This window comes from Triturus cristatus, chromosome 10 (genome assembly GCF_964204655.1).
Source record: "Triturus cristatus chromosome 10, aTriCri1.1, whole genome shotgun sequence".
NCBI classification, from domain to species: domain Eukaryota; kingdom Metazoa; phylum Chordata; class Amphibia; order Caudata; family Salamandridae; genus Triturus; species Triturus cristatus.
Window position 1 is genome coordinate 626293970 of NC_140593.1, and position 72089 is coordinate 626366058.

At 49.8% G+C, this 72089-nt stretch overlaps 1 protein-coding gene across 1 annotated transcript; it reads left to right on the top strand.

Annotated features, from left to right (window-relative positions):
- Positions 1-25254: 25254 nt before the first annotated feature.
- On the top strand, positions 25255-29680 carry LOC146789810 (noggin-2-like). Its single transcript, XM_085632166.1, has one exon. It carries the CDS (start codon positions 27727-27729, stop codon positions 28372-28374), a length of 648 nt encoding a protein of 215 aa, XP_085488292.1. The 5' UTR covers positions 25255-27726; the 3' UTR covers positions 28375-29680.
- Positions 29681-72089: the final 42409 nt, after the last annotated feature.

Here is a 72089-nt window from a genome sequence, read left to right on the forward strand (position 1 = left end):
AATATTTTGCTCTTTTAGCCACGTCTCTGACCCTGCCCCCACAATTGCTGGCCACACCCCTATGTACTGAAGATCTGTTTCCATATTATTCTTTGTGCATTTTAACCGCGGATATATGCATTGTATGTATTTTCAGTGATTTGTCATTCAGCTGTGGTTTCTCCATGACGGCGAAGGTGCCTCACCCCCTGCCCGCTGCGGCGCTAAATGTGAAAAATAAAACAGCAACAAAATTATTTAATTGCCATTTTATTTTCCACGTTTAGCAGCGCAGCAGCCTGCAGCTGGGATTAGTGGGGGCATGTACTCCTCTGCTGCCGATTAGCAGCAGAGGAGGACTGGAGGAGCAAGATGGACCCTCCAAAGCGTGCATGTCACTTTGGCCGGCTTTCTTGAGCCAGCCAAAGTGACATGCGCACTTTGCAGCTCTCCGCTCAGCTGTCTTAGCCAGCTGGGTGGAAACCAAGCACAGGCCTAAAGGGCCTGAAGGAGCATCCAGCCAGGACGCTCCATTAAATCCTGGCGATGTTCTCATGCTGGTGAGAGTAGCACCAGGATTTGTTAGTGGAACTTACTGGAGTCTGGTGCTCACGGAGCAGATGGAGGACGGACAGTTGAGGATGTTGGACATGCAAAAGGCAAGGTAATTGACTTTATTTTTTATTTTCCTATTATTAGCCACTCGCCTTGCCTGCATGCATGAATCCACCCACCACTTAGTTCCCTACCCATCTACCCCAACTGTGCACATACGTGCCTGCCGCCCCTGTTTTTATGACAAGTTCCTCCGGCAAATCCTGACAGTTTTGCCAAAATGATTTTTATCAAGAATTATTGCAGCGCAGATCTTCTACTCTAGGGCACATTTCAAAGGGTGTAATCAACACCAACATCCTTGCCTACAAAGACAACATGTGAGATTACACAGAACAATAAATATGCCTTCATGCTTTAACAGAATTAAATTATATTTCACATTTTAATGCCTACTGACCTTAACGTATATGTTTCAGGCCTACTGCCTTTGTAATAACTTTTAATATTAAACAGATGAGACGTATGGCATCTGAAATAATCTTTCCAAATGATCCAATTAGGCATACACCCTTGATGATTGGTTAGGCACCATAACCAGCTCAGACCTGCAGTATTCAGGTTTAACTTTCCCACAAGGCAACTATCAGATATACTCGGGGGCGTTGCTTGGTCAGTCAGATTGTGAGGGCGGGGGTATAAGCTTCAAATTTCCCAACAATCATGCTAGCATTTCTTGTTACAATACATTATGAGAAGCAGGAAACGGGGGGGGGGGGGGGGGGGGGGGGTTACGTGTCAGTGGAAAAAGAGAGGAGCGTAGATTGTTTGGCGTACTTAAACACATTAGTTTTCAAACTAACTAAGTTTTAGGGGAGAGACAAGAGAGTTTATGTGTGGGTGCATGTGTTTTTGTCAGTGTGGGATTGTGAAAATCCAGGGGTAAATCCGACAGATACTTAACCTTACCCGACTGAAAGCACTTATACCCAACTACATACTACAGAATACATTTAACATACAAATGCACTTTTTCAGTGAAAGCACACAATTTGTGCCCAATAAAATGATGTACTCGAGAAAAATGACAAGTGGGTGAAGCACTAGCCCCTCTCTCATTAGTCCTTTTGGAAGCTCTTTTTCTGTTTATCGATAAGGTCTGCTGACAGCTGCGCGGTCAAGCTATTCTTAACAATGGAGCCCTAGTGAAATGGTGCGAGGTTTCAAGCCTGCATATTGTCTGTTCTTCTTGGAAATATTTTATCCTCAGTGAAGTGCATAGGGCAAACTAGCGCAGGACAGTTTTTTTCCTGACACCTAAATAGCTCAGGTTACCTGTTTCTGAATATCTTTGCCCTCATGTTTTCAGTTTCCATAGATGCAGTGCTTAAAAACTGGCCCTCTTTTTAGCACCTTGATGCATTCTAGAAGTTGTAGTCATTATCCCCACCAATGAAACCAATTATACTTAAAAGGTATTATGTTTAGAGGGATAACTGTGCCCTCCAGTTTCCCAGGTTTGTGCCAAGGTAACTCATCCAGCTGATTTCATTTTTACATGGGGGTCCTTGAATCAATATATTTTTTGGGTGAAGAGAATTTTGTCATTGAGGGTATTTAATAGGGTACTAAACTAAATCCTTTTGTTATAGATAAGATGGGAGCGCAACATGCCATCTAGTGGTACAAAATTGTATCTATGCGGGATTTATGAGATGACAACAGTAGCCAACACTGCGTGGATGACAACGTTGGGATATTGATCAAGTGAGTGATACATTTTTAGGGGCGGGGAATTTTACCCGGGAAAAAGGAGGACAATATAGATTATGATTATCGTTAAAAAATGATTTTTTTAATGGTGTGTTCTGAAATTGGGAGAGAGGGTTTTGCAAGGATATCATGACATTACCCGATCTCCACATACAGGCCAAATGTCTCCTAAAAATGAGAACTTTACGGGATGTAAGGTCACTGTCACCTGATCTCCTTACACAGGCCAATTGTCTCCTAATGATGGGAACTTTGTGGCATATAAGGTCACTGATGGAAATACCTAATGAATTTGTGAATTTAAATATTTCAAGATTGTTACCTGATCTTTATACAGAGGGCACATTTCTGTGAATAATGTATCACGGGGAGTTGGTAGGACATCAGTACAACGTTGGTGACAAATTCAAGAATTTAATGGTTCTAAGAATGTATTAATTATGATTGTTATGGACTATGACTTACTCTAGGATGGTGGAAACACCCAGTGAATAGATTATATTAGTATGTGTATAGGAAGGCAGTCTTGTTGGGGTGTGCTTTAATGTTTTTTGTGGGAAAATGGTTAACAGGTGAATGGGTAGTGTAGTACAATCTGTATGTATATAACATCATTGGTGATATGTATGTTTTAAATGATAGGCCCTGATGAAGTCCCACTGGGTCAAAACGCGTTGGCTGGGCCGAATGGATTGTTTCTGTCAAATTATCATTTTTTAATACAATTGGATTCAAAGCAACTCGCAAGACTCCTGAATAACTTTTATTCATCAAACCATGACTACTTGATCTATTGCTGGAGAACAGTTTAACCATCTGTTGATTTTGGAACAGATAATCCTGTATATAATTGAATGCTCCTTTTCCTTTGTTATTTCCTGCACTTGTGTTGGGGTGGCATCTTGGCAATGGGGTCACAAAAGTAGAGCATTGGATGAAACAGAATTTGCATTAAAACATACCAGTGCACCGTTTGGAGCCCACATTGCCAGAGTGCTGTTTACTAGCACCTAAAGAACTGCATACGGGGCATGTCATATTCCTCCTGCAGGTCCTGAAAGGACTTGGTCGTCCCCCAATGTTGAAATGCTGATAACGTCCCAAGCCACAAATCCCGCCGAAGTTGAACAATGGTCAAGGCTCACGTAGCACACACCATTAAAATCCCCTCCAATTAACCACGGGGCATCCGGCAACTCTCACATAAGGTCCCCCAGTCTAGTCAAGAAGTCTGAAGAGAGGGGTGGTGGGGCATAGCCACTGATCAGGGAGACTGGGCAGCCATGGAGAACGCCCGTCACAGCAACATATTAACCCAAACTGTCATGCCATAGCCTCGACACTGCCAAAGGGGTACACCGCATAATAAGTATGGTTGTGTCCAGAGAGCCCCGGTGAAATCCAGAGTGATACACCTGAGTGTAGCCCTTGCGGGCCATAAAAGGACACTGAGTGCCCATGAGGGGAGTCTCCTGTAGCATCACAATATCTGTGTTGGACCTCAGCACCGCCTGGAGCATCGCTCCCCATTTAATCTTATCCAACTTCCCATTAACGTTCCACAACAGGATGGACAATGTACCCTGCTTCCCCCTCCCCCCATCTCCAGGCGTGGTCCCTCTGAGAGTTAGAATCAGCCATAACCCCTGCGTGTAATCGTATTGTGTCTATGAATTGCTTGTTTCCTGCCTACACCCGCACCCACCCTCTGCACCTGAAAGGGAAATACAACACCCCAACACCCTCCCCCAACCGCAGCACCCCTGTACTTCGGAAACTAGAAGTACCTGTCATGGTGGAACGTTAATGGGAAGTTGGATAAGATTAAATGGGGAGCGATGCTCCGTGCGGTGCTGAGGTCCAACACAGATATTGTGATGCTATAGGAGACTCCCCTCATGGGCACTAAGTGTCCTTTTATGGCCCGCAAGGGCTACACTCAGGTGTATCACTCTGGATTTCCCCCTGGGCTCTCTGGGCACAACCATACTTTTTATGCGGTGTACCCCTTTGGCAGTGTCGAGGCTATGGCATGACAGTTTGGGTTAATATGTTGCTGTGATGGGCGTTCTCCATGGCTGCCCAGTCGCCCTGATCAGTGGCTATGCCCCACCACCCCTCTCCGTGGTCCTCCCCCGCCACAGTTGAGCTCTCCATAGCGACTCTGTACTCAGGACCCAACGACTGGGCCCTACTACACTTCTTCTTTGAACGTTTCTGCAAGACTGTACGCCGTTCTCGTGCTTGGCCCCCACCATCTCTCCGGGCCTCGCGCCCCCTCTCGTGGGAGGAATCAATACTGAGAGTCATGGTCGTCTCTCTTCTACCCACTCCCATACCGCCTCAGGAGAGTCAAAGAAAAAGCTCTTCTCTTTATGCAGAAACTTCAGGCGGGCTGGGAACAAGAGCATATATTTGAGTCCCATAGCTTTCAATTTCTGCTTAGCTTTCTGAAAGGACTGACATTGCTGTTGTACCTTCAGGGTGTAGTCAAGGAAGATCATCGCTGCAGAGGACTGAAAAGTCAAGTGGTTCTGCCCTGTGTGCAGCCCTAAGGTCTGTGTGCCTGTCACCGTAGTTGAGTATGCGCACAATAAATTTTCTGGGATGTGCACCGACCGGTGGTTTGGCGATCAGTGCTCTATAAGCCCTTTCTACAATAAAGCAGCCCAAGAACTCGTCCTTGGGAACCCAGATGGTCTACCAGTCTCACATGAATTTTGTTGGGGAGGAGCCCTCTGCCCCCTCCGGTATGCCCACCATGTGGTGATTGTTCCTGTAGGATCTCCCCTCCGCATCCTCAGCTCTTGCCTCCAGCTGACTCTCCAGGCGTTGCAAGATTGCCAAATGGTCTCCCTGTGATTTGAGGGTGTCCACCTTCTACCTCGGTCACCCTATGCATGGTATTGCATACGTCTTGTCGAATCAATATTCGGGTATACCCTTAGTTATCCCAGCCTGCCCTCCATAGAGGGCTTGAGGTCCTGAATGCCGCTGAGGATCCGTGTGGTCTGGTGGTCCCCCCTCCTCCTCCACTCCTGTCCTCCTGCAGGGTTCTGCTGTTTGGTGTACTTGTCTATCTTCTGTTGGGAGGCAACAGGGGTTGACTTGCCTTTCGCCATATGTGCTGGGTCAAAAGGAGGTGTCTCCGGTGTCCCAAAGCTGTGAGGGCAGAACCACTTACCCAAGGTTGAATAGCACATCGACCCCCCCCCCCAATAGCAGTCAGGGTCGTGCCTCAAAGACAGGCTACCAGAGCCCCTATCAACGTCCTCGGGAACTTGCGCAACCAGCTATCCTCCGAAGAATTAGTAACTGTACGGAGGGACCAAGCCGTTAGCCTGCCCCCCTCATGTTGCAGGCTCTGAGTTGATCTGGATGAAGCCCCCTCCTGTATCCCCTCCGGTGGCCCTCAGAAGCCACTACCACGCAATGTCCAGGGAGGGGGGCACCAAAGGGACAACCCCAGCACCAGCCAAGACCAATCATGCGCCTTCAGGAAGGCTCTGTGCCCATATAACGTGTTGCAGGGGCAGACAGGGCAGACCCTGTACCCCTAAGTCTTATGTTGCCGTACCAAGCTCAAATGTTTGAGGCCTGTCTAACCTGCGCACAATTAGTCTCCTGTGGGGCCTGTCCCGACTCCTTCCTGCCCATGGGGTAGGACGAGTGTCGGGCAGCAGATCACATTCTGGATGGATATGGCCCAGAGCGTGGACTCCAGGTCATCTGGGGGGGGTCAGCCTCAACGCCCACTCTCATTGCCATGCAGCCGTAGGGTGCCCTCCCAACTGACTCCACTCCACCTCCATGCCAGGGGGCCCCCCCAATGCTCACCAGCAGGGCACCAGGAGGGATCCTCCGACTCCTGCCTCTCAAAGGGCCGAGCAGCCAATGATCCCTCTGCCCCATGTCATTGCTTCAGCACTGCCAGGCCCAGTCGAACACTGGCATCCTCAGTAGCGCCCCATGGCCGGCCTCCATTGTAACTCGTGGGCCTCACCACATCTCGTCAGTGGCCTCTCGGGCACCACCCACAGTTCAGAGACCCCACAGAATTGGGCGGCAAGCCCTAAGCACTGCACAGCCAGAGGTGTCTCCATGCCGCCTCCGGATGATTCCTGGCATGCCCCACGCTCCTTCCTTACCGCGCTGAGGCCGCCACTGGTCTCCGCTTCCTCTGCTGTAATGTTGACCATGGACCAGACCTCTGGCTGGCACTCCCGGGGGTACAAGTGTGCCAGACCAGCATGCCCGTGATGGTACAACGGATCTGCACCACCTCACAACTCGACCCAGGTCAGATGGCCCCGGGGGGAAGCGTCGGTGAACGCCAGATTAGCTGCTCTTTCAGCTAAGCTCTTCACGGAGCAACTGCCATGTTTGCTAGCTAAGCCACGCCCCCCGAATAATGTGATTGTGGTGGTATGATGAAATCATCTGAGAACCTTACTCTTTAAGGAGAGAGACAGGCTCGCTGCAGAGTAGTAAGTAATTTGTAAAATAATAATTTCCAAGCCCAAAGTCTTGGTGAGGAGCCCGCTAGCAGTGCTATCCAAGATAGAATGACAAATATCAAGGCTGTGTCATCCTCATTTCACCTCATGCCTCTTTCATCGACCAACAGAAACTCCCTGTCTCTAAATCTCACTCTTGCAGGTTCTTTTTCATCACTGCCTTTTCCTTTTGTAACTGTTTTCCCTTCTTTATCTTCCTCGCTCTTTTCCTCTTTTGTGTTTTTTCTCTCTCTTGCTCTAGGTCAAAGTCTATTGATGAAAAATAAGTGCTGTTCCTCAAACTTGAATGGCAGTAATCCCCACCTGCAACCACCAGCTCAAAATAAGTACTGCTACAGACAAGGCCAGACTGGGAACCAAAACCAGCCCTGGCAAAGTGCTCGGCTGCCCCCCCCCCCCACCGGGGGGTTGGGGGTGCCGCCGAGCTCTTTGCCAGGGCCGGTTTTCAGCCGATTTAGTTACAGGGCCGATTTTGCAGCTATGCTGCAAAAACGGCCCTGTAACAAAAATGGCCCCCAGGGGCCCAAAACTGTCCCCCACCTGTGCGGCCCACCGGGGGATTACCCGGTGCCTGCTACGGCCAGCCCGGCCCTGGCTACAGAGCAGTCTGTTTCCGCTGTGCGCAGTAGTTTTCTGCGACTGGCAATGTGGTATAAATGCTTACTAAAACCACCTCCTTTAGGAATGAAACTGCAAACATTCAGTTAATATGTGGGTTAGTAGATTGCAGAAATAGATGGGAATGTGGGAGGATGTGGGATGGTCTGTTTTCATAGTATCTTGGCAGTGAAAGAAATCATACCCCACATGTGCCTGCCGCACTCAAGAGATACCTCCTCGCCTCACCTTCCCCACTGAGGGGAGATTGTTTTTTTGTTAGTTCTACAACTGACAACTACGTTGGCTGCATTTTTCTTCCTTTAAAAATAAAAATGGAGGTGTTTATTAAATGCGCCTTTCCACACTAATATACTGGTGCGAATCTAAGGCTGCAACAAACTGATTTGAACAATAAAAAAATCTGGTGTGGAAAAGGTTTTAGATTTTTAAAAATCCCGTTCTGCATTATAACTTTCAATAATAAATAAAAATATTGACCATTTCTATAGCCACGCCAGAAATATAACTTTCTGTTAGAGCAGCACATTCACAAGGATCTATCGCCGAGTTAACGGCACTTTATCGCAGCCAAAGTTGCGATAAACTTATCGCCCCAATCACAAGCTGGTATTAACAGCCCACAGCACCAGTTTACCCACGATAGCAGCCGCAAAAAACATCGGCACAGATGATCCCCGCAACTATCGCTAATGTAATGCAGAGTAGGCGTTCCCATGCCAAAAGCCGCGACAACACCACTCCACAACATTCACAACGACCAGCCAGAACTGCGATAAGAACACAAAACAGGTGATAAGGCACGTTAGCAGCAGGAATATAACACCTTCTCTGACCTGGTGCAAAGTCGGACCACAGCCTGCACCACAAAATGGAGCCCAGCCCAGACCCACACCTGAAGAACAATACATGCACCCGAGCCACTGAACATGCAGCCCAGAGGGCCGAAAGGCCAACAACACCCGCCACCACCACCAGGAACCCCCCTCCCCAGCACCATCCCCGACCAAACACATGCCACATCAGCTACACCTAAACATGAACAAAATAATCCGCTTGATGTCGCACAATCACAACTGGTGACATGCATGTGTCGTCACAAAAATGAGCATCATACATTCACTTTCGAAGCAACAAATGAAACAATATTAAAATGAACACTGAAATGAAAACACATGGCGGCTCCCCTTGGGACAATCCGTAGGTCACAGCCTGCAAGACAAAAATCATGATGAGAAGGTGTGTCCTGCGCACACCAAAGGACAGAGAGAGAGCGAAGGAGAGAAAGAGGAATAGAGGGAGAGAGAGAGATAAGAAGAGAGGGGTAGAGAGAGAGAGAGAAGAAGAGAGGGGGAGAGAGAGAAGAAGAGAAGAAGAGAGTGGGAGAGAGAGAGAGAGAGAGAGAAGAGAGGGGGAGAGAGAAAAAGAGAGGGGGAGTGAGAGAGAAGAAGAGAGAGGGAGAGAGAGAAGAAGAGAGGGGGAGAGAGAGAGAAGACAAGGGGGGAGAGAGAGAGAAGAAGAGAGGGGGAGAGAGAGAGAGAGAAGAAGAGAGGGGGAGAGAGCGAGAGTGCCACCCCAGCGCACCCTGGCCACACTGCTCACCTGATGCCACCGGTGTGTCTCCAACCACTTGCCGGTATGTATAGCAGTACACCAGGTCACACATCTGAAATGGAGTCCAGATACATGATTGGCACAGAACACACACTTACAAAAGACAACATTGTCTGCCCGCCCATGCACACCCAGACAGAGGCACCCTAGTCCCTCCCGCCGCCCATCGGAGCATGCCCGCCCATGCATACCCAGGCCTCACTGCTCACCTTCCGCCACTGGCGTGTAGACAGAAGGTCCCACCACGTGGCGCTGCAAGCCACAAGCCCGGGGCCCGTGGACATGGCACCCTACACACCATTCAGCCCCGCTCCGCAGGCCACCAGGTCTCACGTTTGGTGCTGGGTCTTGATTACTCTATGGCATAGGACATACCAGTGCACCCGGCATCATCGCAGGCTGCACACCCGCTCAGCTCAATGGGTGACACTTTCTGGGATCCCGGAAGCGATGCCACGTGGTGGTAGGCCCGTGCTGCCCGCTGGCTCTGGCCTACACTGTGGCCCAGCAGGGCACACAAAACCTGAGCTGTCCGGACCGCCGGGACAGGGCATCATCGCAGGCTGCACACCCGCTCAGCAGCTTAAGGCGCCATTAACTCAGTGCACCCAAAGTCACCGTCCCGTGGTGGGATGCCTGTGCCGGTCGCAATGCTCCGGGTGCCACTAACCCTGTGCAACCCCAGTCAGTGCCACGTGGTGGTAGGCCCATGACGGCTGCAAGGCCTCGGGTGCCACTAACCCTGTGCACAACAACTCATGGGTCCTTTATTATTGAGAATCGTGGAGCCTATGACGCCTGTGCCGGATGGGTGTGGTGTGCGTGCAAACTTGCCCTCAGGGAGTGGCTGAGACATGCTGACAATTATACCAGTGACCTGCACACCTCCAGCGAGTACAACTGCGATGGGTAGCAACGAATGCCCCCCTCGGAGCGTAAGCAGAGTGGTCTGGCCTGCCGTACGCCGAACCAGCGCAGGGCTTGCAACAATGACTCGTATGCTCTGGGCGTGGTTCAGTCCATGTCCGCACATGGAAGTGACTGATGCGTGTGTCCCTGTTGTAGTGTTCACGGGACCCTGTACACAATATGCAATGTAGCACCCTCTGACTGCATCCCACAGGATGAGCATCATTGACGCAAGGGAAATCACTGTCCCTACATTCATCCACACATTCATACATGAATGATGAAAGACATGACACAGCAGTGCATCACTGTATGTTTATTGCACATCCAGTGCAGTTCTGCAGCTGGAGCGGTACAGAGCAATGGCGAGCACACTACACAATATGGGCCTATGGATGGCCAGCCAGAGTCCATCCGGGGATGACAAGTACTGCGGAAGTGGGAGGGTACAGTCCGCAGTCTGGTCGCCGTGTCATTGGTCATTAAACAGGAAATGGCAGTCCATGTCGCTGTCCAAGGTGAGTGCATCGGAGTGTATCGGGGGTCAGTGGAAGGTCATGAGGTCATGTGCGGCACCAAGCAGAAACAGGCCAGGTGGCAGATATTAATGCTAGTGCCTCCTGATCACAAACCCATCCACGTCCTTGTCTCTGTATGTGTGCTCTGCCCCACCAGTGGGTGTTGCAGTACCGGCTGAGGCACTGTGTGCCACTGACACATCAGATGCCGGAGTGGATGCGTCTGCCGCACAGTGAGGCAAAGGCACCCAGGGGGCGGAGATGTGGATGGTGTGGGGGCAGCAGCATTCATCTGCGCCACGCCTTGTGGCAGCAATGCCATGATGATGATCTGCAGGGCATGGTAGATCCCAGCTACATTTCGCTGATGTGCAGCGGTAGCTGCCATCCTTTCCGTCTCCATCCACACCAAGTCCTCCATGAGCCTTCGCATGTGTGCCAGCTCACGGCTGGTATCGCTGGTGCCCCTCTGAGCAGACAGGTGTTCTTCTCTCTGCGTCAGGACTCCAGCAATGTCAGTCAGTGCTCGTTGGAGACCATGGAGCGGTCCTAGACACTCATGGATGGTGTCCAGTTTGGTGGCCATGAAGTCGAACCCCACCCGCACCTGCTCAGACGTCTCCCTCTGGGCCTCCAGCACACAGCATTGGAAGGCCATGTGTTATTCCTGGGGGTCTTGGGAGACTGCTGGGGCCGTGGGAGCCTCCTGCTGGGTGGTTTGTGTGGTGGGTGGGGTCTCCTCGATGCAGCTGGTCAGCCCTGATCCTGGAAGTGAGTCACGGATGATGTCAATGATGTCTAGGAGGGCTTGTGTGTCGATGCTGGGGTTGTCCTCCTCATCATCAGTGAAGAGTGGCTGGGACTGCTCTGCAGGGGGTGTTGACGGTGGCCCTGCAATGTGAAGGGGAGATGGTGTATTGCAATATGTCCACATGTATGTAGCCGCATGGTACATGTTGACATTCAGACACCATGGCATTGTACATTGTGACAGTCTATAGATCTGGGCGATGACCCAGAGTCATTGAGAGTGTACACTGTGCTCTGCTTGATTGTGCATGTGTGCCATTGAGGCCATCTCCACCCGTCCCCCCAGTACCTGGTGGTCACTCACCCTGTTGCGGTTGTGTTGTGTCCTGTCGAGCAGTGTCCGGTCCCTCGACTCCGGCCACACTATCCACACTGATGACTTTCGACACCAGCTCCTCCATGTCATCCAGCAAGAGCTGGGCCCCCACCTCCAGTCTGCATTGCTGCCTTCTGGTTGGCTGCGAGTTTCTCCTTGGTCTTCCGCTTGATGTCATTCCATCGCCTCTTGACCTCGTCCATTGTCCTCTTGTGCTCTCCGACGGCATTCACCTTGTCCACGATGTCCTGCCATATTCCAGTTTTGGTGCCCAATGACACGTTGGAGGTGACGAACAGTTGTTGATGGTGTTCCATCACCTCCGTGACTATGATCCTGTTCGCCTGCGGACTGAACTTCGTCTTCCTCTTCTTATTGTCCTTGCCCTTCCTTGCCCCCGAGGTCCCTGGCTGGTCGTCCGGGGTGCTTATGGGGTTGCGCTCGTCCTCTGCGCCTGCTCCGGCTTTCTCCATGGTCCTTGGGTGGTAGTCAGTTTGTGTTTGGGTGTTTTTTCTACTTTTAGGATGATTTTTCCCGCCTGCCAGGTGTGTGTTGCAGGCCTGGCGCTGCTTATCGCTGATTTCCTCATTGTGCTTTGGCCCATCGCAGGTTTTTTTGTGTTGTGGTTTGTGTTTTTATCTCCATCGAGGTGGTTGTATCATGGACATTGTCCACGGTTTAGGCAGACTATTGCATGGTACCACCTTGTTGTGAATTCCACGTTGACACAAAGTTATTTTCCCGCAATGGGCTGTGATGTTGAGAGCTGCGTTAAGCTACTCTTGTGGTAGTTATCGCACGTTCTTGTGAATATACCCCTAAATGTTATTGTTCAACGGTTCAGTTGCCCATACTTTATCGATCTCTAATGGATAAAGGCAGACTTCACTCTGCTGTGCATGAATATCTGTGACTTGGAAGTCACAGGATTCTGCAGTAGGTGCTTGACTCCCTGAGCCGTGACACCTGCTTTTTCAGGGTTATTTGGTGCATTTGCATCCAGAAAGTTTCTTTAGAGCTCCAGGATGCGACAGACCTACTGCCACAGCTGGCTTAGGTTAAATTTGGGGCCTGAAGGCTCAGGCCCCATCCACCCTTCATGAACATTTCACGTAGAAAACCCTTCACATTATTCCCATTCACACAGGTTAAGTGAAGGGTTTAAACATTCTCTCCTGGTAAACTGAAAACAATCACCCTTCAAGCCCCATCTCCTGCTGTTAGTCGTTCCAGGGGAACATCAAATGAGATACTTCCCTTTCTCCTTTAACCCACAGAGACCCTCTTTTGGGAAAACCCGCAAACTCAAATTGCGCCTGATCTATGAACTTAAAGAACAAAGGGTAAGGAATTGGCGAGCGCTGCTGTATAAAAGTGTGACATTTGGGAAAAAGGGGGTGGTGATGGACAGAGTTTCTGAATGATGCAGAATACTCTTACCAAGTCAAGAGATCATGGTTTTAATCCATCACCGTTTTTTAGCTCACTGCACCATCCCAGCTCAGAACCTGGCTACATGCAAATTAGTCTGTACCTGTCCCAGTGCATGATGGGAACAGGGCAAACCAAACTACCAAGCCAATTCTTATACTGGGAAGGAAACAAGCTTCCGGGGACCCGTTTCTGGCATCACAGCCTTCGTCGGCCCGGCTTGCCTGAATCCTGATGGTGCAATGAGCAAGGGACTCACGTCTGAGCATACCCTCCCACACTGAGTGTGGATAAAATCGATTTGGGAAAAAGGGGGTGGTGATGGACAGAGTTTCTGAATGATGCAGAATACTCTTACCAAGTCAAGAGATCATGGTTTTAATCCATCACCGTTTTTTAGCTCACTGCACCATCCCAGCTCAGAACCTGGCTACATGCAAATTAGTCTGTACCTGTCCCAGTGCATGATGGAAACAGGGCAAACCAAACTACCAAGCCAATTCTTATACTGGGAAGGAAACAAGCTTCCGGGGACCGGTTTCTGGCATCACAGCCTTCGTCGGCCCGGCTTGCCTGAATCCGGATGGTGCAATGAGCAAGGGACTCACGTCTGAGCATACCCTCCCACACTGAGTGTGGATAAAATCGATTTGGGAAAAAGGGGGTGGTGATGGACAGAGTTTCTGAATGATGCAGAATACTCTTACCAAGTCAAGAGATCATGGTTTTAATCCATCACCGTTTTTTAGCTCACTGCACCATCCCAGCTCAGAACCTGGCTACATGCAAATTAGTCTGTACCTGTCCCAGTGCATGATGGGAACAGGGCAAACCAAACTACCAAGCCAATTCTTATACTGGGAAGGAAACAAGCTTCCGGGGACCGGTTTCTGGCATCACAGCCTTCGTCGGCCCGGCTTGCCTGAATCCTGATGGTGCAATGAGCAAGGGACTCACGTCTGAGCATACCCTCCCACACTGAGTGAGGATAAAATCGATTTGGGAAAAAGGGGGTGGTGATGGACAGAGTTTCTGAATGATGCAGAATACTCTTACCAAGTCAAGATATCATGGTTTTAATCCATCACCGTTTTTTAGCTCACTGCACCATCCCAGCTCAGAACCTGGCTACATGCAAATTAGTCTGTACCTGTCCCAGTGCATGATGGGAACAGGGCAAACCAAACTACCAAGCCAATTCTTATACTGGGAAGGAAACAAGCTTCCGGGGACCGGTTTCTGGCATCACAGCCTTCATCAGCCCGGCTTGCCTGAATCCTGATGGTGCAATGAGCAAGGGACTCACGTCTGAGCATACCCTCCCACACTGAGTGTGGATAAAATCGATTTGGGAAAAAGGGGGTGGTGGTGATGGACAGAGTTTCTGAATGATGCAGGATACTCTTACCAAGTCAAGAGATCATGGTTTTAATCCATCACCGTTTTTTAGCTCACTGCACCATCCCAGCTCAGAACCTGGCTACATGCAAATTAGTCTGTACCTGTCCCAGTGCATGATGGGAACAGGGCAAACCAAACTACCAAGCCAATTCTTATACTGGGAAGGAAACAAGCTTCCGGGGACGGGTTTCTGGCATCACAGCCTTCGTCGGCCCGGCTTGCCTGAATCCTGATGGTGCAATGAGCAAGGGACTCACGTCTGAGCATACCCTCCCACACTGAGTGTGGATAAAATCGATTTGGGAAAAAGGGGGTGGTGATGGACAGAGTTTCTGAATGATGCAGAATACTCTTACCAAGTCAAGAGATCATGGTTTTAATCCATCACCGTTTTTTAGCTCACTGCACCATCCTAGCTCAGAACCTGGCTACATGCAAATTAGTCTGTACCTGTCCCAGTGCATGATGGGAACAGAGCAAACCAAACTACCAAGCCAATTCTTATACTGGGAAGGAAACAAGCTTCCGGGGACCGGTTTCTGGCATCACAGCCTTCGTCGGCCCGGCTTGCCTGAATCCTGATGGTGCAATGAGCAAGGGACTCACGTCTGAGCATACCCTCCCACACTGAGTGTGGATAAAATCGATTTGGGAAAAAGGGGGTGGTGATGGACAGAGTTTCTGAATGATGCAGAATACTCTTACCAAGTCAAGAGATCATGGTTTTAATCCATCACCGTTTTTTAGCTCACTGCACCATCCCAGCTCAGAACCTGGCTACATGCAAATTAGTCTGTACCTGTCCCAGTGCATGATGGGAACAGGGCAAACCAAACTACCAAGCCAATTCTTATACTGGGAAGGAAACAAGCTTCCGGGGACCGGTTTCTGGCATCACAGCCTTCGTCGGCCCGGCTTGCCTGAATCCTGATGGTGCAATGAGCAAGAGACTCACGTCTGAGCATACCCTCCCACACTGAGTGTGGATAAAATCGATTTGGGAAAAAGGGGGTGGTGATGGACAGAGTTTCTGAATGATGCAGAATACTCTTACCAAGTCAAGAGATCATGGTTTTAATCCATCACCGGTCCTAGGATGCTTGATTCCGGTCCAGGGAAGACATGGCTTGGCAGTTCGGGCTGGACTGTTCCCATGAGACACAGGGTCAAGACTGATTTGCATATGGCCATGTCTAAACTGGGGTGGCGTAGTGGGCAAAAGAACGATGGATTTAACCCAGATCTCTTGACTGGGGGAGAATGTCTGCATTGTCAGCATTCCGTCCATCATTTGTTTGTTGTAAAAGTGTGACATAACATAGCACTTGTAACACGTGTTCCTATTTTAGTCTCTCAGATTTTGGGGCAGATGGTCAGAAGTGTGATCCTGAAGCTGTCAGTGTTGTACCTTCTCACACTGTTTGTGTAGAGCGTGAGAACTTGCTCGTTATGTGATTTCTCCACTTACCTTGGGATTTGTCTGTATGTCTTCCTCTATGTTTATACGTCACTGATGCACTCAATCTATCCATTTCCCATGCGTATTTCTGACCACCTCCCCATTGTTACATCTCTGCACCTAGCCATGTTTCCATATGCGCAACTGTACTTACAAATGAACACATTTACCCAACTTACATTGTTTGGGTACATCCACCACCTTTATGTCAATCTGTCAAACTATTGGCAGCAACACCTTCCAGAGAGTTTACCTATGATACTCCAGAGCACCTCCCAATGTGTCCATCTATCGACCTTTACATCAACATATCTACCCATCCACTCACTTCCTTCTCTATTAGTCTGTCACCTTCCCTTTAACACATCGATATTTTTGGCCACACATCACTGTGTCCATCTATCCACCACCTGTTTACCCATCTAGTAACATTTCGGCTAATACATTTTTCCATCCTCCTTTCAAATAGTCCACCTCGCTTAATACATTTTTTTCAATCCCTAGCAATGTTTTTATTTGTCTCTAGTCATCAGTTTATTTCCTCGTGTGTTAATCTTAATTCCTTCTCTTTAATATATGGGTCCATTTGGCCAACTCTCACAGTGTCGATATACCCACCACCTGTGTGTCAATCTGTCCATGTCTCTGTTATACATCTATCATCTCTCCATCCACAGTCCCATGTGGTTACCTATCCATTTATCAATGATAATTCGTTCTGTCTGTCTCTCAATGTAACCAAATGTCCCATTATTCATTTTCCTTAATGCATCTATCCATTCACTTTTCCATGTGCCAATCTATCTGCACTTGTGTACCTTTCAGTAGATGTCAGTTAATTTGGCTATCGATGCAGAAGGCAAATAATGGTCTTGTTGGTGAGTGATCCACCAAATTGATCTCTAACAGGTAAGTTGTTCTATTGCCATCTGAAAGCCTCACAGTTTCAGGTTTCAGCTAGTTAGTTTCATGTTTCATATTTCATCGACCAACTGCATTCTCTGGGAGATCATCTTTGTTTGTCCCTTCAGTATTATTAATTTCATCTTTAGAGAAAGAAAACCTAAAATATCAAGCACAACAATAACCAAATAATGTCAGAAAGCATAAATGTTATATTTTTAGGACGATTGCATAGCATATTATCAAACTGAATCAACCATAGGCACCTCTGGGCCTCTGAAAGGGGTTTCATTTACTAGAATGGGTGATCTAAGTGCCCCCATCCGAGTAGAAATCCACAATGCTCAGTGCATATTTGAGTTTCCCGACTGTTTGCTGGAGAACTGCATTTTCTGAGTCCATTTGCCTCAACCGAAGCACTTTGCTGGGTGCCCATTAGGTATAGCAAGCATTCGAGCTGGTAGGGTTCAGTTTCTAATCCAGAATTGTTTCTGCATCCTCAACTGCGGGTGCAGTAGTTTGTCATCATGACTGGGTGTTGTTGTGGGATGTAGGATTGATGAGAGAGGTAAGAGGTCTATGGAGGTAAGTGCTTTAGGAATGCATTTGTTGTGAACACTATGCAGAAGGCCATTGTTCATAGATTCACTGTGAATTTTATAGTTTACTTCTGTGCTATAGTCAAGAAAGAGAGCAGGGATATGAACGGGCCGTTCACACAGTAAAACAACATATCTACAACCAGCCATTTTTGTCATTTGGCCTATGTGATATGCACTGTCAAAGGGGAATAAATTGATTTATGTGCACCTTTGGTGCAGACAATACTTTGACGCTACTTGTCCATCCACAGGTGTACATGATCAAGCTTCTGGAATTACTACCCACATTGCTAAGAGATTGGGTATGTCTCAGCTGCCCAGGCGGTCAAAGTCCAGATCACGTTTAAGGTTGTATCCCTGAAATAGCATGAACCCATGGACAATCTCTGGATGACTTGAAGCAATGTAATAACCTACAAGTCTGGTAAAAGATTAAGGTTATCATGGAAGCCTATTCTGCCACTTGCTAAGTTCTACAAGGCTAGCACAGATTCTATAGCCATGCTGCTAGAGGATTGAAGGGATTTTCCTAAGGCTGTAAGGAGAGTCGGTGTCTACATGAAGTTTCACAGACACATCCAGAACTTTCTATTTTAAGTTGCACCCTTCTTAATCTTCTCATTCTGCCCAGTTCTTGGATGTCGAGTCCTGGGTCTCAAGTGCTTCATAATCGTTGTGATGGTAGCGGCTCGTGAGTGGACTTCAGCACTATCACAAATGTTGACGGTGTGGGTTGATGTTGCTCCTAAAGCTCATGAAACTGGTTGTTGATTTAGTGTGCAGTGTTGTTCAGATTGTGAGGCGTAGGGTCATCGAGATAGCTCGCTTCTAGATATAACTAAATCAAACATAGCCCTTCCAGCCTATCAGAGACACTAGCTTCTTGGGTAAAACATCCAAGTACCCTGCCCTTGTCAGGAAAAAAAGAGAGCAATAGAAGAGACATTGATTATAATGAAAAAATACTGTGCATGGTTTCAGAAGGGGGCTGCCATTTCAGTGTGATCTGTCTGCCCCTGCAGAGAAGAAGCACTGCCTCATGCTATGAATAGTAATACTAGGACTTAGGGATTCAGAAAATACCCTGCATAATTAGTGACACCTCTTTTACTAGTGTTGCGGTAAAAAAGCATCTGCACTTAGACTGGTCCTTACTTTGGGTCCTTAATTTGAGCCAGTGGTTTCCGTTGCTCGGCACCGGCAATTAATTATCAACACCAGTGCTTGTAACAGCCAGCCACATGGTGGCGCTGTCTGTCTACTTTAAAGATGAGCACAACAAACAGTTGTTTATTAATCCAACATACTTTAAAAATGACTATTGACTGCTGTCCAAGACATTCTTGTAGCTTTAGGGGCCTGGAATAAGTTGAAATTCACACTTGTAGGAGTGTGATGATTAGTTATTGTGTTGATACTACCATTGGCAGTGCTGGAATGAGCAATGTGTAATGCAAGCTGCATTGGCTTCTCGACGAGGGCCCTGACATTTTTTTTTTACATACTAAGCACTGATCCTAGACACCACCTTAATGGCACAGTGCACTGTAGAGGTTCACCCAACTCACTCTCTTATGGAATCACTTGCCCACTCATCCACTGAGGGTTCTAAAGAGAAAGCACATATGAATTATTTTATGTGTAACTGGTACTCAGTTCTGTTTGCTGAAAGCTAAAAGTAATGAAAATTGCTCAGGGCAGGAAGTGATCGAATGTGCTCAGACAAGAAGCGATCCAACATGATCATGACAGGAAGAAAAACAAGAAATAGTGTTCTGACTTTTAAGGATGAGAAATAACGTCACTGGACCTACCAGAAAAGGAGTTTAATTGCAAATTGGGATGGCTAAATTAATCTAGCTAGATAATGCCCCCGACATTACTTGAATGGGGATGGACAAATATTTTCGACAATATGGGTGGCTTCATCTTTTTCTATATTTGTAGTGGTGGGTCGGTAATCACGTGGTTCCAAACTTTGGGGCATATTTACGAGCCCTGTTGCGTCACTCTTGCACCACGCATGCAACTAAAAAATTAGACTTATGAAGCCACACAAGGACACCTTGTATGGGCCTGAGGGGCTTCATAAATCTGGAGTAAAGCAGCGCATCGCAAATCGCTACATTGCCTTACTCTGCTCCAAGGAGTCATTCCATGGGTTTGCATGGGTGTTCCCAACCAACATTCCTGGAATTTGACGCATGCCCAGATTTACCAGAAGTGGTAGCTCTGGGAATGCATCAAAAACCTATGCCTCTCCAGGTGAGGTGCAACAAGGAGAAATATGAATATTTCTCCTCATTCTTTTCCTCTATGTGTGCTGCATTGTGCCGCACACATGGACATAGAAAAAGGAAAACACTGCACCTTCCTGCACAAACACATTCCACCTTACAATGCAGGCACCCTTGTACCATGGTGCAAAAGTACCTGTGTTGGTGCTAGGCAGCCAAAATGGCGCCAGCGCAGGAGAAAAGGCAAGTATGCACTGAATTATTTTAAATGTGGTGCATTCCTGCCTTTTCCCTGTCACGCAGTGCAGTGCAGCATGTTGACTTGCTGTGCTACATTGCACTCATAAACATGCCCTTTGGTTTCCAGTCTGCTGGAAATCACTGCTACACCACTTGCCTGGTTGACCTTGTGGCCTTCCTGAACAACAAAGCCAGTGAAGTATGGCAGGTTGGCTTCAAAATAAACCGTCACAGTGTCCTACAGGGAGTGATTTAAGTGTGTAGGTACTGTGCAGTGTGGAGTACCTGCACTTCTTTCATTTGAAAGAGAGAGCGCCAGCACTTCTCAGCACTGCTGCCATATATTTAATGAGAGAGGAATGGCACTTCTTCGGAGAAAACATGTACTTTAAATAGGGAGTAAATGTACCTCAATATTTTCAATTAAAGCACTGCCTACAGGTAATCAGAATAGCCAGAAAACAGAAGCCAATTCTTATTGGTCGCGAGCAGCCCAATCAGTTTGCCAGAAAGTATTTTTCAGCCAATCCGATTAAGGCCAGTCAGTTTGCTCAGTTTGGCTGTACGATTGTTGGTTATATTAAAACCGCTTGTAACCTTCATGGAGTGACTCTATAAGTCCAGAACGCGCAAGTGAAGCAGTGATGCTCTGTTTGGCCCAAGCCTCCACTTGACATGCACAGACCACATATCATCTCCAGATATGAAGTTCTTATTCAATACTGTTTCTCACTTATGCCTGACCCATACCTTTAGAATCAATTTGATGATTTATCTCCAGCACTTACTGTATCATATGTATATAAATCAAAGGAGGGTTGTGACGTAGCATTATCATTTCACTTCTTCTTCAAGTAAAACATATCTTCCATTGTCACTTCTTTCTCCAGTCTCATTCATGGACTGTAGTTCTAGGAGTGTGCTCCTGAGGAAATTGTTCACTATTTGAGCACTGTTTATCCCACATAGACATGTTAACATCTAAATCATAATCCTTCCGACCCCGCCCAAACTTCTGATGTGCCATTCTACCAACATTGAGGGAGTACTGAGACTCTCCTCAAATGGCTGGCGCCATTTTGGGTTTTCATGGCTGGACTGTATTCAATCTGCCTTAATAAAGAAATTCTGGTGGTGTAGCTAACAGATCTAGGCACAGTGGTCACACTCCTTCCCATTTGACTGGCTGTACCTAATCACATCTCTCTTGCTGTCCTCAAAAACTTGTCACACTGAAAGGTCAACAGATGTGCTCCTTCACCTCCCCATTGACTTTCAAGCCCTCAGCTCCCATCTTGCACAGCTTGGCCAGATCTCGTTCTCTCAATACACAAATTTGTACCTTGTGGCTTTGATCTTAGGCCGCAACCTTACATGGGTATTGCAACCTTGTCTCCTAGCCCATGCCCACCTGTTCAACTTCCTCTCTTGAATTACTCCCGTGACAAATATGTACACCCCTGTTAAAAATAAATGCACTTCACCCATCAGCTTTTTGCAGTGGGACCTGTGAATGTAGGGGCTCCCTTGCCCTTTCTCTTCGCCGCCAAGGATTCAAACAATTCAAAGCAACCATGGCCATTTCCAAGAGCTGCCTAATTTGATTTGAAGTGTTCTGCGTAAAACAATTTCAACTGCATTTTCTGAAGTCTGAGTTAACTACATCATCATGTTGCCTTTGTCTATCTCACTGGCCACCCTATAAAACAACTCGATTAGATTCGTCTTGCATGGCTTTGCCTTTTGTGGGACCAGGCTGCTTTGGGCTCAGAAAACTCAGGGGCAGATTTACAAGCCCCTTGCGCCACTTTTGCGTCACTTTTAACATGGGAAAAGTGACGCAAAAGTGGCGCAAGGGGCTTGTAAATCTGCCCCTCAGTCTGTTCAGGACTTGGAGCTTGTCTTTCCGTTATACATGGTTAATTTCCCCACCGGTCTCTTGACTGCCCCACCCCCCCTCTTTGTTTGGAGTAATATGCCATCTCCTTGGTTCTGCCCTCTCTAGGGAGCCACTAACTATGGTCTTAAGCTGCATCCCTGAGTTCTTTTATTAAGCAAAGAGATACTGCATCAGTTCCATTTGTTTATCTATTTTCCACTTTGCCAGAGTCTTCCCTCAGTTTAGATCCCACAGGCTGAGCTCTCAAAGCAGAGAGCCCCTTCTAAAGTTATAAGATTCGCTTCTTAGATCAAGTCTACCATCTCTTTTCAGATGTTGTGCTTGTGCAGGGCCTATGTGCGTGTGTGCACGTATATGTGTACATGTGTGTGTGTGTGCGTGTAAGTGTGTGTGTGTGTGTCTATCTGTGCACGTGCGCGCAAGAGCAGGTGCCCTACTGTGGCACAGCAAAATGCCACGTTGCCGAGTACCAATCTGCCTACTTTTGATTTCCCCTCATGTCTTTTTCTTCTACCACCCCCTACTTTCTGACTCTTTATCTCACTCTTGAAGGTTCTTTTTCATCCCTGCTTTCTCCCTTTTTGACTGTTGTTCTATCTTTCTTCTACTTCTTTATCCCTATTTTTATTTGCTTTCTCTTGTTCTGGATCAATTCTTATTTGCTTTCTCTTGTTCTGGATCAAAGTCTGATGATGAAAAATATGGCCCAGTCCCCAAAAATGAGTGCCAATACCCACCATCTGCACAAATGACGTACTGTTCTCATGTCAAATGCAGAAGACCTGTCTCTTAGACAGAGTTTTATGTTTTCAAGGCTTCGACTACAGGGCTATCCCAAAGGACAGATTCCGCCTTCATGATCCCTTCATGAGCTGTCCTTCAAGCAGATCAGAATCTGCCCCTCAGTGCCCGAGACCAAAGAGTTGGTCTTGGTTCGAACATGGCGAAGGTAATCTTTTATTTGTAATTTTGACACTTGCCTTATGCCGCTTTTCAAACAGTTCAGTTTTCGTGAGGTACAGAAGAGAGAGCATGGAAAAGGACAGTCTGCGGTTTGAGAGGATAGCTGCCATGAAACCTGCGGTGTTGGATCAGAGTCTGGATCCACTGAAGGCGTTCCATTATATATTTGCCATTTTTGTTGGAATATCCTCCAATTGGAATCATCATGTACACTGATTATGACTGGTGGTAAGGCCTTGTTTGAACGACAGGTCAAGAATTTGGGAGATCGTAGCGAAAGAGGTGCCTTCAAAAGACAGGCAGGGATGCTGTCTGCCATGTGACTGACTTTGGCCTAGAAACCCTCAGGACTAGGAAAGACAATCTGTCATAAGGGGAAACCGAGCCGGATTGGGTATCCCTTTTAAAAGCTGTATGTGGCTACGTGGCACCAATCGCCCGAGAACTGGGCGGTGATCTTTCCAGAGCCACATGTCAGGTTGAGGTGAGGCTTGTTTCCCGATACTTATGGGTACCACCATTGAAGCCCCCCAAGAAACTAAGAGGGACTCAGCCTCACTGTGTAGTTTTGTATAATTATAGATTTTGTTTGTTAAACTCCTTGATCATTTTAAAAGTATAGATTTCATTGAGCAGCAGCACTAGATGGTCTCGAAGAAAGCCACAACACCTCTACTGAGGGTTTAAAAGGCTGCAACATGTTGACCACTTGTTATCACTAAACGCGTGTATATGCTTTTCCCGCCAGTGCCCTGTTTTTAATCCTGGAGTAGAGGCGTTCAAATAAAGGAAAATCACGTCTTCTAGAGCTAGTTTTAATTCACACCTTTTTTTCTTTGCGCTGCTTTCCCCCCCGACCTTGAGCTCATCGTTCTGGCATTTCGTATACCTCCCTTTCCATACACCATACAAAACATCCCTGAGCTCCTCCCTCTCAATGAGGGGTTGTAGCCGGTGCTGTGACAAGGCATCACGGCATGAGGAGACTCCCAATGATGAAGCATGCCACCTTTTGGGGGGGAGAGGGATTTAAAATGCATACCCTAAACCAGCTAGGTCACCCCTTGTGACAGTCTGTCTTTCCTAAACCCGAGGGTTTCTTGTTTGTGACAAATACCTTGGTTGGGGAGCTAACCCTCACAAGCCTCTAAACCTACTCGGACCCCATTTTACCTTCTTTTTGGAAATGATGACTTTGGCCCAGTTCTATCAGCTTTGAAAGACACCACCTTTCCGGAGATCTTTGTATACCCCTGTAGACCTGTCTGCTTCCAATGGCTGAACTGCAGAGCAGAACTCTACTGAGGCCTGGGGTTGACTAACATACCTCTGATTAGAAGCCTTTTGAGGCAGTTGAGCATGCATCAGCTCAATCCCTATGCCTGACATAGAGGAACTATCTAATATGCTATTTGTCTTAAGCAATGCAATACTTACCACAACGCGTGGATAATCTTGAATGATGCTCTACTCCACAGGAACGCCCATAGACCCAGTCCCATGACAGTATCACTAAACCCCTGGCAGACAATGCATTGAAATGACATCTTGGGCTCCAGCAACGCTTTTGGCAGAAGTCCTTAGCAGAGATTTGTATTTGAATTTATATATAATGAATTATTCAAACCGAAAAGTCTGTGCACCAGGAGTAGTCGCCTCTTCTCCACAAAAACCCTCAAATACTCAAAACATGTCTAGAGGCAGCACATTTCCCCCTCCCCTCCCAAAAGAAATCTCGTTTTGAACACAGTTTTTTTATATATACAAAATGTGCATACTCCAGTATATGAGGGTGACATAAGTTATACAGTTTTCTTCAAGTGAATGTGCAGACATTTTTGAGACAGTACATGGAATGCACTGAAAAGTTAAACAGAATTCATTTAAAAACGTACAAAAAAATCATCTGAGAGAGAATTTTAAGAGTGTGCAGAATGCTCTGGAAAGTGCACACCATCATTTGAGAACTATACAGATTTCTTTAGATAAGTGTTCAAACTCCCTTTAAAGACAACGCACACTAATTTGAAATTGTACACAGAAATCTCTGAAAAGTGCACCTAATTATTTGAGAAAGTTTGCTGGTTTCCTTGAAAAAGAAAGGCAATTGCGATTGGGTATTACATTGTGAGTCTGCCTATGGTTCTTTGTGGAAAAAGCACACAATTCTTTCCAAAGGTGCAGCACCTATTAAGTTTTCATGAAGGAGTTCACAAGTCGTATGAAATTCCCAGGAATTTTTTTCAAGCCTTCAGGATTCGTCTGAAAACTCCGGGTATATTTTTTTTAATGTGTTCATATTTAAATATACTGCGTTAGTTGATAGTTACATTGAGTGAACGTCATTCGTGGTGGGGTTGGCGCGTCCTGCGGCATTGGGCTGAAAGTCTGTGGACTTTAGGACCCCGTGGACATGTGAGCCACTGTGCACCGAGGTGGGGGAATGTGAAAGTGACAGCAGTGGGCAGTCCCCGTTGACACTTCACACCATGAGAGGGGGATATTTAACTTGGGAGTTAGAGGAGCCTCGCACACACCGTGCAGAGACGGAGAGAGAGCGCAAGCACAGGAGAGAAGCCGCCGGGAGCCGCAGAGGGGTCCGCACAGCGCCACGCACTCTGAGCACTGCTGGGCACCGGCGAGAGACATCTATCTACACGCTGCTGAGAGCACACATCCGTGCAATACTGGGCACTTGCGAGAGATATGCACGCTGCTGAGAGTTGATATCCACACACTGCTGACCAGTCATCTGTCCACTGCTCGGCACTGGCGAGAGATCTGCACTCTGCTGAGACCTGAGATCTACACATTGATGAGACTGGGCATCTGTGCACTACTGGGCACTAGCGAGAGATCTGCACGCTGTTGAGATCCGATCCAGACTGAGACCAGGCATCTGTGCACTACTGGGTACAAGCGAGAGATATGCACGCTGCTGAGACCTGATATCTACACATTGCTGAGACCAGGCATCTGTGCACTGCTGGGAGCAAGCGAAAGATCTGCAGGCTGCTGAGGCAAGGCATCTGTGCACTGCCGGGCACGAGCGAGTGATCTGCAGACTGCCTGGCATCAGATCACGGGGTAGAGTTGCGCACTTCTGGGCTCCAGAGAGATCTCGCAGTATTGGACGCGAGAGCAAGAACTGCACCCCGTTGGGCCCCAGCGAGAGAAGGAGCTGCTGGGCATAAGATTGAGCCGCACACTGCTGGGCTCCAGAGGGAGAACGACATCCACACACCTGTAGTGATAAGCGCGATCGCACATCTTGGAGCCCACGGGCAGCTCTGCTGTCTGACTGCCTACTGCCTGCCATAAAAGGGGTCTGCACAGTGCCAGGGACCTGCCTACCCGGCGTGAGAGAGGTGTGCATCCTGTCAGTACACGGGGACAGGTAGACGCACGGGGTAAGCAAGGCAGAGGAACAGCCGACAGGGCACCTAACACCCCCCACGTCCCCGCAGAGTTGCGAACTTCACGCATCGCATCCGGGGTGACAGGACCAGCACCCGCGGGTGGCACGCGCGTGACATCCGGAGAGGAGAACGGACAAAGTACCAGAGCGCAGACCTTTCCCCAGCAGCATCCGAGAGACCGCAGTGCAGCAAGTGGAGACGCCGGTCCCCAGCCTCGCCTCAGTGAGCTGCCTCCGCGGGGGCTGCCCCGGCACGAACACTTCACCGTTCCCCCCTCATCGGAGTGTTTGCGTCATCCCAGCCATCGTCTTCTCCTTTCCGACTGGATTGCTGTTTCTTCCCCCGTCTTCTACTAACAGGCTCATTTGCACCCAAAAGGCATTCCTGCTGCCACCACCCCCGGCCAGGCACAAAAGTGAGGAAAGTTCGTTTCCAGGGAACCCGTCGCTGCGCGGTTCGAGAAGGGAACCAGAAGGGCAGAACAGCCTGGCCCCGCTCTCCGCCTCAGCCTGAGAACCACACGCCGCCTGCTTGATCTGTGTTTTGGGGGTAGTTTATGAAAAAAGTTCGGCGAATTTCCAGGACGTGACATTTCGCCTCAGATTCTGGGGGCGCCCGCAGGATTAATGCAGAAAATGATCCCCTTGCGGCAACCGGCCTGGGACTGTGGGATTGTCTGAGGGGGTCTCTCTCTGTCTGCAGACCGCCAGAGTGCAGAGTGCCTGCCACATTAGCCTGCTCGGCTAATTTCTCTGCCTTCTCCGGTATCCTCCCTCATAAGCGAACAGCCTGCAGGATTTTTTTTCATCAATTATTTTTTTTTTTGGGTGATGTTGGGAATGCTGGTACAGTGAACAGTTGTATTCTCCCCTGCCTTTCGTAGTCACCTCCATAAAAGAGGTTTTTATTCGCGGGCTCCAATCTCACGCCAGACCCTGTCACACAGTCTAGACAAGTTGTCGTGGGTCTAAGTCCAGCTGTCACCATGGGGATCTGGAGCAGCCCGCTGTGAATTTTTGGGAGAGAGAGCGTGCGCGCCACAGAGGAGAACGTTGAAGAGGGGGGAGAAAGGTGGGGGACATGCCCCCCAAGTTTCTTTTTGGAAAGTTGCGGCGCTTGCAGTTAATTATGTCAAAGAACTGAACGCCTGTCTTCCGGCGAGGCCCGAAAAACGTGGTTCCGTCTGCCGCTTCCTCCATCTGGCGGGAGTTTGCGGAGCGCGCGAGTGAAGTGCCGGGAGGCTCGCGTGCGTGATAGATACTCCGCCATAGAAGTGTCCACATCAAATCGCGAACAGTTTGGCGCCGGCGCCGCCGACTCTCCTGGCCCGTCAGTATCTGGCGTAGGAAAAAGGGCGCTCAAGTATGTGTGTATGTCACACAAGCCAGCCTTCTGTGGGTTATTTAAAGTAACAGCTCTCTCCAGCCCGCCTGTCTGCCTGTTCTGAATCCCCTGGAGCCGGCAAGTGCGGGGATTCCTCCAGAGCTTGCAGGCACCTGCGGAGACGAGAAGAAAGGGCGCCTGGCCCGCAGGGACACCAGGCCACCTCTTTGGGGGCCACCATGAAGAGCGCCGTCCTGCTGCAGGCCCTGCTGCTCTGCCTAGTCTGGCTCCAGCGAGGCTCCTGTCAGCCATTCCTGCGCCTGCGGCCCTCGCCCAGCGACAACCTGCCTGTCAAGGACATCATAGAGCACCCCGACCCTGAGCACGACCCCAAGGAGCAGGACTTGGACGACAGGACTCTGCGCAAGAAGCTAGGCAGCAACTTTGACCCAAGCTTCATGGCTGTGGCGCTGCCCTCCCAGGTCAACCTGTCCATCCAAGACCCCTTGCAGAAGTTCAAGGGGCCCGGGCCACTGCCAAGTGACTTGAAGAAGCTGGACCTGGGTGAAACCCCCTATGGGGGGCGCCTCAAGATCGGGAAGAAGGCCCGGCGGAAGTTCCTGCAGTGGCTCTGGGCCTACACGTACTGCCCGGTGGTCTACACCTGGAAGGACCTAGGGCTTCGCTTCTGGCCCCGCTACATCAAGGAAGGCAACTGCCTGGCCGAGAAGTCATGCTCCTTTCCAGAGGGCATGTTCTGCAAGCCCGTCAAGTCCGTCACCAAGACTTTCCTGCGCTGGTACTGCCAGGGCTGGTCCAGGCAGAAGTACTGCACTTGGATCCCTGTGCAGTACCCCATCATCTCAGAGTGCAAGTGCGGCTGCTAGCCCAGCCGGAGGGCCGCAGTGCAGGGGCACCTGCGAGACTAGCCTGAGGGCCACCTTGTAAACGGGTCTGCTGGCCCAAACTGTGGGCCACCATGTAGGCGCCCCTGCTAGCCCAGCCTGGGGGCGAACACGTAGGCGCACCTTCAACCCCAACCAGCGGTCCACCGTGCCGGTCTCCTGCCCCAGCCAGAGGATCGTAGTGCAGGTGCATCGGCTAACACAGCCGGGTTGTCGGAGAGCAGCTGTGCCTTCTAGCTCAGCGACAGAGCCCTAGATAAGGTGTGCCAGCTAGCCGAGTTGAGGGCCACCGTGACTGTGCTGTCAGTGATCAGGCACACCCACCGAAGTCAAGACCTATTCCTTAAAGGAATGCTCCAGTGAAGTCCAATGGGTCAATATCTTTACCTGACATCGCCCCCTGCTGGAGAAGGCAACCGAACTACCCCCTGGACAGCTACTCACTGCCTCCTTTGGGGAAAAAGGACTGACACAAATAAGTGTTTTTTCCCTACCCCTTGCACTGTTGACTGCTATTATTTTATTTTTTATGTTTATTTGAAGATGGAAATTAAAAAAAGAGGAACTGCGGTGCGGTCCAGCAGCTAAGGTCCAGCGCCTAAATCAGAGGTTATATTTTTATACTATATGTATAGCTTTCTAACAAATTAGGTACACACAGGTCGTCTGCCTTGTATATATATAGATTCTAAAGAGACATTCGTAGCATTAATGATGCAGGTGTCCCGGGGTTGTTGATCTATATTTTAAGGACACAGGACCACAGTTTTAAACACACCCCAACACAGTAATGAAAAGGGTCTATTGTCAAAGCACTTCCAACCTTTTAGGGGCCTGGGGCCTGTGCACCAGGGTGTCACACCCCAAATCCCTTTCAAGGAAAAAAATACTTTTTGAGCAGAACTTTATCCCTTTAAGATGTTAATTTCTCGTGTTCATATCTGACATCTTCAGATTTCTAGAAAGGGACTTTTTCTAATAACCCCTACTAATTTACAAAGCTGTTTAGGATTTTTTTAATGTATAATTATTGTTAATTAAGGAGAGAAATGTTTTAAAGAAGAGGTTTATAAGTGAGTGAAAGTTTTTTTAAGTGCATATAGTGTTGTAGAGATGGTACAAGGATACTTTCTGTGTACAATTTATTTATTTTACGTTTGTGTATAGTTAAACAAAAAGCTAGAGATTATAACAGAAATTATTGGAAATGTTTACTTGAATATTCCTTAAGAAACATATCAGTGTAAATATAAAGAATCATTGATTAAAACAAGCATTTTTAGCAACATGTCCATCCCTGAAAGGTGTTTGGTGTTGAGATAGACTAAAAAGTGGGGTTCGAACTGCCTTCTTCCTTTGCTTCTCTTCTGTTAATTTGCTCGAAATGTCCCAACCTCCTGTCACACAGATTCTCTTTTTCATTTCACACCTTCTTTCTTTTCCTATTTCTTGTTCTTTCCACATTTCTAAAATACCTTCTCTTCCTAAACGCTCTGTCTTCCCCTTACTTCTTTATCCTTTCTTGCTATCCCTGTCTTTCTCTTCCCCCACACTTCTGCCCTCACTCTTAATGTGCACTTCTTACATCACCTCTTCTTCAATCATCTCAACCTCTCTTCTCCTGCCGTTCATACTTTACTCTCCTAATTGTATCTCTTCTTTTTTATCTCTCTCATGTCATTTCATCGCTATAACTCTTCCCTCGTTCTCACTCTTTTCTGTCTTGTGTTAGCTGTCTTTGTCCTCTCCTCACTGTAGGGCCCTCCACTCCCCGCTCTGTGTCTCCTCTTTGTGTCTGCTGACCCTATTACTTTTCTCTATCTCATCTTTCCTCGCCTCCTCAGGCCCCTGACTCTCTCGCTTCTCTGTCACTCAGCTGTGCTTTCCTGGCACTCCTCTGCTCTCCCTCTGTTTCTCTCCCTCTATTTCTGACCATCTCTTGCTCTTCCCACCTCTCTTGACCTTGTCTGAGTTTTTAGCCTTTATCTCTCTGCGTTCCTCTCTGCTGTACCTCTGTCTCTGCCTGCCTCAGCCTCCTTTCTGGCTCCCCGGGTCATCTCTTCCTCAATGCTCCCTCTGTAAGCTCGTGCTGCCTCTTGGCCTCTCTCCCGCCCTCCCTGCTTCCTGTATCCCTGTGGGTCTCCTCAACTCTGCGCTTCTTCCTTTTGTTTTCATGCTGCCTCCCTCAGGGTCTCCCCCACTCAGCACTTCTTCCTGTTTTCATGCTGCCTCCCTCAGGGTCTCCTCCACTCTGCGCTTCTTCCTTGTGTTTTCATGCTACCTCCCTGTGGGTCTCCCCCACTCTGCGCTTCTTCTTCGTGTTTTCATGCTGCCTCCCTTAGGGTCTCCCCCACTCAGCACTTCTTCTGCCTGTTTTCATGCTGCCTCCCTTAGGGTCTCCCCCACTCAGCACTTCTTCTGCCTGTATTCATGCTGCCTCCCTCAGGGTCTCCCCCACTCAGCACTTCTTCTTCCTGTTTTCATGATACCTCCCTGTGGGTCTCCCCCACTCTGCGCTTCTTCTTCATGTTTTCATGCTGCCTCCCTTTGCCCCCTCCCTACTCTGCGCTTCTTCTTCGTGTTTTCATCCTGCCTCCCTCAGGGTCTCCCCCACTCTGCGCTTCTTCTTCCTGTTTTCATGCTGCCTCCCTTTGGGTCCCCCCCCCTCCACTCTGCGCTTCTTCTTCATGTTTTCATCCTGCCTCCCCTAGGGTCTCTCCCACTCTGCACTTCTTCGTGTTTTTATGCTTCCTCCCTCAGGGTCTCCCCCACTCAGCACTTCTTCTTCCTGTTTTCATGCTGCCTCCCTCAGGGTATCCCCCACTCAGCACTTCTTCCTGTTTTCACGCTGCCTCCCTCAGGGTCTCTCCCACTCAGCACTTCTTCTTCCTGTTTTCATGCTTGCTCCCTCAGGGTCTCCCACACTCAGCACTTCTTCTTCCTGTTTTCATGCTGCCTCCCTCAGGGTATCCCCCACTCAGCACTTCTTCCTGTTTTCACGCTGCCTCCCTCAGGGTCTCTCCCACTCAGCACTTCTTCTTCCTTTTTCCATGCTGCCTCCCTCAGGGTCTCCCCCACTCAGCACTTCTTCCTGTTTTCATGCTGCCTCCCTCAGGGTCTCTCCCACTCAGCACTTCTTCTTCCTTTTTCCATGCTGCCTCCCTCAGGGTCTCCCCCACTCAGCACTTCTTCCTGTTTTCATGCTGCCTCCCTCATGGTCTCCCCCACTCAGCACTTCTTCTTCCTGTTTTCATGCTGCCTCCCTCAGGGTCTCCCCCACTCTGCACTTCTTCTTTGTGTTTTTATGCTGCCTCCCTCAGGGTTTCCCCCCACTCAGCACTTCTTCTTCCTGTTTTCATGCTGCCTCCCTCAGGGTATCCCCCACTCAGCACTTCTTCTTCCTGTTTTCATGCTGCCTCCCTCCGGGTATCCCCCACTCAGCACTTCTTCTTCCTGTTTTCATGCTGCCTCCCTCAGGGTATCCCCCACTCAGCACTTCTTCTTCCTGTTTTCATGCTGCCTCCCTCATGGTCTCCCCCACTCAGCACTTCTTCTTCCTGTTTTCATGCTGCCTCCCTGTGCCACGGGGCTCGACCTTTGTGTCTCCAGAGAGTGCGGTGGGAGGATTCTAGGGGGGCGCGCGGTGCGCTCATTGACATCAACAGTGACGGGGAGCAATCTGAAGGTTGGGGTAGGTTTTTAGGGATGACGATCTCACTGGGAGTGGCATTCAGCTTGTTTGGGGTGAAGGCGAGTGCAAGGAGGTTGGCGATCTCCAAATGAGGGCGAGGGAGGGGGATGCATATGCCTCACTGTCATGGTAGGCCCTTCTTTGCCTTCAAAAAGAGACTGGCATGGGTCTATAGACTGATAATCCACAGCGGTGTGAGAAGACTCTTCCTGCCATGGCAAGCAGTTTCTAAAGTGCAGCATGCACTATAGGGTCCTACCTGCCCCCCCACACCAACCCTTCTGTTCCTCCTCCCTCTGTACGTGTCCTCTTTCAACCTCAGTCTGGCGTTCACCCTACATCTCTCCTTCCGGATTACCTCATGTCCTCACCCTCTCGCTCCTCACGTGTTCACCATGCATGTCTCTTTTCCTCCCCTACCCCTCATGCTCTCCTATGCCGCCTCTTACCTGCAGACCTGTGATGCTCCCCCTGCAAACACTCAAAGAAGAGACTGAGGCCCCCAAAGATGCCTCCCTTATGAAGCGCCCCTGGGAGGTTGAACCCGCTGTCACACTAGGAGTCTTGAGTTGTGGCCAATAATGAAGCATGCCCCTAGCGACTTCTTGTGGGTGAGGGTCTCTTAAAAATACCTAGGGACTCTTAATCAAGACATGCATCTTTTGGGGACCCCACTCTCTATTTTGATTTTTTGTTCCCCGTTGGAAGCTTAGTGGTCATACCCCTAAGCAGCTGCGGCCGCTGCAGGCAAGAACGGTGGGGGACCCTCGTGGTCGTCTCTCGAAATGTCACCCCCCCCCCCCCACACCCAGCCCTACCGCCCACCGCTCTTACCTGCAGCGGCCGTGGCTGCCCCTAAGACTTCCATCTCCTCCACCTTCTGATTGTTAGGTGTTCCCCTTACAGCCAAGTGGTGGAAGTTCATCGCCCCAGACAAGGGGGTGTGGGGGGGGGGGGTGTTTCGGCTTGGCATTCAGCTGGGCTAGGTGCCATTACTATGCTAACACCTTTCTACATCTCCCATGGTTATCATTGTACACTTGCAGCATCAGAGCTTTAAAGGAGGGCAGGGCCAGTCAGGTTGGGTGCAGAGACATTGCAAGACATGGGCAAAGAGGGCAATTGCCCAGGGCCCCCTCCTTCCGAGGGACTTCTAAGAAAGTGAACTTTCACTCTTTCGTTCTTCTGTCAGTGTCTCTAGCTCGTCCTATAACATACAATTCAATATTGTTTGGCATCATGGGGCTTGAATTTGCCGAACAGGGGACCTTAAAATATTTCTTGGTGGAGCCTCAAAAGTCATTAAGGTAATACTGGTTGGGTGCCCTTCCCTAGTCAGGTAAGGTACTTCATGCAGGTGTAAACAGGTATGTGCTGCCTTTTTCAATAATCTTAAGAAAAGAAGGCAGTTTCCAGGGTATTGAGCAACAATGGGCGTTTGACTAGAAATCTCACCACTCTTCTAATTCCCAGTGGAGTTGCTTCTTTCAAAGTGCATAAAAGCCCCAGCATCCTTCAGTTCAGACCACAAAACCCTTTCTCTGTAGATAAAGCATCAAAATCTGATATGCGACTGATTCTAGCCCAGCCCCGCACACCATTCAGAGGGACTGCTTGCAGCCGCGGCCCGTGCAGGTAAGAGCGGTGAGGCAGTGGGGCCGGGGGCAATCGCGACAGATAACAAGAGAAAAATAAATAATTAATAATTTCTCCCTCCTCGCTGTCTTTCAAAATTCCCCCACCCCCACCCGGCCCACCGCTCTTGCCTGCACGGGCCGCGACTGACAGACTGACGCAGAATCTCTAGATTTCCGTATGTGGCAGCCTGCCTCCCTTTGAAGACCCCTGTGATGATCTTAAAATGAAATTGTGCTCGGAAGACTGGACAGTAAAGTTGGCACGTGTGGCACTTTTCAACCTACAAGGGCATCAGGGTGCTTCACAAAAAGTAACTTATGTCCTACTCACCCAATAGCTATGGACCCTGTGCCCTGAAGCATAGCAGGACAATACGCTGAGTAATCCCTGTGGGGTTTCCATTCTCTGGCTCACACGTTACATCCACACCCTCAGTAGGGAGTAGGCAGCTCACTTCACTGCCATAATGGCCATAGCGGATCCCAGCTTTGGAAACAAACTGTGGTAAAAAGTCAATAGTCCAAGCAAAAGCCAATGAAAAGTCTACATCTTGAGCCTGTGGCTTACCTAACCCCAGTGAAACACAGTTACTCTGTTTTGGGTTTTGGAGGGTAGTTTGCAAGATAAGAGTGAATCCTAAACATACACTGCTCAACTACACAAGCCCCATTTTTACCAGGGCGTTGGGTGGCTGTAGACCTAGTGCTGGTATTGCTTCGATAAAGAGGCATGAGGCTCGCTCGGGGTGACAGAGTTGCAAGGGCATATGCAGAAGAGCCTTCGAAGAAAACCCAGGATGGGCCTAAATGGCCTATCTTCCTCCACTGGCCGCCAAGTGACCAGTAAGGCTTATGATGGCACCTAGGTGGTCACACCATGGGCCAAATGGGTTTCGAGGCAGCTCATTCCAGGTGAGAGCCGCTCATGCATTCCGGCTTCCCTTGACATGTGTGTAGGAGTGTGTAGGTCTGTGCTATTTCTATATTGCGAACCTAGTCAAAAGACAGTAGAATGCTGAACAGGGCCGAAGACAAGTGTATATTAGGGATTGGAGTGGTTCTTGGTTTGTGGACTGTTAATGCAATGTGATTTAGCACTCTTAAAGAGGTGCTGTTAACTAAATTTGAGCTGCATTAGGGTGGTCTGGATGGACACAGGGTTGTCCCTCCAGGTCCTGGTTGCATAAATGGATATTGTCTTGTTTTTTCCTTTTTTACGCTTTGTCTCCAATCTGATGGTGTCCTGTCTGTGGATGTGCTGGGAGTCACCAGAGGTGGTGGCTTAACTTCTTGTGGTGACGTGTTCATACGTGAATTTGCAACTGAAAGTACCACAACACAAAGAAAATCAACAGATCTGTGTGAGATTCCTACACCTGACATAGCAGCTTGTGTCCTGTGGAGGTGACAGTCTCTGAATTCCTGCAAAGCTTTAGGTTGTTAAATGTAGGCCCAGGACTTGAACATGAAGTCCTCAGTGACAGGGAGTTGCTTACTCCATAGAGGCTTTCCTGCTCTGCAGGCTGATCACATAGCCAAGGAAACCCCTGTGTCTCTTGACACCAGTGGCTCTGCTGCGGCAAAATACAAAACGACAATGATTTTAAAGGAAACAGAAGGAATCTCTTGAGGCTGACTATACTTGCCGGGTGCATACCTCTATGTACTTATAGTGCGAAAGCAAGACAGTAGTGGGCCTGAGCTGGGTCTACAGTGTTGCAGCAAACAGAGTTATAAGGTGCCTAACTGGCTAACTTTATCCACAGTCAATAAATCTGTATTTCTATTGCAAGATCTGTTCATAGTATTTTCGAGTGGTGTTATTACCTGAGGAAATACTGATAATATTATTGCATGAGGAAGTACTGGTACTGCTGGGACATAGGGGATAGTGTGGTAATTTCTTGAAGAAGGACTTAGTCCATGTGATGTAACAGGCCGGAACATGCAAAAAGAACAATTGATAGATAGAATGCAGAACAATGTCATACATTTACTCCAGTACAGAGATCTGGGCCTAAATCCATCGTTATTTTGCTCACCATGCCATTCCTGTTTGAACCCAGCCATATGCAAATCAGTCTTGACCCTGTGCCTCATGGGAACAGTCCAGCCCGAACTGCCAAGCCAGGTCCTCCCTAGACTGGAAACAAGCATCCTAGGACCGGCCACATACCCCTCCCACTTGGGGTGACAAATGCAAAAAGAACAATTGATGGACAGAATGCAGAACAATGTCATACATTCACCCCAGTACAGAGATCTGGGCCTAAATCCATAATTTTTTTGTTCTGTATGCCATTCCAGTTTGAACCCAGCCATATGTAGATCTGTCTTGACCCTGCACCCAATGGGAACAGTCCAGCATGAACTGGCAGACCAGGTCCTCCCTGGACTGGAAACAAGCATCCTAGGACCGGTTTCGGGGTTTCACCCCATATCAGCCAGGATAGCTTGACTCCAGTGGCATGGAGAGCACGGGACCCACGTCTGGGCATACCCGTCCCACTCAGGGTGACAAATGCAAAAAGAACAATTGATGGACAGAATGCAGAACAATGTCGTACATTCACCCCAGTACAGAGATGGGCCTAAATCCATTGTTTTTTGCTCCCCATGTCATTCCAGTTTGAACCCAGCCATATGCAAATCAGTCTTGACTCTACATCTAATGGGAACAGTCCAGACCGAACTGCCAGGTCAGGTCCTCCCTGGACTGGAAACAAGCATCCTAGGACCGGTTTCGGGGTTTCATCCCTCATCAGCCAGGATAGCTTGACTCCAGTGGCATGGAGAGCACGGGACCCACGTCTGGGCATACCCGTCCCACTCAGGGTGACAAATGCAAAAAGAACAATTGATGGACAGAATGCAGAACAATGTCGTACATTCCCCACAGTACAGAGATCTGGGCCTAGACTAGACAAGCCAGGAAGTCCTTATCTCCCATCAATAACTATCTCACTGGTATGTAAGGTATGTTTTCTGACCCTGCATGTCTGGTCACCACACTTACATCCCACTTTCCTATTTATGGATGAGCCAAAATGTATCATGTGTCCCACGGTTGCGATCATAGTCCACAAGGCCAAGCAACCGAATTACATACACTGAACCTGGGTCAGGCAGTTGGGTACCGGCGCAGCTTTGCACCGCCACTGGCCCAGACAATTAGTCCAAAAAGCTGCATCTATGACCTGCAGCTCTACTCAGGAAGCGCATTGACCCACTGAGCAATCCTGCCAGCAGACTGAACTTCACACACAAGGACTCTCAATCCCGTCTAATCGCAATCATTAACAACTGGTTAGTAAATCCACACAAGTGCATAGAAGTCAATACACGTATCAGGGAAATGTCCGTCTACAAATAGAAGGCGATGACCTTTGAACTCTCAAAGTGCAGTATTTATAAAATGCCTTAGATCGCTATATTTAAGACCAACGGAAATACATCTGCCCGAGAGTTTAGTAAAACTGACCATTTCCATAACTTGGGCCACAAATGGATTATTTATCTTGCCACTTTCACACAGATAGTGTAATCGACCCCAACGTTACTTATTATTCGAGCTTGGAAAAACAGAGGACAGAAACGAGTCATTCAGAATTTGAAACCATGCCCTGAAAATTTCTCACATATCTTTGCAGCGGGGACTTAAATGTATTCCTGCAGATGAATGAATGAAGGTGCCGTATCACGGCGCCGCCACAGCCCCCGGTGAAAGCGGTGTTATACTGCCCCCTTCTGCTCACACTGCAAGGGATTGTGAGGCAGATTTGAGATGGAAGGACCTTGGGTTCTCGTTCACCACAAGGTACTCGACGGAATCAAGCCCTCTGCGTATAACGTGTCACCCAGGAATTTGCCTGGGCGAGGGTGAGGGAGGGGGGGGGGGGGGTGGAGAGGTCTCGGGGGCTGCGCTCATTAGTAATATCCGTGACTTTGGTTGTGTTTTCCCACCCTCTACGTTGGTGGCGGGAGGGAGGCAGGTTGATGGGGTATTGTGGTATGTGGTCAGTGCCCCTTAAAGGAATTAAACCACCAACAGGTTCACATTTACCCGCCCGGCATCCCACGGAAGGGCGCAGAATGCGAGCGAAGGAGACGTGGTGTGTGTGTGTGGAGGAGGGGGAGGGGTCCCCTCCCCAGGAGCCCCATCTGGGGCTGAGGGCACCTAACATCTGCACCAAGCGAAGGGGTGGGCGTTTTTGCTGCGAGGAGTGGGAACCACAGTGCCACTGAGCTAATCCCCACGGTATCTGGTGTACAGCGGAGAGATTCAATTACAGGTCGTCATTTTAGAGTCTTAAGAGCATTCTCCCTCGGCCGGTTTCTCATGAGACTCTCAGACGTGGAGACCCCGGGCTGGGCTCTGCCCACCCTCGAAAGAGAGGCAAGTGTTCATTCATCTTGGGGGCTCCCATGCGGCAATGTTCCCTCATGACATGCAGCTCCATAAGAGGAGACGAGAGGGCAACCCTAAGGCGCTACAATGATCCGCGCCTTCTGAGTGAACCTCCTACTACTTCACATCCCGCGGGACCTCGAAAACGTCCTGGGCCCTCGCGGTGGCCTGACAATGACGTGTCTTTGCATGTGAGCGGATTTGCCGGGGCAGTCCTGGGTTTCCGACAGCTGTCCAGGCAAATGTTGGCAAATTTCACTCATTAACGGTTTTCATCGAGGGCTGTCTGAAAAAAGAGGGAGGCAGGTTTATTGTTTTTCCCAGTTACCAGCTTAACTGAAAGCTAATTAATTAACATATATGATTCTTGGTTTAAAACTAGCAATTAATTGTATTTACTTAGTCTTAGTGCCTTATTTTTCTATTTCTTTGACGATGAGCGCTGTCATTCTCTACCTGTCGGTTGGGGTAAAGTTGTAGTCCTTCTTTTGTTTTTGTGAAATGTCACGGTTTTTAGTTTACAAAATCTGGTTGCCCTGCTCCTTGTGCCATCTGCATGCCCCCTCAGCTCCATTTTGAACCACTGCCTAAGGACTGGGCACCTTGTTAACTAATGGGATCAAACACATTGACCCACTGGAAGAGAAGGTAAGCTTTTTAACCAATAGTCTATCGCTTAGGGCACGCTGCTTCAGAGTGCTTTGTCAAGACAGGCCTCTCACGTGGCGCAGCACCCCTGGTGGGGCCATCCCCATATTCCCTCCCAACAAATAGAACAGCACACACTTCTCCTAATAGGATGATTTCCTGTTTGCCTCACCACTCGGCTTCCCTTGACTGGGGGAGCCTGCACATGCAGACGCATGAAGATAGCTCAGTCCTGACCATCAGCACTCACTCCCTATTAATTCAGTAGTGAGTTCAGTCATCGGTACTCGAGTAAACTGTGTGTTTCCAAGAGCGAAGCCTAACTCACATTCAATACAAGCGCGCCAAGAAGCTCTCCAATTCACCGAGCGCGCCAAATAGACGTCACAAGAAGAACGCATCGCCACCACCATCTTCGCATTAATGGCTCTGCCCAGTCATTTCAGTCTCTAAAGGAACCCAATCAATTATAGCCGAATTACTTAATAATGGAGCCCTCTGAACCCAAAACAAAACTAGCTTGCTGACTTGTTGCTCGCATATTTCACTGCTGTGACCCCCCCACACATGCTGTAATGGGATGTCGGTCAGTCATAGTCTACTGAGACTCACCATACACTTATTTTCTATTCATTCCTAACCTCTCGCAGCTCAACCACTTCCCCTCATCACTGCTCTGCAGCCCTTGGTCACTCACTCCATTGGGCCAAACAGGGGGCAGCACAGACCACAGACCAGCTTGTTGGTGTGAAAAAGGCCGCTTTATTGGAAACAGGTGCACCTTACAAACAACATCCCTTGGCCTGTGCCGTACAAAACTAATCCTCGCTAAATATAGCCTTCCTATCTTACCCCCACCCCCTCCCCTAAACATGTTCCCCCCTGCAACAATTATAACACAACTTACAATTCCTAACTTTCCTACACCTACCTAACTAGGTAACTTCTTATGTTCTATCACACTGTAACCATACCTCATTATATCCCCAAAGACCTAGGAAAAAACTCCCCCCAAAAGCATAGTGCACCACACCAGCACCTGTTCCAGCGACAACCCCGTACAATTTTGTCCCTCTCCCGATGCACCTGCTCCCAAGAAAACCACCCGAAATCAATCTGAATATGCTAACCAACAGACAACCAAAAAAGAGTGTGCCAACGAAAAAAAACCTTAGGGAGGGAGGGCGGGACAAAGCAACAAACCCAGTGAGTCCCTGCAACCGGCTGTCGTGTCATGACAACCAAAATGGTGGCTCGCGACATAAGATGGCCGGTTATAAATATCCCCAGCCCAAAACCAGCCCAACCCCAGTCCAGCCAGCCCAACGCTAGCCCAAAGGAGCCCAACCAGCCAAACTGAGTTCCGTCTGCCTCCCGGCCCAAAACCCCCTGGGGGGGCATCCGGCTGCCCCCCGGCCCAAAACCCCCCAGGGGGGCAAGCCTCCCGCTGGTCAGCTGTCCCCCCAAAGCCCCTTTGGGCCAAACAGGGGGCAGCACAGACCACAGACCAGCTTGTTGGTGTGAAAAAGGCAGCTTTATTGGAAACAGGTGCACCTTACAAACAACATCCCTTGGCCTGTGCCGTACAAAACTAATCCTCACTAAATATTGTATTATGTATAATTCCATGCCATATCGAGACAGATGAACCACATCCTCCCTAAAGAAATACACCGCCGCATAGCGCGGCTCCGGGTGTCCCATCCTCCCTATCCCCTCCCTATCGCAGAAAATCCTCATGTACCTATTGATCTTCCTGCGCGCCCTATCTATAGTCGCTGGCCGCTCAGCCCCTCTCCAAATTCTCATTGGGATAAACTCCGACCATATGATATGGCAACCTGACCACTGTTTCCGAATCTCCAGCAAATCCCGCTTCATTTGCTTCATCAACGCCAGGCCCTTGCATTGCACCAGGTTGTTTTCTCCTAAGTGTATCACTAAAACATCGGGACAAACTCCCCCCCTGACCACCTTGTTCAAAGCCGGAAATAGCTCATGGCACCTCATGCTCCCCTGTCCCTGCCACTGACAGCGAAAAAGCCTAGGATCCAACTCTAAATTAAGATTCCTGTTCTTGTCCCATTCGGAACGTTCCGCTCGCTTCACGAAAGAGTGTCCTAGGATGAGGATGGACAAACCGGCCACGTCTGGCCCCGCCATCGCACCTGATAAGACACACATGTCAAAACAAGGGAAAAGCACTTCATGCCCCCTCCTCCATCCCGGCACCCTGCAACCTGACGTATGTCTTGTAACAGTCCGATTTCCACCTCCCCAAGCGCATAAGTTCCTCCCTCCCCCACCCTTGTCTGGCTGCATCCGTCGCCGCACCTATGCGAAAAGAATGCATCCCAAAAAGTCTGGGGTCCTCACCCATGACGTGCAGGGCATGCCGAAGAACCCACAGCAGCTGGGCTGCTGTCACCCTTCCCCTGTCGACCCGGCGAAAAACCTCCCCCGCTGCCACAGTCACCTTAGATGCCAAAAGCTCCCCCCACCCCGCTGGGCACACCGCCCGATCCGCCGAGGGTCCCATGACAACCCATTTCCCCGCTCCCCCCATTTCCCCGCTCCCCGTTGATCGGTCTTCGAGCGCTGCAACAGAACCGCCACCTCCCTGGACCGCAATTCCACCTCCCCCCATCGTACCCCTGGCTTTCCCCTCTGCCCCACCAACTCGGACACCCGAAATGCCCCAAAATACATCCACGACATGAGGGTGGAAAACAAAATGGTCTCCTCCCGGTTGCTGCAAACGCTGGGCAAGCGGTGTATCAAGCCAACAAGGATACTCGCTGTGATGGGACGACGCTGACGGGCCATGGTGGCACCCCTTTCTCGCACCCAGCCCTCCAATAAATGCGCGCCCAATTCCCGCCACCGGCGGCGCATAGCCCCACCACAATTTCCCCATAAATGCTATGGCAGACAAATTGCCAGCGATCGTCGCTTTTGACATCCCTTTGTCCATCATCGCCATGATAAACTGCACTACCTGCTCGCTCCTCACCTCTCGATCGTCTTGTCGCCCCGCTCCACTGTCCAAAAATTCCCGCCATGCCTGCTCGTATGCCTTCCACGTGGAAACAGCCACCGACCCTCTTACCAGTTGTACGAACCTTTCTCTCCTGCCAACCACAGTCCCGCTGGCGTCTTGTGTTCGTCCACCTCCATGGCTATCCCATGGAACCTCTGCCACTGTGAACGAGACAAAGCATCCGCAATATCATTGACCACCCCTGGCACATGCCGGGCTTGAAAGAAGATGTCAGGGTTCCAAACATCGCAGCACAAACACCCTCAACAACTTGAGCACCTGTGTGTCCCTAGCTGACTGCCTATTGACGACATGGACCACTGACATGTTGTCCACCTTGAAAATCACCCTTTTGTGTGCTAACTCCTGCGCCCACACCATCACTGCTACCACCAACGGTAACAGTTCCAAGAAAGCGATGCTCCTCCCACCGTCCTGCCAATGTGGCGGCCAGATCTCCACGCACCACCTCCCCTGCCAATACAAACCAAAACGCCCACTCCCGCCGCATCCGAGGAGATGGTCACGTCCCATTCCCAATCTTCCGGGGGAGCCATCGGGATACCATTAAAGTGCTCTAAGAAGGCCCGCCACAGGCGCAGGTCCTCTTTCGTTCCTGCCGACAAATGCATATGATGGTGTGGTAGTGTCAAACCGGACAGGGCCCGACCCAGCCGTCTGCAAAAAGTCCGCCCCGCCCACACCACCCGGCACGCAAAATTCAAATGTCCCAAAATAACCTGTACCTTCCGCACCGTCACTTTCTGTTTCACCAGCATGTTGTCCACCAATCCCAGCATGTGCACCTTTTTGTCCCCTGGCAAGTGGTCCTCCATGCTAGAAATAGGGACCCCCTGCAGGGACTAACAAAAAACTCCTAGGGCAGGGTAAATAACATTATGAATTCAAACGCCTAGGCAGTCTAAATTTAAGCAACACAATTGTACAATAAGAAAACACTAATATTGTAGAAGGAGACACAATGTGCATGATATTAATAAAACCAAATACGAAATTTATTATATATAAATTGCACAATAATGATAATAAGTTGATAATGGGCAATTCAATATTTAGGGATACAGTTCAAGAGATGTCAAACAATATAGACAATACATGGCAAATAATGAGCTGAATCAACCATACAATACAGAAAATCACAGGATACAAATATAAACAGACAGAAGTGGCTGAGGCCGAGATGTTCTCAACGCGCGTTTCGACGCTTGCAAAGCGTCTTCATCAGGAGAGCCACAATATCTTTGATCCTATAAATGTGCAAAAATATCATGTAAAACAAAACAATATAACAAAAAAGATTTTTTTAACAATAATTTTTTCTTAAAAAACACTGTGCTCCTTCACCTATTATTTGACTAATAACAGAAAAGTGCTGTCAGACCAACCTTTAATAGAAGACCCAGGCTTGAGAAAAGACAAAAACCCAAACGATATGTGTGGATATAAGTAGAGTGAAGAAAGGAAAGAGAAAGAAAGAGATGGTGTTATGATAACCCAAGTAAAAACAACAATCAGTGAGTGTAGAATGGAGAAACAGTGAAAGAATTGTGGTAGTGTGTAGCGAATTAAGAAGCGAGTGATTAATGATATACTTAATAGCTTAACAATGAAAAGAAGGGGAGGGGGGAAAAAGAGAAGAAAAAAGAAGAAAGAAAAATAATAATAATACTGACTTCGTAATCCTGCAATGCAATAAATAGATGAGTAAGGTCCAAACAGGTCTTACAAGCATAAGAAGTACTTCCTGTATAGATAAGAACAACCCGAACAGAAACAAGAATGAAAATGGTAAGAAATAATGTGATACGGGAAATACAAAGATATTGAGTAACACGTAGTAATATGACATGATAATAAGACAAAGGACCTAACGGGTAAACAAAATAGAATAAATGAAAACGCTGCTTACATGTATAATGAGCCGTGGTAGTCAGAGAAGTACAGAAAAGAATGCCAAGTAGTCCAATACAGGCAATAAAATTCACAATGGGTCCTGCGAGTTACCAGGAAGATAAAGAACCAGAGAAACTTAATAAGAAAATGGGAAAAAGGAGTGATAACATTGAATTAGCGCCTTGCGCAGCCAAAGACAAAATGCCATAAAATACCTACAATGCAATTCCAAAGGATATGTATGATGAAGTAAGAATTCAAGCAGTAGGGAAAATTTCGAATGCAACTCAACCGAAGCAAGGCAAAGCTCGCGGCTTCAATAGCAAGTAAAGGGATATCTTGGTCATAGAGCGTTAACCACTAGAAAATGAACAAAAGAAAAAAGAAGAAAGAAAGGGACTGAATGTAACATACAGCAGTAAAAACAAATAAGAATAAATAGAGATGTAGCATGTAAAACAGATCGAGAGCTGACTTACTTGAAAGAGATACGGATCAGCTGTATCGGCGGAAGTGGACCACAGGCGAGGGTGAACAAACAGATTTGAACACCTGATTTAAGAGATTACGTGAGGTCACATGATGTCAAAAGGATGGGCTCTGAGCAGCTAGTGAGCTAGAGAGCGGACAAAAAATATAAAAAATGTCACGGAAGAGAACAAAAAATATAAAACTAGTAAGCATGGAAGACGGACAATGATAGACCCGGGGCCTCGATTCAGGAAATACGTGGAGCGTAATGATGTCACGGGGGCGGGCTCCAAACAGCTGGCAAACTGGAGAACGGACAAAGAGCTCTATGGAATGAAGCAGTGTAGAAAAGTACGTGGGATAACATCATGCCAGGGGGCCGGCTCCAAACGGCGAGCAGGCTAGAGAGCGGACAGAAAGCTCTATGGGATAATGCAATAAAAGAGAGAGGGACTGATAAGATAATGCAAAAATACTAAGGAGATGAAACAAAGATGATAATCATCTATGTATAGTAGAAAAAGAAGCAAATTAGCCCAAAAATACGGACAATACAGACAATGAAATCTAAAATATAGATAAAAGGCAAGTGTGAAGCACACAAAGCATGCCCCATATATGAAACATAAAAAGCAAAACAATGAGCCAGAATATGAACAAACAGGAGAGGCCAAATGGCTATAAAGGGTTAGAATCTGTTGAAGAGAATGGCGTTTTCCCAGGGTAATTCACTGTTTAATCCTTTGTGAAAGGTATTAAGGGTGAAAATCCAAAAGACTTCTCTTTTTTTACGGATTTATTCACTCTGTGTCTCATTATCGAGATAGATTTTTTCAAGAATATGCCATTTAATCTCTTCAGCTGAGTGTTGTAGTTCTCTGTAGTGTTTAACCATGGGAGCTAACAGTTTGTTGGTACGGATAGCTGAACGATGCTCATTAAGACGGGTGGCAATGGGTCTGGAGGTTTCTCCAACATACCCAGAATTGCATGGACAGATGATCAAATAAAGACATTATTTGTTCTGCAATTAGTCATAGTTTTAGAATGAGTGGTATATCCATTGAGAGTGATAGTGCAACCCTCTATGGCTCCATCACATGCTTTACAGTTGGAACGTAAGCATTTAAAAGTACCTTTGATGGGCAAAATTCCATCAATGGTTTTTTGGAGGAAAGGGACATGAGTGTTGAAACGCAATCTCACAATGATATCTTTCAAGTTTTTGTTGCGTCGATGCGCAAACAAAGGTTTCTTTAGATGTGTAGAAGGATCTTGATCTGAATTAAGTATGTGCCCATTAGCATTAATGATACGACGTACCTGTTCGTTCATGGTAGAGTGCTTTGTGATACATACCAGTTGGTCATTTGTTTTGGGGTCTTTGGCTCGTAGAAGAGCATCCCTGTCATAGAATCTGGCTCGTTTAAGAGATTCCCGTATCAGCCGATGTGGGTAACCTCTAGTGAGAAATTTGGTTTTCATAATTGTAGCCTGCGAGTCAAAATCATGGATGTTGGTGCAGTTGCGACGCAGTCGCAAAAATTGACTGAAAGGGATGCTTTGTTTCTGTGATCTAGGATGGTAGCTATTAAAATGTAGCAAAGTGTTTCTGGCGGTGGGCTTAGTAAAAAGGTCCACTTCTAAATGGCCAGAGTTATGTGTAATCAAGATGTCTAGAAATTCGACTTTTTGTTTGTTGGTATGTGCTGTAAATTTGAGATTAGTGTCAGTGACATTAATCCATTGTAAGAATTCCTTTAGTTGTTCTTCCGTGTCTCCCCAAATGAAAAAAATGTCGTCAATGTATCGAGCCCAACGATACACTGATTCAAAGAAGGGAGCAATTTCGTTATATATGAAATTGGATTCAAATTTGGACATGTAGATATTTGCTACAGAAGGAGCCACCGTAGCACCCATACTTACACCGCAAATTTGTTTGAACCAGGTGTTATTGAATTCAAATGTATTTTCTGTAAGTACAATCTTGAGACACTCCAAAACAAAGACTTTAGGGCAGGGTATCTCATATGTATCAATAAACCAAGAAACAGCTACAATTACTGTAAAGTGATTCTACATCTAGAGTGACTAGAATCTCTCGGTCAGAATTGAAGGGAAGGTATTCAACCTTCGAGATCATGTCTCCAGTATCCTTAATGTATGATGGAATTTTGGATATGGAGGGACGTAACCAGTGATCCACATATTTGGATAATGGTTCAGTGACCGATCCAATAGTGGATACAATGGGACGTAAGGGAGGTTGTGTCATGTTTTTATGAACTTTAGGTACTCCATAGATACACGGCATAGTCTTCTTGGAGTTGGTGAGAAATGCAAATTCTTTATTGTTTATTTCACCTTTTAGGAGGGCGGCGCTGGCCACACGTTGAATAGTTTGACAGATTCTGTTGGTAGGATCTGATGTAACTTTCATGTAGAAAAGTGGGTCTCCAAGTAGGGCTAGCATTTGATTTTCATAGCTATTGGTATTCAACACAACAATGCCTCCCCCCTTGTCTGCACTTTTGATGGTGATAGATTTATTCTCTTTAAGAGTGGATAAACAAGAAAATTCTTCTTTGTTGAGATTAAAGCAAGGTTTTGGAATGTACCGGGTAGCTTGATCTAAACGTTTGAGAGCAACTTTCTCAAATACTGCTACTTCAGATCCTATCTGTTCCAAAGTTGGAGTAAAAGTAGAGGGCAGAGCCAGGGTGGAGTCAGCAGAGGCTATAGATATGTTAGTGGTATCTTGAGAGAAGTACTTTTTCAATCTGATCTTACGAAAAAATGAAATTATATCAGTATATAATTCAAATTTGTTGGTGTTTGAATGGAGAACAAAAGACAAACCCTTGGAGAGCAGACTTAAACAGTTAGAGTCTAAAGGGTAAGATGATAAATTGAAGATAGGAATGTTATCTGCTATCTCCAATATTGTCGATTTCTGGTTTGTAACACTTGTTGATTGTCTGGGGGTGTGTAAGGATTCTGTTGTTGATAATTCCCTCTCATTTGAGGCTGGAAACGGACACGTTGTCGTCCTCTGCGTGTCCCTCGTTGGGCTAAAAAAGGCTGGTATTGCGAATTATAGGGACGACTTGGCCTAGATGAGTCCTGGAATTGGTCATTTAGATCTCCATCGGAGTCTGTAGTATCAGAAAAAGTTCTAACTAGCGGTTTTCTATGGTTGTAATCCTGAGAGTACTGGTTTTGTTGGTAATAATTTTCCTCGAGATAGAGTAGTATTGTAGATCCTTTCTTAGTTTTTCAGTTTTGCATTTAATTAGATAATCAGAGAATGATGCAAGTTCTTTTTCTGCAGTTTCAAGTTTCTTTTTTGCCTCTTCAATGCTGTTAGATTTTCTGATTTGCTCTTCTAATTCTAATAGTTCATTTTTGAGAGAGGACAGTAGTTCTTTAGCTGTTTCAATGATAAGAATCATTAAATCTCTAGAACATCTGCTAGCTATCATGCTCCATTTTTCCAAAAACGTCTTAAACTCAACAAATAAACCAGGGATGTTACGTACTCTCAGGCCTTGCGGAATGACTCCTGATTTCAAGTATTCCAACATGTATTCACCATGAGCCTCTATTCTTTTGATTTTCTTTTTTAAATTAAGAAGTTTAAAGGTGTCATCGTTGGTAAGAGAAGTGGTGGAAGATGAACTATTACAAAAAGCATTACTAGTGCCGACTAATAGGGCAAAGTCTTCATCTGAAAACCCAAAGGTTTTCAGCTGTTCCATATTGCACGATAACGTGGTGGCTAGAAAGCAGGGATCAGAATAGAAAGTGACTAGTGAGAAAGAAGTGGGGGAAAGAAAGAATCAGAAATAGATAGAACGTACAGGGAAAGGTTCGGTGGTGACTAGCACAGACCAAAAAATAATCACAAAAAACACTTTAAACAACAAAAAGCCCCACACAAAGCTCGCGGCTTCAACAGCAAGTAAAGGGATATCTTGGACATAGAGCGTTAACCACTAGAAAATGGACAAAAGAAAAAAGAAGAAAGAAAGGGACTGAATGTAACATACAGCAGTAAAAACAAATAAGAATAAATAGAGATGTAGCATGTAAAACAGATCGAGAGCTGACTTACTTGAAAGAGATACGGATCAGCTGTATCGGCGGATGTGGACCACAGGCGAGGGTGAACAAACAGATTTGAACACCTGATTTAAGAGATTACGTGAGGTCACATGATGTCAAAAGGATAAATAATAGGTGAAGGAGCACAGTGTTTTTTAAGAAAAAATTATTGTTAAAAAAATCTTTTTTGTTATATTGTTTTGTTTTACATGATATTTTTGCACATTTATAGGATCAAAGATATTGTGGCTCTCCTGATGAAGACGCTTTGCAAGCGTCGAAACGCGCGTTGAGAACATCTCGGCCTCAGCCACTTCTGTCTGTTTATATTTGTATCCTGTGATTTTCTGTATTGTATGGTTGATTCAGCTCATTATTTGCCATGTATTGTCTATATTGTTTGACATCTCTTGAACTGTATCCCTAAATATTGAATTGCCCATTATCAACTTATTATCATTATTGTGCAATTTATATATTATAAATTTCGTATTTGGTTTTATTAATATCATGCACATTGTGTCTCCTTCTATAATATTAGTGTTTTCTTATTGTACAATTGTGTTGCTTAAATTTAGACTGCCTAGGCGTTTGAATTCATAAAGTGGTCCTCCATGGCCACCGAGTCTAGCTCTATGCCCAGAAATGACAGCACTGTGCTAGGACCTTGTGTCTTCACTTGTGCCAGGGGCACACCCAGGTAGCCCATGAGCTCTGTAAAACTGTCCAGCTGTTGCTGGCATTATGCCGAACCGGGCAGTCCCACCAGGAAAAAGTTATCCAGGTAGTGCGTCACCGTCTCTTTGCCTGTGCGCTATGAAAACGCCCACTGCAAGAAAGTAATGAAGCATTCAAACAAAGCGCACGAGATCGAACAACCCATGGGCAACGCTTTGTCCACAAAAATGGCACCATCAAACTGTATACCCAACAGTTGGTAGTCCTCCGGGTGCACCGGTAACAACCGGAACGCCGACTTGATGTCACATTTCGCCATAAGGGCGCCCGCCTCCATCGTCACCACCAACTGCCGCGCCACGTCAACTGAGGAGTAAGATACCGACAACAGGTCCGCCGCTATGTAATCGTTGACCAACACCCCCTCCGGCCATGACAGATGCTGAATCAGGCGAAACTGGCCCGGATCTTTCTTCGGCACCACTCCTATGGGCGAGATTATCAGATGCCGAATAGGGGTCTCACGAAAAGGGCCTGCCATCCGCTCCTCCCGTACCTCCCTGACCAGTTTTTCTTGTACCACCGTTTTATGTGTAGTGGCCGATTTCAGATTTTCGGCCCACCGGGCGATTCTCGGACCCTCGTATCCCAGCCGGAAACCCTCCCTAAAACCCTGCCGTAGCAGCCCTGCGTCTTCGGTCCGTGGATAAGACGCCAAGAGGGGATCCAGCCGTGCCTGTTTAACTGGCGTAAGAGCCCTTGCCCAGAGTGCATCCTGCAAGAGACTAGTAAAAGCATTACTCCGATCCCTCCCCAACTTGACCCTCCCCCATCTTTGCTCCCGTATTTCCCCCTTCTCTACGCTCTCCTCATTGTAGTCCAGTTGCACCCCCCCTCCTCGGTGTCTAAACCCCCCATGTGGTCCTGCCATAGGCCACCCTCCGCGGGCTCCAGCCTGCTCAGCCCAGCCCGTTCCATACATGTGCGCAGCAGCTCTCCTAAATCTACACTCTCCCTCCTCCGCTTAGTGTGCCGCTCTTCTGGGTCCCGGTCTGAACTGACGGACCTCTGCCCCCGTCCCCCGGTGACCGAATCGACCCATCGGGGTGGGGCTGGCGGGGACTTACTGCCCCGCCTCCCGTACGACGCCACTCTCAGATCCCTCGTGGGAGCGCGACCGCCCGCATAAGGCAGAGCCGGCCCATCCCCTCGGTGGATTGGAGCCGCATGCTGCTCTCCCGAGCACCTCGTCACACTGTCCTGCCGAAAGAAATAGGCGGAGTCCAACATGCCGGGGTTAAAAATGTCCCCCGCTCCGCCCCATCCCCCAGAGTCCCCCCGGGGTCACCCCTCCCGGTCCTGGACGAATTACCCCTGCGCCGCGAAGGTGTAGACTGCCATGCCCTGGAATCCCCACCACTGCCCCGATAGCCCCAACCCCAACCCCCGCCCCTAGCCACCTGCCCCCTCCTCCCCATCACTCCACACCAGGGATTCCAGTTCCTGACAGATCGCGCCGCCCTCGAGCCTCCCCTGGCCCCCGTCACCCCCGCCACCCCATCATTCCTGCTAACAAACCCCATGCCTCCCCGACCGGCCACCGCCTGTGCCGGCCCTCCTGCACCCCCGCGCCCCTCCGCCTCATCCAGCACCGTCACGGACCCCCAGCGCGGTAACACCAAGCCCGCCGCCCCCGGCACCTCCCTCCCCCTGCTACCTTCACGTACACCCCCCGCCTCCTGCCCACCGGCCCCTCCCCCACCTCCGGGCTCGGCAGCCTGGCCTGAACCCCCGTGCTCTCAAGAACTCCGCGTGGACCCTCCAACCCCCCACAAGCCCCCCCTGCTCCCTCCCCCTTCCCCTTCCTCAGAGCTGTCAATTATTAGCAGCGAGGACCCCCCATCGCTGCCCGTCGCCGGCGCGTCCCCTGCATCGCCCCGCCCCTGCCATGTGACTGTGCCCTGCCCACTGCCCCGCTTCACCTTCTATGCACCGCCACCGCTCACCCCGCACCTGCTGTCTCTTGCATGTCCCCCGCCTGCGTGGCCCCTGCGCCTTCCCTGAACTTCAAAGTGGGCCTCGGGACCCCGCCCCGCCTCCCCCCGCACCGACACTTCAAAGGAGCTGCCACTGGCACCATGCGGCCGAGCCCCCCCTGCTGCTACCCTCTTCCCCGTGCGCAGCGGCTCACAGGCGAGAACCTCTGCTGCGACGCCACTCTCTGCACGTCTCTGTGGCCTCACCTGTGCTTCGGGCCGCAGCAAGTCGGTTCGGTCTGCATCTTCCAGGAAAAGCCCCCGAAGGCCCCATTATCTTCAGCACGACGCGCAGCTGAGCTATTACTGTACTGGTCTGGGATCCACACACACGCAGCTCAAGCAATAAACCCTAACCCTGATCCGCAGTAACGTTGAAGGCTTGACAGTTGAAGCAAGAAAAGTCAAAAGTTTGTTAAAAAAAATCCAGTCGTAATTTTATGCAATCTACTTCATCGGCAATTAGTTTAGATGACAACGTTCTATGTTTCCACGTGTTTTACAAAACATGTTTTAACAGATATAAATCAGGGTGAAATATACGTGTTATATAGTGTTTTTTCAATTTACGGTGGTTGATTTGAATACGCTATGTGATATGTTCCTGTTGCCTGCCACACCTTTGCTTTGGGCCAAGAAGGGGAGTGCAGCACAGACCACAAACCAGCTTGTTAGTGTGAAAAAGGCTGCTTTATTGAAGACAGGTACACCTTACAAACCATTTCCTTGGCCTGTGCCGTACAAAACGAAACCTCACTAAATATTTTCCTCCTGCCTTACCCCCCACCCCCTCCCCTAAAGTTTTCCCTTTACACCCATTTAAAACCCCCAAATCTGTCCTCCTTGCTGCCCCGTTAAACTTGTAACTTCTTAACATTACCTAACCTAACTATGTATGTAACCTTCCTATGTTACATCCCCTTCCTGCGTGCTCCCAGAGTGACATTTACCAACCAATAAACTGTAACTGTAAACAGATCTACCAACTATTACCCATAAAAAACACCACTCAGAAAATTCTGCCCCCAGACTTTTCTGACCCCCCAACTAGGGACCCTGCTGTTTCGGATACCTACGTATGTCCAAAACCCTGTCCAGAACCTCTTTAATCTGGATTATGTACAACTCCAGTCCATAGCGGGACAAATGCACCCTATCTTCTCTGGAAAAATAGACCGCCGCATACCGCAGCTCCGGATGTTCCGCTCTCCCAATGCCTTCCCTGTCACAAACAAATTGCATGCCCCGGTTGATCTTTCTCCTGGCTTTATTTATCGCTGCTGGTCTCTGCGCCCCCTTCCAATGCCTCCTGGGTATGAACTCCGACCAAATAACATAACAACCTGACCACTGCTGTTTAATCTCCAAGAGATCCCTCTTCATCTGCTTTAGCAGAGCCAAACCTTTACACTGCACCAGGTCGTTCTCTCCCAAATGAATAATCAACACATCTGGACAAATCCCACCTCTGATTGACCCGTTTAACATTGGAAACAATTCGGGCCATCTCATACCCCCCTTACCTTTCCAATAACACCGAAACAACTGAGAGTCCAAACCCAAATTCAAAACTTTCCCTTTCGTACACTCATAACGTTCTGCCCATTTGACAAAAGAGTGTCCTACGATGAAGATGGACAATTCCACCGCAGCAGGCCACGCCACTGCACCTGAAAAGACACATATGTGAGGAAGGAAATGAACTTAATGCGTCCCCTTCCCCAACGCCCTACATTCGAATGTAGGTTTCAAAGCAATCCGACTTCCAACGCCCTAACCGTTTAATTTCCTCCCTCCCCCAATCTCTCTTAGCTGCGTCTGTGGTTGCCCCAATGCGATATGATTGTGTCCCAAACTGGCGAGGATCTTCCCCCAAGCATTGGAGGGCGCGCCTCAGGACCCAAAGCAGCTGAGATACCAACACCCTGCTGCCCTCTTTTCGCTGGAAAAACTCCCCGTCACCCCGCATCAACCCCCTGGCCATGAACCCCCCCAGGCCTCTGGACACACAGTCTTGTCCCCCACCGGTCCCATGACCACCCACTTCCCCACACCCCGCTGGTCCGTCTTGGAACGCTTGAGCCGCACTGCTACCACGTCGACCCGCAAGTCCACTTCCCCCCCACTGAACCCCTTGTGTCCCCTTTGCACCCAGCAGCTCCGAAACCTGAAACGCCCCGAAGTACATCCAAGACATTAACGTGGAATACAGAACCACTTCTTCTGCATTGCGGCATATTTGAGGCATAAGCTGTATCAAGCGGCAAGTATACCGACCGACAAGGGCCTTCTATGCTGAGGTCTGCCACCCCTCTCTCACGCCCAACCTTCAAGTATTCAACTACCTAATTCCCCTGCCAAAGGTGCATAACCCCACCACAATCTTCCCATGAAAGCTATGGCCGACAACTTGCCTGCTATCGTCACTCTAGACAAACCTTTGTCAATCATGGAACAAAATGAACTGCATTATCCATTGCTGTCCACAGTGCGACACGCCTCTCTCAAGGAATTCCCGCCATGCCTGCCCGTATGCCCTCCATGTGGATGAGGCCAGTGACCCTCTTACCAACTGTATGACCCTTTGTCTCCTACATACCACATCCCTGCTGGAACCGTCGTCTTGCCCTTGTCCGCCTCCGTGGCTAGCCCATGGAACCTCTGCCACTGTGAACGAGACAAAGCACCCACAATGTCATTGCCCACTCCCGGATACATGTCTGGCCTGAAACAAGATATCATGTTCCAAACATCTCAGCACAAAAACCCTCAACAACTTGGGCGTCCCTGGCTGATTGTCTGTTCACCACCTGCACAACCGGCATATTTTCCACCTTAAAGATCACTTTCTTGTGCGCCAAATCCCGAGCCCATAGTGTCACGGCCACCACCAGTGGAAAGAGCTCCGAAAGGCAATACTCCTCCCCCCATTCTTCCAGTGTGGTGGCCATTCTTCTGTGCACCACTTCCCTTGCCAGTAGAGCCCAAAGCCCCCTGCCCCTGCTGCGTCTGAGATCGTGACATCCCATTCCTATTCTCCTGGGGTTGTCATAAGGATGCGGTTGAAACATTCCAGAAAGGTGCACCACATGCGCAAGTCCTCTTTTGTCCCGGCCGACAGACGCATATGACGGTGCGGCATTGACAGACCTGCCAAAGACATCCCCGACCTTCTGCAAAAAGTGCACCACCCTGCACGCGAAATTTAGGTGCCCTGGTAAGACCTGTACTTCCCTGAACGTCACCTTCTTTTTGGCCAGCAAACCATCAATCAACATCAGCATGTGCAATATTTTGTCCATCGGCAAACGGGCTTCCATTGCCCCTGAATCTAGTTCAATACCAAGAAATGACAACACAGTACTGGGACCTTGTGTCTTCTCTGGCGCCAGAAATCATCCAGGTAGTGCGTCACCGTCTCTTTACCAGTGTGCCATGAGAAAACCCACTGCAGGAATGTATTGAATCGCTTAAATAATGCACACGATATGGAACAGCCCATTGGCAGTGCCTTGTCCACGAATATGGACCACTCGAACTGGATGCCCAACAACTGATAGTCCTCCGGGTGTACTGGGAGTAATCTAAATGCCGACTTTATGTCACATTTCGCCATGTGGGCACCCATCCCTACTGCAGCAACCAGCTGTCGTGCGACATCTACCGATGACTAAGATACTAAAGACAGCTCAGCCGCTATGAAATCATTAACTGACGCCCCTTCTGGCCATGACAGGTGTTGTATCAACCTGTATTGCCCCGGTTCCTTCTTTGGTACTGCACCAATTGGGGAAATAATCAGGTCCCGGATGAGACTACTCCTGAACGGACCTGCCATACGACCCTCCTGCACTTCTTTTAACAAATTTGCCTGGACTACTGGACCGTGTGTCTTTGCAGATTTCACATTCTCAGCCCACCTAGCGTCCCTTGGACCCTCATAGCCCAGCCTGAAACCCTCCTGAAAACCCCACAGCAAAGGCTCTGCGTCTTCAGTCCGAGGATAAGACGCCAGAAATACCTCTAGACAGCTCTGGTTAATGGGAGTATGAGCCTTTGTCCATATTCCCCTGTCCTCCCCGTCCACCTCTACCCCCTGCTGCCCGCTGCGATGTCTGGTTGGACTGCTGCCCTTGTACACTAACTCTTGTCCCCCAGCATTGCACCACGGGGTGTTTTCCCGCACATTTCGAGCATTTGTGACAAAACTTGCAGTATTGTCTGGTGCACGTGCCCTTGTTGAAGTCCCAGCACGCTCCCACTGTGCCCCCGGTGCTGTTTCCTGTATATTCCACCCCCTGCGGGTTTGGCGGTTCTGAAAGGGGCGCGGAGCCAGAGGGAGACCGCTAGCTGTGTATATTGTCTTCCCGAACTTCTCCCCCCCATGGTCTGCTGGTAGATGTCCGAATCTATCTCCCCCCACTTAGCCTCCGGGTCCCAGGCCAACCGTGCCCTAAATTCCTCATTGTAATGCGGCCACGCGTACCCTCCGTACGTGACCTGTGCCCGTGTAATCACGTCCATGTATTTAAACAATGGCACGGACCTATCAGGGTACTTCTCACAGTGCACACTGGCAAAATCAGAAACGCCGCCGACCAATTCTCGATGGTCATGGGCACCCACGGCCTCTTATCGAGCTCCAATTCTTCTTCTTTAGACCCTTCCTTCGCTGTAAGCTCCCTATGCAACAGCCTCAGCATGTCTACGTATTTGCCCTTCCTTGTCTCTTTGGTGGCCAATGTAAGGTGAGCCCCCAAGGGTTTAGTGATCTCCATATACAGTAACTTCTTCACTGGGATATCGTGACTCTCTTTACCCTCTTCATTGGACACTCCTTTGGCTTCCTTTCCCCCCGCACCTAGTACTCCCTGCTCCCCTGTCGCTTGCCCCTCTGGGGGGCTGGGTGCTGCCTTCCCCTTGTTCTTACCCCCCCTTTGCGCGGCGACTCTGTACCACACCTGTATCCTTGACATACGCACCCTTCCTCAAGTGCACCTCCCCTCCCCCCGCGCATCCGTACCCACCAACACCTTGCCCTGCGGCTCCTCACCTGACATCCTCCTTTCTACCCTCCTTTCCCTTCTAACCTCCTTATCGCTGTGCACCGCCAGCCCCCCTCCCCCGCGTGTGCTCTTGTGCCTTACCTGGCTGCAGGGTCAGCGTCCTGACCGGATCTTGCCACCTAACCAGTTGTGAAGGGGGGGACTCCACGCTGTCCACTTTGTGCAGTCTGTCCGGACCTTTCTGTTAAAGACTGAAAGCACCATTATTGACATCCCCCCTCCCTTCGGCCTGACCTCTCTTTTCTTCTATTATTTCCCCTTCTTCCACGCTCTCTTCCTAATAATCTAACATGATTGTGCCGTCCTCCATGGACTCCAGCCCGCACCCACTTGCTTTTTCCCTGCCTGTGCAAATTGGCAATGAGCAGTGGACTCCAGCCTGCTCAAACCTGCGCGCTCCCTGCAAGTGCGTAGCAGTTCCCCTAAATCAATGCTCCCTTGCCGCTGCCCTGCGCTCTTGCTCTTTGGGTCCTGTGTTGCACTCCACGAAAGCTGTGCCTGCTCCCTTGAGGCCGCATCGACCCACAGGGGCTGTGGCACCGGAGACTGTTCGTCCCCCCATCTGTACACCACCTCCTGCATGTCCCGCGTTGGAGCCCGGCCGCCCATATGAGGCATAGCCGGTCCATCCTCTCGGTGGGGTGGAGCCGCATGCAACTCTCCCGAGTACCTCATCTGCTGCCCCAGCCAAAGAAAAGTGGAATCCGACATGCTGGGGTTAGTCTTAACCTCTGACCCCAAAACCCTTGAATACCCGTGCCAACGGCCACCCGCTACCCACCCCAGGCCCGATGCCCTTGACGAATGCCCCCCGCCGTGCCAGAGTGCCCCCTGACCTCCAATCCAGCCCCCGGCCGAAAAGCCCCAGCCCCCCGCCCCCAGGCCCCCCACGCCCTCCTCTTCCCCATTGCTCCGCTCCAACAAATCCACCACCCTCTTGCCCACGCGGCCTTCCCAAGCCCGGCTGACCTATGGGTCGTCCCCCCTTCCCCCACTCCCCCAGCCCTCCTTGCAGCCTCCGGGGCCCCCCATCCCTCCCTCTCTGACCACCGGTGTCTGAGCCCTTCAGGGGCCCTCTCTAGCCACCCCCCCATCTCCAGGGACGGCATCGGACCCCACCGTGTCCCTCCCTCTTCTGCCTCCTTCCGGAGACTGACCGTCCCCCCTCCGACCCCTTCCCACTACCCGACCTATCGCGGGACCCCCACTTGCTGTACCTCCTCACTACACCGCCCGCAACCCGCCAGAAACCCCAAGTACTTTAATAGGCCCCAGTTCTGCCCTCGTAGGTCCACCACCAACCCCGAGACCCTCCCCCAGGAGTTCCACATGCCCCCTGCTGCTTCCCACTCCCCACCGCTCCCCCCTAGTAAGGGTGAAGACCGGCCACTGTCCAGGTTAATGGGGACGGCCTCCCCGCTATCACGCTTCCTCCCCATGTTCCTCTTCGGTAGTGTAGCCCCTCCTGCCCCTTGCCGAAACTCAAGGACAGGCCACGGAGCGGCGACCCGCCCACCCCCACGCAATTACCACCGCCGCAACCCCGCTTGATGCCCGCCTTGGCGGCCTCACCTGAATCGCAGGCCGCAGCATATCCATGCGGCCCGCTTCAGCCAGGAGGCATAATGCCTCCATCACCCTCGGGTCCTCAGACATTTTCTCCCAAACGACATTGCGCACTCGGAACGATCCCAGAGACGCGCAGCAAATTCACTGTGCCAACGACAACACTCCCAAACTACGAGCTACTAAGAGCTGCACAATTAAAACTACTAACTGCACACAAAAATTTCTCCCTGCCTATGCCACCCGACCGGCTGTCGTGTCACCCCATGAAATGGTGGCTGCTGACACAAAATGGCCGGCTAAATAGCCCCCCAGCCCAAACCCAGCCCAAGTGCAGCCCAACAAGCCCAATTGGGTTCTGGCTGCCCCCCAAAGCCCTATTCCCTCGCTTACTCCTCTAGCTCTGTCTCCTCTTAGAATGTTGAGAGTGAAAAGAATCCATCTTGGACGGTGCGCAGATTGCGCCTTTTTAGATGTTGGGGGCAGTGTGTGATGAACCCACACGGCAGGCACGACTCACCAGAGAAGGAGAGTGACGCATGCCCCTGCGAATGCTGCGATGCAGGGAGACGTACCACACCATTCAGGGACCCATATTCAGCCCAAAGCCAATGAATGTCTGTCAAATATGGAAGGACCAATGGAGCACAGGCCTCATTTACTATATGTTGACGCACAGCAGCGCAGCAAGCCTTACTGCTGCGTGGCACTGTGTCGAATTATAAGGGCAGGAATGCATGGTACCTACAAGATACTCAAGTTCCTTTCTTTCTACCCTGCACTGGCGCACAAACAGCAGATGCGATGATGCAAGGGTGCCTACGATGCATGTTTGATTGTTTATGCGCAGGAAGGGACATCTCCCTGCACATAAACAATCATTAAAGGCATTTTGCTTCTTCTATATGTGCTGCAAAAAAGCACCAAAAGGGGGTCTAATTTACAAAAAATGACGCAGTGCAGCACCACAAGCCATATTGCTGCACTGACCTGCGTCATTTTAAAAGCACATGGATGCATCATATTGACAACAATACAATGCATCTGTGTGCTTTACAGTGCGCTGGCGCTCAGTTGTCTGATGTGCCAGCCCAGGCATCCTTGCGTCATGTGGCAAAGGCGCCTACGTTGCGGCAATTAATATTTTTCTGCACAATAACAATCACTGATTACATTTTCTGTTTCTATGTGTGCTGCAAAATGCAGCACGCTTAGAACGAGGAAATAACGGGGAGAAATAAAACTATTTCTCTTTGTTGTAGGATTCTGACGCATTCCCAGCTTTAGAAAAGTTTGTAAATCTGGGAATGTGCCGTGTTCCATGGATGCTGCGTGGGAACACCTAAAGTAACATCCATGAAACGCCCCTTTCCTGCATAGTAATGTGTGAAAGTGGCCCATATGTACAAAGCCATGAAAAGTCACGTACGGCGACTTTACGTGGCCTTGTAAATATGGGCAGGCACACTACGCCACCTGTGCATCAAAAAAAGTGACGCAACGGCGGGGTAATGGCCTTGTAAATGAGGCCTGGGGAGGAGTAGGATTCTGACACATTCCGAGGTTTACGACACTTTGTAAATCTGGGAATGTGGCAGGCTCCATGGATGTTGCGTGGGAACACACACAGCAACACACATGGAACGCGCCTTTCACGCAGAGTATTGTGTGAAAGAGGCCCATATTGAAAAGCCATGCGGTGTGACGTTCTGTGGCCTTGTAAATATGGGCAGGCACATGTGTGCTTGGCAGCCTGTAGTGTGGTGGATGTAAAGCTTAAAGAGAACTTGAAGGCGTGTTCTCACTCTTATCCAGAGCTGGACTTTGCATAGAGAGTGCCCCGGGCAAAACCAAATCACCCTCTTTAATTATCTTTGTATCAAACATTTGGGAGGAGTAGGGGGAAGGTGAGAGGGCAAGATTATGGAGTGCCTTGAAAAGAAAAATAAATAAAAATTAGGCAAGGGCAACAGCAGCCTTCGGAAAAAGGGTAGATGCCCCTACCCAAAGGGTGCCTAGAGGGGCCAATGCAGTGAACTGTGCCGAGGCCTGCACGTGAGGTGTTGCCGTGGAAGGGAAAAAAAAAAAGAGGCCAGAAGTTCCACCCACACACTAGAGGAGGGGAAGGCAAGGGGGTGGGGGTGAAGGCACAAAAAGAAGGAGAAATGTCCTATTACTTACCGGTAATCTTCATAACTCCTGGTCCCGTAGTCCTCGTCCCATTCCTCACAAGTGGAGATTACTATCTCCGCGACAGAAAAAAAGAACAGGAGCATGCTGGGATACCTAACCCACTCCCTCCCGCTGGGAGTACATAAGCGGTACCAGCCCAGCATGCAGCCTGAAAATACCAAGCCAACAACCGGAAGGCCGGCCGCCAGGGAGGGAGGGAGGGAAGTAAGGAATAGGACGAGGACTATGGGACCAGGAGTAATGAAGATTACCGGTAAGTAATAGGACATTACCTCCAGGTCCCTCCGTCCTCGTCCCATTCCTCACAAGTGGAGAATACCAAAGCAGAGAACCCGGCCTTCCGGAACCCCACCAAAGCCAGGGGCACCAGACCGAGAAAAACGGCACCCAACAGAAGCAGAAGGGAGCCCACAAGAAAACGCAGGCTGGAGCACACAACCAGCCACGCCCCCAACCAAGCCGACAGAGCCGAGACCCCAAAACAAGCAGGGGACAAGCAAGAAAGGACCGCAAACGAACACAAGACCCCCCCAGGCAAGCCCGTAGGAGGCCCGCACCCAGAAGCAAGACCCAAGGGAACCCCCAGAGGGGCAGAAAGAGAAACCACCCCCCCCCGAACCACCAGGGAAAGGGAGCCCCGGAGAAGCTGAAGCGCCCCAACGGAGCAACCCAGCCAGAAAGGGCAAACAACCCGGGAGAAAAACCACCAAGGGAGAAGCCCACAGCCCCAGGCACCACCAAGCAGCCGCCCCAACAGGGACAAAACAGCACATCCCGGCCCAACGCTCAAGAGCGCACGAGAGCAGGCTGCACAGGGAGACAGGCCAAAGGCCCAGGAAGGAACACAGCAGGGCAAGACAGAGAGCGAACCCCCCAGAACAGGGAAGAAGGCGACCCACAGCCGGACCAACCCACAAAATACAACACCAAGAGGCGAGGGGAAGGAAGAGGAGAACGAAGAGGCACGCCAAACTCCGAGAAACACCGAACGCGACCAACCACAGGACCAACCCCAACACACATGGGGAAGCCACCCGCAGAGCCGCAAAGACCGAAGAGGAAGGAACCAGTCAAGAAAACAGGCACCGACCCAGAGCAACAACCAGGAAGAAAGGGACCAAGGCATCCAGACAAGCCCCCCCCCCTCCCACCGACCAACAGCCGACAACCGCGGCAAAAAGGAACCGGAAGGAAAGGCAGGAAAGACAAGCCGCCAACCCCAGCAGAGACATCGGATGGCCGCAGCCAAGGCCGCCACACCGGGAGAAGAAAACCCGGGCACAGGAACCAGCCAGGACCGAGGCAACCAAAAGCAGGAGACACAGGGACACGAACCCAGGAACCCACCCAAGCAAGGCCAGGGAGAGCAACAAGCGCCACCCAAAGCAGACTCCACACACAGCCAGCGAACAGCCAGGAGAGAACAACCATGGGCCGAACACAGAACCGGGGAAACAAACCCAGAATCGGGAAGGAGGAACCCCCACCAACCACGAGCCGAACAACAGGTCAGGAGGACATCAAGGAACCACCCAAGGCGAACCCCAAGAAGGGCAAAACAGGAAGGACTAACAAGGAGGCCAACAGCCCAACAACGCAGGCAGCCCAGAAGACCCAAGAAGCCAATCGGACAACGCACAAGCCAGCCAGCCCAGAGGACCCCAAAACGGAGCATCAGAACCCGAAAGGAGAGGCAAAGGGCCAACCGACCCAACCCCAAAAACCCCACCCAAGATGGGGTCCAGGGACCGGCACCAAAGCAAGCCAAGTCACCAAGAGAGGAGAAGCAGCCGGGGAACAGAGAGGGAGACCGGCAAGCCACAACCGGCAACCAACACAAAGGCCACAGCTCACCAGCCAGGCGCAAAGGAGCAGCACAGGAAAGGACACAGGACCAACCCGGCACCCAGACCAACAGGGCCAGAACCACCGGCCAGCAAGAGGCCAAAAAGAGGCCCAAAAGCACCAGAGAACGAGCGGCCAGGGAAGAACCCAGGCAGGGACCCAGGCAGGTACCCCGCAAAGGTAGGCCAAAAACAAGGACCGTAAGGGAGCAAACGCCACAGAGGCAGAGCGGAGGCCCCAGCACCACCCCGGGACACCCCAGGCACCCCCAAACCAAAGGAGAGGAGCCCGGAGAAGCCAAAGGCGCACAACCACCGAGGGGAGCGGGAACATACCCAAAAAGGGAAGAACAAACCACGCAGAGCCAGCAAGAGCAACGGTCAGAGACACCACAGGCCGAAAGCAGGCCGCACGGGAGCGGGAAACGCACAAGCCCAAGGACAGGCCCACAAGGGGAAAACCACAGCCCTAGGGCCCAGGCAAAGCCAACCACCAGCACAAGGCCGAAAAAGGGAAGCGGGGACACAGCAACGCGGCCCACACACCAGGGGAGGCCGACACCAGACCACAACCGGCAGCCCCACCAACAAATCCACCGGCCAAGCCCAAGAGAAGGCACGGCGAGGAGGACACCGGGAGCGGCACCCACAAGCAGGAAAGAAGGGCACAGGGCAGCCCGAACCCACAAACAGGGAGGGGCACAGAAGCAGCGCACCCAAGAAACCAAGGATCCACCCAGGCAGAAGCCAAGGAAGACCCACAACACCCAGACACCACAGGAGGCAAAAGGAGCGGCAGTGAGAGGCAAATGACCCCAAGCCACAAAGAAGAGACACGAGGGGAAAAGGAAACCACAACAGGAAACCAAAGCCCACCAGCCAACCCAGCGTAACACAACACAGCACCAGGCAAGAGGTAAGAGGCAAGCAGCAACACCAGCCAGAAAGCCCACCAGGGGCCCCACCAGGACAGCCCCAGAGCCAACAGCCAACCAAGGCCAAGACCTACCGGGACAGAGGGAGGGCACAACAGCCCCCCCCCCCGGAATGCAAGAAATAGGGAGTCCGGAAGCACCAAGGACCCCGACGCAGGACGCAAGAAGCAACCCAGCCAAACACAAGCAGGGGCCAAGCGCAAGAGCAGAGGAGCCGCAGACGGGGGAATACCGGGGGGCCGCTGGCCCACCTCCCCGACCCACAACCAGCACAAACCTCACCCACAGGGAACCCGCCGGGGAAGGAGCCCACCAACCCAGGCAGGAAGGCAGGACGGAGGGCAGGAGAGGAGCGAACGCAAGGGCACCGGCGCGCCCAGTCGCTACACCAAGACATGACCAGGCGCCAGCAGGGAGGAAAGGCCACAGGCCTGGAAACCCCACACAGTGAAGCCCAGAGCACCGGCCAGGCACAGGGGGGCAGAAAGAAACAAGGCACCCCAAGCACGGGCCACACCAACACCCCCGGAAGGACGCAAGAAGCGCCCAGCACCAGGAGCCGCAAGCAGGCACCCAGATAGGCACGCACCAGGCCCGAATCCACAAGAACAGACAGGAACCAACAGGGGGGACAGGCAGTAGGCGGAAGAAGCCGGGCAACAGGCAACCAAGGCGGACATCCAACCAAGCACCAACCAGGGGGAACAGAAGCACGCAGGGCAGGAAGGCCGGAAGCCCACAGGCCAGAGGAACGAACCAGGCCGAACCCCACCCAAAAACGAAAAAGCCCAGGAGAGCAGAAGCGTGCACAGGGGAACGGGCGGACGGACACAGCACCCGTCAGCCCCGGCACACCCCCAGCAGCGGAAAACAGGGAGCCAAGGCCGCAGGCCAGTACAGCAGAAGAGCGCAGCACAGGGAAGAAAGAAATGCGGCACCCACCAGGGGGACAGGCCAACACCCCTAAACAGAGACCGTCCCCCAACCCCCCGCCCAGGCGCCATCGAGCAACAAGCGCCGAGCAAGCGGAAAACAAGGAGGACAGGGAACCCACAACCGGAGGAGGAAGCCCCCCCCACGCAGCACCGGGAAGCAAGGCAGAGACACAGCGCAGAAAGCCACGCAACGCCCCCAACCCAGAAAGCAGGAACAGGGAGCGCCACAAGCCAGCACGGACAATCCCCAACAGGAATCAACCAGCAGACGGAGAGACTAGAGGATGCCAGGTCCCAGAGTAGAAAGCGCCAGCAGCAAGCAAGGTGAGAATACCACCAAAGCAGCCAAGCGGGTCCCCCAGCCAAGACCGCCGAAGCAGCCCACCGCGCACAGCCAGACCCAGCAGGCAAAGCACAGACCACAGAGCCAGAGGAACATGTAGCGAAGAAAAGCAAAACCGCTATGCGGTACTCACCACAGGGGCAGGAAGAGCACACCAAAAGCGCCCTGCCCCCAAGATCCAGCCCAGGCGCCCTCCAAGACACCAGCGCCGGGCGAGGAAGAGTGCTGCAGCAACCGGCCAGACACTGACCCCCATCAAGGTCCGTCCCTGCACCAACATCAGGAACAACAGGGGCAACAGGGAGGAAAGAAGGCGAGCAGCACACCAACAAGCCAGGCAGGGAGACCAGGAGCACCGCCCGGCGCAGCCCCTGGACCCCCATAACAGCCACATCAGCGCGTCTTCCAGCCAGGCCAAGCCGTAGGAAGATGCGCGCAGTAACCCGGAAGAAATCCGGAGATCCGGCACCCCAGCCGCAAAGGGCCGGGCGCCAATCAACGCGACTCCCAGCAAGCCCGGCAGGCCAGGAGACGCGGAACAGGACGTCGAGGACAGCCCAGCAGCCCGACGACACATACATTGAAGAAACACACAGGTAAGTCAGCAACACGTCCCATTCTTTCGGAAGACAGAAAAAAAGAACAGGCTGCATGCTGGGCTGGTACCGCTTATGCTGCTGGGCACACGGTAAGCGCTTTCAAGGAGATGCAGTGACCGAAGTCCCAGACTGTCAGGCAAGCGGCTCAGGTTCAGGAAGAAGGAGTAAAAGAGGAGCACCGAGTCCTGTGACGCCACAACAAGGAGCAGAAGCCAGCAGAGGAGGGCAACTTGCAGCCTGCAGCCCAAACAGGACTGGAGCAAAAAGGACATGCAATCCGGGCCTTCATATCCCGGGCTGGGAGCACATCACAGGCAGAGGCACATAGGATCGCCAAGCCATCCTCCTACAACCTCCGAACCCGTGGCACAAAGGAGCATACCAACGGTGGGTGTCAGAAGAGCAACTCTCGCAATCCTGCCGGTCTGCGGGGAAGTGCCAGCATGCTTGAGAGAATTAGCCCCAGCCGGACCAGTGCGAGGGAAGCACTAAGTGCGGTCCACCCACAGTGCTGAACTGGGAATTCAAAGCAGCCCGGGTAATTTTGTTGGACCAGCCCATGGGGGAGGGGGGCAAGTGTGAAACACAGCTGCTTTTGTTACTGGGGATTCGATATTGCAGCACCACTGCTAAACCAGCCTCCAGTAATACAACTGCTCCCACTGCTGCAAAACTGGCGCCCAACCTTCCATCCTCCTGGGGAAATGCCCGAAGCCCGGCCCACAAGAGGGGCATGCTTTTTATGGAGTCCACTTCGCCAATGGTGTTAAATTATCTTAAAGTGACCAAATAGTAAGCCTTGTTGTTAGCGCTTTAAATAAATTAAAGGACTGCACAATAGCTTGTCCGCCTACAACTGGGGTGGGGAGATGTGCACAGAGCTGGAAGTGAGCACACAGGAACAGCCTACCAAGGGTGAAGTGACCAGGAGTGCGAGGGGGCAAACGGAAAGGCAATCAGACTAGCTGCTGGGGACAGCCCCAAAAGGAGTGATGCGACTCGGCTGCCCAAATCTAGGTTGTAGTACCAATGTAACAAAGCCATCACCAGACAAAAGTACCCAGCTGAGGGTTTTTCTGTTACCAGATGGAACGGGTGCCTAGACCAACCAGGGACAGCCTAAGGGGGCGACACAACCTAGGGACGGATGAGATGGCTCCATAAAAAGTGCCAAGGCAGCGGCAAAAGCCAGAAATATTGGGGACAGCCAGGTTCGGCAGTACAACCCATCTGCTTTCACCTATAACCAGAATACAGCACAAGGATGGCGAGCATCAGGAGGAGAGAGAAGAAATTCTAAGGGCAGCAAGGGAAGTGACAGCCATGAATCGGAAAGAATGACTCCTGTAACAACTAAAAGTTGACCCAAGTGGACAGCCCAGCCAAGCCCAGTTGAACCAAGCAACAGTGGGGAGAGTGAAAAATGCTGATAGTATAGCCCAAAGAGAGTGAAGGGAGGTAGGAGCTCAAGAAATTGATACCGTCTCCTGCCGCACCCTATGCACAAGACGCCACGATGCTAGCATCCACAAAAAAACCTTGGAATGGATCCATTCCTTCCCCACCAGCCGAACACAGAAAGTCAGACTACCACCGTTCCACTCTTACCTACAGAGAACAGCTACAGAGTGCCTCAAGGCTCCTCCCTGAGCCCCACTTTCTTCAACAGCTACATGGCCCCGCTTGCAGTTATCGCCAGGAACCATGGACTCAACATCGCCTCATACCCCGACGACACATAGCTGATTTTCTCACTCACCAACAAACCCACTCACCAAGAACAACTTCCACTACGGATGAAGGCTGTCCCCACCTGGATGAAGGACAGCTGCCTCAAGCTAAATCCAGAGAATACCAAAGTCCTCATCCTGGGCTCCACCCCCTCCACCTGGGATTACTCCTTCTGACCCGCAGATCTTGGATCCCCCCATACCAACAGACCATGCACGAAACCTCAGCATAATCTTGCTTCCACACGCTATGCTTGCTATGAAAGATCTTCAAGTGGATCCCCGCAGAGTCCAGAAAGACGGTCACCCACACACTCATCAGCAGCAGACTCAACTACAGTAACAGACTCTTCACCTGCATCACCAAGAAACTCCTAAAGAAACTTCAGAACATTCAGAACGATTCGGCCAGACTCATCCTCAATACCCCCCACTGCAGCCCCATCACCGGCCATCTGAGTGACCTCCACTGGCTCCCAGTCAAGAAAAGAATCAACTTTAAGCTCCTCACACACGCCTACAAAGCCCTACACACTGTGGGACCTGTGTAACTCAACCACCGCCACATATTCCACGCACCCACCAGAGACCTCCGCTCCACCCAACTTGGCCTGGCCAGCGTCCCAAGTATTAGCAAGACCACGGCCGGTGCAAGATCCTTCTCCTACCTTGAAGCAAAAAACTGGAACCCCCTGCATCTCCATTTCAGGCAATCACAGTCACTGTCTCAATTCAGGAAGGACGTCAAGACCTGGCTCTTCGACTGAACCACAGTGCCTTAGACGGATCAGCAGACCCCCCTCAAAGCGCCTTGAGACCCTTACGGGTGAGTAGTCGTGTTTTACAAATCACTTGATCGATTGATTAAGAAGTGACAGAAGAACACCAGCAAAGGTGGCAAGAAAGCGTCATCTGGTGCAAAGAGTTTATAGATGTATTCAGGCTGCTCAGTGGTTAATTTGTAACCAAATAAGTGCCATCAGGTGGTAGCTGGCACCAGCTAATTTCTCCCATTAGCACCACCTTAAACAGAACTAATGGCTAAACATGATAGTGGGGAGAGGATGTGGTGTCAGAGCTGCTGACTTCGGAGCTGGAGAACAAGATTTGAGTCTCGGTGTTGGCTCAGCATCCTGTGATTCTGGGCAAATCACTTAATCTCTCCGTAAATTAATGGGTGCTCACCTGGTGCTCATGAAAAGCGCTGGTGATGATGATTAAGTGCTGGTGCTAAGCAGCGGAAACCACCGGCTCAAATTAAGCACTGATTTTGCTGGAAATACAGATAGATGGTTTGGAAAAAGATATGCACAGGACGAAGCGGGCGCAAGTCAGGAAAGAGAGGAATTTTGATAGTTGGCTGGACACATTTAGGATCATGGAATACGTAATAATAGAGAAGTTTCCCTACTGTACAAAGAATCTAAGATACACAAGGCTCACAGGCAGTTCGCAGGGGACACTCTGCTAGACTAAGACAAGGGCTTTAGGCTAAAAATGCAGGCACACCCAGACATGGAATGAGGTGAGGAGGATGTGTTCCTCTCCCTCCCTGAACACCTTCAGGAAGACCCTCAAGACCTGGCTCTTCGGCTAAACAGATCTGCGGAACCCCCCCCCCTCAGCGTCATGAGACCCTCACGGGTGAGTAGCGTGCTTACAATTCCCTGATTGATTGTCTGGCTACATGCACAAATGATGGTAGCCGGGGAGGCCAGAAGCCATTCAGGGAAGGTTGAGCACTCCTTTTGTGGTAAGCATTTTAAGGATCAGCTTGACAGAAGCACTTTTCCAAGCAGAAAAAGTACTCAAGTTGGAAGGGGAGGCATCGGGGAAGGGCTCCTCAGTGGTCTGCTTGAAATAAGATAAAGATGAATGCACATGGGGACACTCGTAAATTTAAGAAGCATGAGCTCCACCTGTGGGGGGGGGAGAGGGGCTCATAGCAACAGACTGCAAGAATGGTAGGGGGGATAGAGAAAGGGACAAGAAAGAAAAAGCAAGAAAGAAGTAGCACTGAAGAAGGCGCAACACAAGTGGCATGGTGAGATTTTTAGCCAGCTCACTCCCACATATATTCTTGGAATGGACAATGCGCAAAATGCACCCAGAGAGGGGCAAAGTCCACTACGTGGATGATTTCTTGTTCATAGGGAGGCCAGGTAGGGCAGACTGGAAAATCTTGCTAGGCTCTTTCCAGTAGCTGGTGGCCGAGCTAGACATCCCACTTCCCACAGGCAAAACAGTGGGCCCCACAACAAAGGTAGTGCTCCTGGGTATATAGCTAGACTCCACCAACGGCAAATTCCACATGCCAGAGGAGAAGGTGCAGGACTTAATAAAGTCGATCAAGGCACAGGTAGGCAGTGCAAAGGCCATCCCGGGGGAACTGCAGGAGCTCATAGGGAAGTTGAACTTTGCGCCAAGCGTGATCCCGGCGGGCAGGGTATTTGTGAGGCGCTTCACCCAGTTGACAAGGGGGTTGCAGAAACACCACCATACAAGGCTAGAGACAGGGGTGAAGCAGGACCTCAGAACCTGGGTAGCCCTCTTGGAGATCACTAATGTAATACTCATACAGAGGGAAGGTTGAGTGCCAGACAGTCTGGTCCACCGGGGCCCTAGACAAGTCCCGCAACAAGCTCAACGTGATCGTCACCAAGTTCTGGAGGGCAAATGGATATAAAACCATCAGGCAAGGCCTGATTAACCTCAGGGACCCTGAATTTTTCAGCAACCATGCGGTCCACCTCTCGGAGCGCCGGAACAGAGGTCTTCTAGGCCAACCTATAGACAGCCATGCCACTGGTGGGGTGCAACTGAGTGTGACCAAACCTTTTTGGGGCAGCCACCCAAAGACGTAAGCCCACAGGCAGCATGGTAGTAAAGGAGATTTGAATAGCCACACCCGACCACCACAGGGTGGCAGACCAGGCTACTTACCCTGGCATTCTTTGCGACTGTTGCCGAATAGTCCCACTTGTGTGGGCTAGTAGACCCAATCCACAGGAGCAACGAGAATATCCCCACACTCCCAAGGCCTGTCCACGGAAGCGTGAGCACAATACACTCTACCAGTAAACAGCCCCTGAGAGATGTGGGGACCCAAAGCTTGGAAGAATATACTTCAGATCCCCCAGCTGATTTCCTCAGAATGGTCAAAGAAGAGGACAACCTATAGAAGAGACAGTAAGGGAAATATTAGAAAATGATCTCTCCTCCCTAGAACAACAAAAACATAGCATACACTTTTAGTGCTGAGGTTAACTATGACACCCACTCCCCTCTTACCAGCTGGACATCTCTTGAGTCGAAAAGGAGAATAGAAGTGACTCAGCAGGAAAAGTGTTTGTTCAGCAGGCCAGGCAAGTTTGACTGGCTTCTCAGCTGGGCAAGAAGTAGTCAGGAACAGATAGGGCAGAGCAAGGGGGCTGGCGCCTAGTAGGTGGCAAGCAAGGAAGGAGTTTCTCGGGGGCTCCGCTAATTGTGCTCAATGGGGATTCTCAGAAGCGCCTTACTAGCAGACCTCTCAAGGCAGCAGTGCTGTACATTAAAGGGGGCCCAAACGCTGATAGAGAAACCTGTCTCCAACACCAGCTCGAAGCCAAGATCGTTGCAACCGCAACTAGATAAAAAATAAGTTTCCCACTATGTGGCATTAAACACGCACCTCAAGTGCGAAAGAAATTCAGGTGAGGAGCCCCAAATAATTTCAAACGCGCACCGCGTGTACAACATAAAAAAGATCTACACAAGCACACACCATGCGCCGGTGAAATGCTTATGCGGAAACAAGATACAATGTATCCGCATTCACGCCACCAAAATTCTGATGGCGTATATCAAAAGTATTGCGCCATTATGCCGGGGGGGAAAGGAAATTGGATACTAAGTAGCCTTCAATACGCGGCCGCGTCTCTTTTGACTTTACACCACGGTCACGAATAAACACTCGTTACGGAGCGGGGAGCGGGGTGATTCTCTCTTTGACTCTACTCGCACGTGTGAGGACTCTTCCTCGGGGCAGCGCGAGGGAGCCTAAAAACTCTGTGAATCAAGGTTTAGGAGATTTACAGAGCAGGATCTCGTCATGAAGGGCGTGGCATCTAGATCCAGGAAACCGAAAGCCAAGCACCGGCTTCTCGGCTAGAAGGGATATTTAAAGGAGGGAACGTGTGTAAACTCCACCCACAGGCACGAAGTAAGGGAGCGTCTAAAAAGTGTATGCCCCATAACACCAGTACTCATTTCTCACCCGGAGCCCAAGTGATTACACAGGAGGCCCGACGAGTAACAGCGACAGGGTAAGGCAGTCAGAAATAGGAGGCACAGGAAACACGGCACTCACAGCCCATGCCCGCTGGACAGTAGACTACACAGAGCAGGCGTAGGTAGTGAGTCAAGCCTAAAAGAGTATGTTGAATTACACCCCACACAAAAAAACTCCAGCTCAAAGTCTTCAATGACATCGTTAACCATCAAAAAGATTTATGGTATAAATTATGACCGTTTGACAAGCCTCCAATAATACTGTCTAGTTGATTTATGATAGGATTTATGAAAGCCTTACTAGTCTTGTTGCTTGATTTATGACACTGCTTAACCATGGATGACAAATACCTTGACAGTGATTGAAATATGACCCGCAAGCAGTCAGGATGATTTATTGCCCTAAATAAAGCAAAGTAAGCCCATGCTGTAAATCCATTTGTACAAATAAAACAGTGGCCAAGTACTTCCAAATTTATACAAGTGGTGTCGTGCTTCATTACAATGGGAGTGGCCGTGTGTGAGGTTTAGTGCTTAGTCCACTTTTCTTTAGACCTTAAGTAATAGGGAGACTGTTGTAGGCAGCTCTTGCACCCCTCTGGATGTCAACTCCCTGGGCGAGGGCCTAGAACACACATGCTAAAGGCCAGCTACTTTGTTGCGGATGCCGTTGTCGTGGAGATTGGGGCAGAGGGTGTGGTGGGAGACGGTGTAGAAGATGGCTGAGAGGTCCAGGAGGATGAGTAACAGAAACAGTGGGAAACCCAATATACCCTTGGAGGCTTGGGCAAAGAGACTAATAATAAGTAATAGTGCCTACGAGGGATTTCATTCATTAATCTTACTCAGATTTAAATTGCAACTGGTGGTTTGAGTGTTGAGCTCAAATTAGTAGCTCAACCTAGAATAAATCCAATCATCAGTAAAGTTATTCAAATATTCAGCTGAAGCTTTTAAAGGAACACAGATATATATTTTTTCAAAACAAATACACATTTAATGTAATCATAAGTCAATAGGGTACATTCAGAAAACAATAAAACACCATGATGGAGGAAATATAAAAGAACCTACAAATCATGAGTGTATACATCTATTACAAATAAGTAAATCAAGGGAAAAATGAATCTCAAACAATAGAAAACAATTCCTCAAGGACAATTAATGACAAGAAAATAGATGTAACAGTCGATGTTTCAGTCTGTTGTGGCAGGATCATCCGTCAGACCATCCTCAGGACATATAGGTAATTGTTAAACATCGACTGTTACATCCATTTCCTTGTCATTAATTTAAATCTGAGTAAGATTAATGAATGAAATCCATTGTAGGCACTATTACTTTTCAGGAGGATGAGGGCAGTTTTTTCGCCTCGGCCGAGGAGGGTGGGGATGTCGTCTATAGCTGTGAGGAGAGAGGTCCCAGTGCTGTGGTTGCTTCGGAAGTCTGATTGGGAAAGATCCAGGATATGGTTTGTTTCAATGAAGTCAGAGAATTGGGCGTTGTTGATGGCTTTCTCAATGACTTTGGCTGAGAAGGGGAGCAGAGAGCTGTCTCTGTAGTTCTTGAGGTCTGTCAGGTCGGCAG

Coding starts and splice junctions, on each gene's coding strand:
- LOC146789810 (XM_085632166.1), top strand. CDS start 27,727: ATGAAGAGCGCCGTCCTGCTGCAGGCCCTGCTGCTCTGCCTAGTCTGG.